This window comes from Petaurus breviceps, unplaced genomic scaffold (assembly GCF_028583685.1).
Source record: "Petaurus breviceps papuanus isolate PSGF00001 unplaced genomic scaffold, PetGlider_PUasm1.0 209, whole genome shotgun sequence".
Taxonomy (NCBI): Eukaryota; Metazoa; Chordata; class Mammalia; order Diprotodontia; family Petauridae; genus Petaurus; species Petaurus breviceps.
Window position 1 is genome coordinate 479,098 of NW_027185854.1, and position 72,089 is coordinate 551,186.

The 72,089-nt window shown below is 41.4% G+C and overlaps 1 protein-coding gene across 1 annotated transcript; it reads right to left on the reverse strand.

Annotated features, from left to right (window-relative positions):
• Positions 1 to 6,257: 6,257 nt before the first annotated feature.
• Positions 6,258 to 38,270, reverse strand: LOC138165469 (bromodomain testis-specific protein-like). The gene is made up of 19 exons (XM_069093833.1): positions 38,039 to 38,270; positions 36,786 to 36,923; positions 35,216 to 35,330; positions 34,081 to 34,256; positions 33,387 to 33,740; positions 31,061 to 31,189; positions 30,346 to 30,534; positions 29,524 to 29,702; positions 29,129 to 29,418; positions 28,924 to 29,037; positions 28,693 to 28,845; positions 19,658 to 19,719; positions 16,651 to 16,771; positions 12,022 to 12,125; positions 10,917 to 11,019; positions 10,746 to 10,807; positions 9,073 to 9,263; positions 7,732 to 7,882; positions 6,258 to 6,326 (listed from the first exon to the last, which is right to left on the reverse strand). The coding sequence occupies exons 1-19, from the start codon at positions 38,225 to 38,227 to the stop codon at positions 6,258 to 6,260; spliced, it is 2,889 nt and encodes a 962-aa protein (XP_068949934.1). The 5' UTR covers positions 38,228 to 38,270.
• Positions 38,271 to 72,089: the final 33,819 nt, after the last annotated feature.

Sequence of the window (72,089 nt, forward strand, 5' to 3'; positions counted from 1 at the left end):
CAGTCCAAATGGGTACCTGACATAAAGGATGATGTATTAAAAGATCATGGAAAAAATTTACCCGTCAGCTCTATGGAGAGGAGAATTTGTGACACTAGACAGAGATGTTCACAGGAAGGTGGATGGACATTTTTGATTACATAAAATGTAAAAGCTTTTGCACAAACAGAATCAATTCACCTAAATTATAAGAAAAACAGTTAAAGGCAGAAGGTCTTTGTAGCAAGTTTCTCTAATAAGGGGGTCATTTCTTAGATATATAGGGAAATGAATCAAATTTATAAGAATAAGTGCCAGTTTTCAATTTATAAATGGTCAAAGTATATAACTAGGCAATTTTCAGATGGAAGAAATCCAAGCTTTTGGTAGGCATGTGATAAAAAAAAGTTCTGTAAATAGAGAAATGCAAGTTGAGGCAACTCTGAGGTACCACCTATGAGATTTGGCAAAATTGCCCCCAAAATGTAGAATGACAAATGTTAGAGGGGCTGTGAGAAAACAGGCACATTAGTGTACTGCTGGAGGAACTGTAGACTGGTCCAGCCCTTCTTGAAATCAATTTGGAACTATGCTCCAAAAATTGTTAAATTATGTATATCCTTTGACCCAGTAATACCAATGAGGTCTACACACCAAAGAGAGGGAAAGGACCCAAGTGCATGTATGTATGCATATGTGTATGCATGTATGCACACACATACATATACCAGTTCTTTTTGTGGTGACAAAGAATTGGAAACTGAGGAGGATCCTCATTAATTGGGGAATGGCTAAATAATTTATAGTATCTGAATGTTATGGAATACTAATAATTTCTTATAAAGGGACTGATTTCAAGGAAAATTGGTTAAAATCTGTATGAACTGATAGGTGAAGTGAACATAGGATAATTCATACAGTAACATTACTGTAAAGTCTTTGAATGACTTAAAAAATTTTGATCAATGACCAACCATGATGCCAATGCATTCATAATGAAATGCTGCCCACTTCCTGACACCTAATGGACTCAGACTGCACTGAGATTTTTTTTTTTATATGGTCAGTAGGGGAATTGGTTTTGCTTGACTGTACTTTTTTTTTTTTGCCTTTTTGGAGGGCAATTGGGGTTAAGTAACTTGCCCAAGATTACACGGCTAGGTGTGTGTGTGTAGGTGTGTGTGTGTGTGTGTGTATGTGTGGGTGGGTGGGTGTTAAGTTGAGGCCAGAACTGAACTCCCGGGTCCTCCTGACTCCTGGGCTGGCGCTTTACTCACTGCACCACCTAACTGCCCTCGACTGTACTTTTTATAACAGGGGTTTCATTATTTTTTTCTCAGTAGGGAGTGGGAGAAAAAAGATTTTCACCAATTCAAGTTTTTTTTTTAATTACAAAATTGACAAATGCCAATAAAAATGATTTTTTTCTATATGTAATTAACCTAAGATTTTATGAAAAGGTGATTTTCTAAACATTGTTTTTTAAAGTATAAATTAAATTTAACACAGTATTGCCAACACTGTCCTGGTTCTGTAATGCTTGCTTTCTTCTATAGATTTTTTAAAAATTTAATTAATTTTTTTTTCAAAATCACTGGCACTTTCTCCACCCAAAATTGAAGTCTTCCCTTGAAACAGAGAGTCAAACCAAACAAATTCAGGCTTTTCTGAAAACACGTCTTATTCTGCTCCCACACTCCATCCCTAAGCCAAGGTGAGAAGCATGCTCCACCATGGGTCTTCTGGAACTGTGACTGGTTATCGAGCTATCTGGGTAGCTAGGTAGTACAATGGACAGAACATTGGACCTGGAGTCCAGGAAATCTGAGTCCAAATGCAGCCTTAGATACTTACTGTGTGATCCTAGCAAGGCATTTAATCCCTATTTACCTTAGGTCCTCATGTGCAAAATGGGGCCACACCAGACAAGGAAACGGCAAAGCATTCCAGTATCTTTGCCAAGGAAAACTCATGAACAAAGTCCACATGGGTCAGGGTCAGACACGACTGAATAACCAAAAAAAAAAAAATGCTGAAGTGTATGAGTTAAGTCTTTCAAAGTTGCGTTCCTTGCAATACTGTAGTCATTGTACAACCTGTTCTGTCATTTCATTCAGTATCTGTTCATGGCTTCCGTTTTCTCTAAACCCAAATTTAATATTTCTTATGAGCAATATTCCATTAGATTCATATACAAACAGCATCTCATTTAATCCTCACCATAACTCTGGGGCAAAGAGGTGGTGTTCTTATCCCCAACTTATAATTGAGGAAACTGAGGCAGAAGTTTTAAGTGACTTGTTCAGGGTCACGTTGCTAGTGTCTGAGGTAAAATTTGAATTTGGGTCTTCCAGACTCCAGGCCTATTGCTCTAGTCACTTTACCACCTAGTGGGCAGTAATGCTAGGTAAAAGGAAATGACAATTAATTGACTTTAGGGCTTCAAAAACCCACCTTATGCCCACCCTTCCTCCCCTAAATGAAATTAAAAACCAAAATGTTGAGCACACACAATCACACTTCCTTCTATACTCTGGAGTCTTTCCCCATTAGGAAGTGGAGAGCAAACTTCAGCCAGACTCCTCTGGAATCCTGATTGGTCCTTAAGTTGATCCTAGTTCCCAAGTCATTCAGAGTGGTTTGTAACTGTTGTCATTGTGTGAATTGTTCTCCCGGTTCCTTCTGCTTCCACCTGTATTAGTTCATACAAATCTTCTGAGGTTTCCTTGAAACCAATACCTTCATCATTTTGTTCAGGATGACAATCCTTCACATTCATATTCCATAACTTGTTCAGTCTTTCCCCAATTGAGAGGCATGCCCATTTCCAATTTTGCCCTGCAATGAAAAGCTCCTATTTTTCTATTTCCTTGGCTGGAACTTGTTTTGATTAGGACTTAAGTCTTCCTTAACCTACTGTTTCTCCAATTCCCTCTTCTTCCCTTTATTTCCCTGTTGAATGACATGTATTTTTGTACCCAACCCTAGTATATTCTTTCCTTTGACCAGTTCGGATGAGTGAGGTTCAAATCCATCAACGTTTATGAAAAGCCTATGCGCCAGGTATTGTTAAGTGCTGGCAGCTCCCCATTTTTCTAAATCTCCCTTTCCCTTCCAACCCCTTTTCCCTTAATGGATTTTTTCTTTATTCTTCCAAGATCAAGACATAACAAAACTACTCCCAGGCTTTTTGATGCCCTCTATAACCCTCCTAACAGGATGATAGGATTGGCTTCTATTTGGTCTATTTCAATTTTCAAGGAGTTTGCTGCTTGGGTTTTTGAACTTCCTTCTAGGAGTTCTGAACACGTAACTTCTAGCTAACGGCAGGAAAAAACGCATTTCTCTTAAATGACCCAGGCATCTTAATCGGATCCTCACACCTACCCTGAGAAAATCAGTAAAGAAATATAGAACGTTTGGATGTTGGAACGGTGGACCCAAAAAAAGGGTGTTGGACATCACATATGAACTTTTCTTGAAAATTTCCACACTATACCCTCCTCCTTTAGAGCCACTGTCTACACACCCTTTAATGAAAAAAAGCTTTTCCCCTCAAAGAACACTCCTTTATCTATAGGCTTATAAGGAAAGGTTATTCTCTGCAACTGGGTGGACATCAAGCCTGTTCTTTGCCCACCTTCCTCCTCCCCATTTCCCATAGGTTTGAATCTTGCTAATAAAATTACTGTCAGATTAGTATAGGACAAATACTAAGGGCTACTTTTATATTCATAACCCACCTATCTGAAAACTGATGAATCACAATGATATGCTTTCCTAGAGCCTGGAACCTATAGGTGTTTAATACTTGACTTGAGAACCTGGAGAAAGAGCCCAATATTGGAAGGTCCCCATCCCATTTCATCATAATGTATCAAGACATAGTAATCAATGGGACTTGCACTCATAAAACATGCAAAGAAAAAGAGAACTGTCAAGATCGCATTAACATCTGAAGTATGTGTGTATATACAGATTAGCTCTATAAACATACTGTACAATAAAGGAATCTTGTTTTGCAATATTTGAATTCTTGAACGTTTATTGAGACCAAAACAGTGAACAGAAAAACTCCTTAATCGTTTACGCATGGCTTTTTAGGAACATGTCCAACATACTTCACATTATACAACCAGGAAGCTACTTATGACCCCAGTAATTTTTTTTTTATTATGCAGAACTAGGGGCTGTCCTCTGGTGCACAGCTACAACTCCTAATTATGTTAATAACACCTTTACTCCTATGTTCCACATTTGCATCAATTACATTGTGCCTCCACTACAAAAGGAAAGCCGTTCAAGTGATTATAGGCTTTGGGTAACATGTAAATTCTTCATTAAGGCCTCAGTGACATCTTGGGCTCCCTCATGTACATGGGGAGGTGGCCCTGGGTTCTTGAAAGCTATTTAAGGAGAATAAACTCTGGTACAACAGACCAGGCTAACAACACTTTTTAAGTGTGGATTATTGGTTAAACGAAGATCAGCCTAATGAAATTCAGGGAGGTTCATAACCAGGGTATTGGACCTCATGGACCACTGACCCTCAAGCATTCTAGGGAAGGAGGATCCAGAAAGAGAACATCAGATTCTTGTACCGAAGTATAGCTGTGTGTACTGATAGGGGTATACAGATGTATCTATGTTCAAAAAACATTAGGAAATGGCAGTAAAAACAGGGCAGTTATAAAGTCTTTGTATGACTTCAAACTTTGGTTAACTTTAGATATACATGGTAGAAGTGCACTGGTAAACACTAGAAAAGGTAAATTCTCCAATTTATGAAAGAGTGTTAACTGTGGGTTAACTTGTTTTTCTTACTTGTGGATTATTTTATATAATAGTTTTGACTGCAGGTTATTTTTATGTAATTAATTTTCTTAAAACTTAAGTCATTACTGAGTAGAAACTAAATTGGCCTAAAAAATGTGTCCAGTTTTACTGAAGGTTAAAAACCCCAAGCTATATGGTTCTAATCCTTGTATTTCAGCTCCTATCATGTGGATATCTCAAGTCATTAAACTTTAAGGTGGAAAAGGACTTTCTACCTGGTACTTGGCTAAGAGAAAAGAAATTTAGAGAGTTCAGAGTTTTTAATGTTAAATGATAATATCTAATTTTATATAGTGCTTACTATGTGCCAGGCACTGTGCACAGTAAGTGCTTTATAGATCTGATCTTATTAGATTGTCCCCATATTTCAAAATGAAAAAACAAGTGGGGGTGGGGCAGAAGCACTACCCAAGTTTTACTGCATGGGCAACAGAGGGTCTTCTGGACTACCAGAATGACAAAAGCAGGCTGGCTTAATTCCTGCTTTTAGAAAATAATTAGGAAAGGGGCGGCTAGGTGGCACAGCGAATAGAGCACTGGCCCTGGAGTCAGGAGGACCTGAGTTTAAATCTGGCCCCAGATACTTAACATAAAACTAGCCGTGTGATCTTGGGCAAGTCACTTAACCCCAATTGCCCTACCATTCCCCCTCCAAAAAGAAAAAAAAAAAGCCATCTAGTTTGCTAGAGTCCAGACAATTCATCTTAAAGCGCTGTGTGGTTGAGCCAGGCCCAAGGGTGTCGCAGACAACTCCAAAAGGAAGCATTCTGTCCACGTTTAAAGGGCTACAACCACAAAACTCAGAAAGTAGTGCTCTCAGTTTGGGATGGGGATGGGGAACTTCCAGCCGAGGCATCAAACCTTACAGAACAAATTCCCTTAATAAAAACATCTGTTCAGTAAAAGCTGAACTCGGTCAGGAGGCTGCATTCAAGGATCTAGAACGTCACATGGGGCCCCCCCCCAATTTAGGAGAATGCCTTACAGGAACCCACAGACCGAATCCTTTGTTAAGGTTGAGTGCTCATTCTCAAAGGCAAATGCTTGATTAAAAAAAAAAAAAAGGTAAAAACTAGACAGAAACTTGAGGGTTCAAAGTCTTTTAAATTGTTCTGGAATATTCCTATAGAGGCTTCCTGATACTTCCCCAGACTCAGTAAGCACCCTTAATTAGACAATCAGGATTACAAAATCATGAAATTCCTTGTAAATATCACTCATATAAAAATACCAGGAATATAAAAGAAACCAGATGTTAAAGAAAAGAGTTAAAAAATATTCATAGTCATCCTGAATCAGAACCCAATGTAACTGATAACTGGGGTGTAAAAGACCTGCTTTCACTCCCGGCATGGGCTTTAATGTTAAAGTTGGCTCCCTCCCTTCAGGCCCAGGGCTTAATCAAATGGACCAACCAATGACTAATTAATTCAGTGTCAAACTCAATCAAAGTTTTCTTCAAAGATCATCATGATGTCACTTTGCAGATTCATATCAATGGTGCTGGTCATCTGAGGAAAGAGAAACAGAACAGATACTGAGAACTAAGATGGAAACATCCTTGTGGCACAAGAAAACCTAGGCCCATTCAGGGCCTGATAAAACTTCAGTCTTCTCCATTTTACCAGAAGCAGCTTGTGACTGCAACCTTGATTGTCTGAGCAGCTCAGACACTGGATTGAATCTTTACCCCCCTTTGCACATAGGAAGAAAGCACTATTAATTTTAATACAAGTGGGTTTTATAAAGATCAGGGGCTTGTTCTGCTAAGAAGACATTCTAAGAAAGCATCTGATAAATCAAGATTCCTCGTTGAGTTGAGACTCGTGCAGGTGGTAGGGAGCACTGTCCTGTACGACTGTTCTATATATGAGGTTATGAAAACATCCCCTAAGTGATGCAGAGGTAAGACTTCCAAACATCTGAAAGAGCACCAGACCTTCAAGTCTGAAAACATCCATCCACCCAAAAACCCAGAAGAACAACTTCAATGGTCTCTAAATAGTCAAGAAAACAGCTAATGGACACTGGGACCACAAGCAAACTTGCCCTCTCACTGGCTGGAAGTGACTACTAATGAAGCTGCTTTGTTTTAAGGAAAAAAAAAAAAAGGCTAGAAAAGGAATAAAGAAAAGAGAGCAACCAGGCAGGAATAAGGCTGCCTTCCTCCTCAGCAGAGAGGACGGAGCTGCCCCGAGCAGGGCACATGCTCTGGCTAGGCCAGGGGCTCCTGAACTTCTCCCATTCCCCCCCCTTCTGGAGACTCAGCCCCAAAATGTTCCTTTTCAAGGGTCACCCAATGCTTCCCCAAGGTCAAACCCCTGCGTGTGAAGGCTCACATGTCCTCTCTAAATGTTCTGGATGCCTCGGCTAACTGTCACGTCATTATACTGCAATTTGCTGAGGTAACTGATGAAACCAACAGAAAGCTCACTAGTCCCCACCCTGTGCAGACAGCAGTGGTGGCGAGGAGGGGGCCCAGAACCTCTCTGTGGACCATCTGTCCTGCTTTAACTTGGCTACGTTGGCACAATTCCTGAGAGTCCTTGGTCAAATGACCAAGCAGCTGACATGCAAAGGCACCAAAATCTTGTTTTGCCAGAAATGAAACCAGGGGAAAAACAAAGGAGAAAACGGACAGAAGAGAACAAAGCGTTGCTGGTTCTGCCTGGGAAGGCAGCCATGGGTGAGCACATTTCCATACACATAAGAATAAGCTCAGCCACTCTCACACAGAAAGAAAAGTGGGAGCCAGGTGAGGCAGAGAATACAGAGTGTAACCTTGGCCTGAACCTGAGGAAACTGCGGCCCAAGGTGAGCCCTGGGGCCTCCTGCCTTTATCTCAGGGGATGCTGCAAGTTTTGTGGCACAGTCCACATGGGCTGGAATGAATGAATAAACCCAAGCTTTACTTACGGCTTCCCTTCTTCTTCTCTCCTGCTCTTGCTTTCTTGCCAAGTTACGATCTTCAATACGATCTTCTGGAACTTCCAGTGGCACTTGATGTGTTTTTGGTATTTCAGTATGACACTCATCTTGAATTTTATTTGCACTCTTGTCAACGTCCCTTTAAAAATCACATTTTTGTTTCATCAGAAAATAGTAAAATCTATGCAGGGGCTTTATTACCTGGCTAATATTTTTAAAGCCTATAAAAGATCTACTAGGCTGTTTTACTTTAAGATATAGGGTATTATTTTGAAAACAACACTAAAATCACAGCAACTTCTGTAAAAAAAAAAAAAGGTTAAGCTTTGTGGGGGTGCGTGTGTGCACACAGCTCCACTGTATTCTGTTCTGCAGAAAAAGCTCTATGGACATAACAGAGAGCTTGGGAACGGAAGCACATGGAAAGACAGTCCCCGAATAAGATTCATGGGTCATCCTAACAGCAAATTGAAGTGTTGACATTACATCCATCACTGCAGAGCTTACATGATTCATACTGACAAAGTGGATACAAGGGGAGAATAATGCTTTATACAAAAGTGGGGCTCTCTTGGCTCCACCCAAGTCTACTGATTCCAAATGAGAAAGGCCAGGTCAGAGGCAGGTCTACAGAGGGCTACACAGGAGTTACTGAAAATTCTGAGGTCAGTCTGTGTGCCTGCGAATCACTGCCACAAATTGGCCCATGTGCTATTATTAATTCAAGCCCCATTCGGCCTTGGCATAGGCCCCTGACTTCCTTAAGATTGAACTTGGAGGCTGCTCTCATCATCAGTTTCCTCATGCAGAGCCATCTTCGATTCCCCATGCACATCTCTGCTTTGTGACAGTGGAGGCTTTGATGGACTACCTTCTATCATCAGCTCCTAGCTGTGCAAAGGCCATGCATACTCGTTCAGTCGTGTCTGACTCTTGGTGAGCCCATTAGGGGTTTTCTTAGCAGAGATACTAGAGCGGTTTGCCCTTTCCTTCTCCAGCTCATTTTACAGATGAGGAAACTGAGGCAAACAGGGTGAAGTGACTTACCCAGGGTCACATAGCTACTAAGTATCTGAGGTCAGATTTGAACTCAGGTCCTTCCTGACTCCAGGCTGCACACTCCATGTACAATGGAGTCACCTAGCTGCCTTGCCTTGGATGTAGTAGGCAATTCAGGTTCAACTGAGAAAGACATCTTATCCATTCCAAGTTATTGCTACTCTGTAAGAGCACTTATGGGATTAAAATAGGAGATATCTATGCAAACTCTTAATGTGAACTAAGAGGCTGAAGTACAGAGCCAGTGCCCTCCCTCTCTTAGGATCTCACCGTGGCTGGTCGGGCTTGTTGTTTGCCTCCTCCGGCTTCTGACCCAGCTCCTGTGTTTGGGTCTTCACTTCCTGCTCTATAGCTGCTTTTCTGAACTGCCTGAAGAGATCATCAGACGATTTTGGTAGCTCTGAAGTTGTGACTGTTTTGCTTAAATTTGTCCAACAGTCCGTGTTCCTGATCTTTATATCCTAAAAGAAATATTTGTTAGCGCACCCAAGAAAAGAAAGGCATTAACTGTGGGGAAAAAATCTTCCCATTCAATATCTTAATAAGACAAGGGCCAGACAGCCTAGATGTACCATCAACAGAAACATTTACAAACACTATCCACTTAACAGATACCATCCTCAAAAGAAATGAAAGTTCTTACAACAAAAAAGAACACTCCCCATCAATAATAAAGGAAAAAAACCTCTCCGGCTGCTGCTGAAAAAAAAAAAAGGCCCACCAAACTCCACTTCTCTGTAATCAGTGATGTTAAGGACAAATATTTACACATTTCCTATTTGTAACCGTTTTCACTAGGTCAGGGAGAGTTTTTATTACAAGAATTAAGCAGTAGATTAAGAGAAGAATTTATTTTAAAAAACTTCTAATATACCCTTGTAGGGGTTTTGTTTGTGGGTGTGGGTGAAGTGGATGGGAATAGGAGAGAAAGGTTTAGACCAGACACAAACCATTTCTTGATACCAGGAGCCCCAAGGAGGAAACACCCCCAGGCAATATGGATCACAACCTCCTTGCCTGAGGCTCTGGCCAACGGGTCAGAGGCAGGATCTAAACCAGGACCAGTGTTGGTCAGGATTAAATTCATTAAGACTAGTAAGGATTAAATTCACTAAGACTAGTAAGAAACTAGTCTTAGTTGGATTCCATTGTTCAGAGTAACTCAATCAAATTACTCTTGCTGTGGCAGGTCAAATAAGAAGTACAGAAAGGCCTATAAAAGGTCAATTAACATCCCAACAACTATCTGAGGAACACTGCCTCATTGTTATAAAAAATCATTCTAAGCACAGATCATTTGGTAGCATAAAGTGAGGTTACATAACAAAGTATGGTGAAACCAGCATTGGAGAGGGAACTGGGTTTGAATTCTGCTGCTGCTCTCTCTTTGTAACTCTGGGCAAGTCACTTAACCTCACCTGTGAAAAGAGGAGCTGGGAGAACTTTACAACTCTTAGCCCTAGGACACCTCCCTTTAGGTCAAGTTCAGGTAACAACAGCATTGCCTGAAGAAAATAACTTCAGGGATAAGGTTAAATGGAAGAATCAAATGTATCAAGAGGCTATGTTTTTGAAGAAAATAGTAGGATTAAGTGTTGAGAAATGTTAATGCAAAATAGTGGGGAAAAATAGGATTTAATATACAAATGCTACCTTTACATTCATGTTTCATGAAACGCATTTCACACACAAAAGCTACATTATGGTAGAATCCAAATCCAGCATCGCTGATGGGCAAATTTAGAAAAAACAGCTAACATTTGAAATGCATGAGGTCTGTTAAAGGTATTTCAAACAGTTAAGAGGTTTGAGGTTGAACATACACACATGATTTAACAGAAAACATCTGTAGGAAGATCTTAAAGCCAACTTCATTATCCACTGTACATTTAATATGTAGTCACTATATATACTTCCCCCCAAACAGAAATAAAGACTCTCACCTTCTTAAGAGGAGAGTGAAGTTCAGGCTCTAACACATCCATGCTGAAGCTGGTACACTCCCCTACAACACAAGTGTATGTTTCAAAGATTTGAACATTGGGGCACAGGACAACAAATACTTCATTTGGAATTCAGAGACCTAGGCTCAAATCACAGCCATTCACACTCACTTTCCACATTTTCTTCCCACATTGTATTTAGGAGAGGGGATGATTTTCCAGTATTTGCTACAGACACAGCCTCATCTTTTCTGTCACCACTAAATGAAGTATTCTAGGGAAAAAAACACAACCCAAGGTAGTTTAGTGTTGTTCTGAATCGACCAACGGAATCATGGTAGATTGTGAAACTCTTAGTCACAACCTGGCTTCTCAAATCACTTTTATTATTCCAAGATTAAAAAAAAAACAACCACCCTAAGTATGAAAAGGAAATTGTGGCTGTATGACGCCAGTCTCTCCTGGCAAATGCTTTTTTACTGTCTTAATTTCAGATCTAATATTATGTTCAGATCTAATCTCAAATTTAACATCAATTACATTAAATGGAACCAAAGAATATGACTGATCACACTCTACCAGCAGCCAGCTAAAGTTAGTAAGTACACAGATATACCAAATACTTTTGTTATAATTTCAAAAATGAGGACGATAAATTATGGATGAAATAAAACAAGAGTGGGCCTTGAATTTAAAAGCTATGCGGCCTTGGGCAAGTAAGTCCCTTTATAAAAGCCTGGGCTCCAAATACAAAGAAAGGAGAGTAGGTGTCTGGACTAAATAACCTTGAAGGTGAAGGCTTCTGTTCAAATCTGTGATCTTACCATGGAGTGTTATCTTTTTCTAAAAAGTCACCTGTTAAAATTTGAGAACAAAAAACCTACTTGTTAATTTTCTGAAGAGAAAAAAGTAGAGCAGTCTTAGAAATCAGCTCCCCGGCTACCCCTTTGCAGGTGAGGCAACACACCTGGCCAAGGGCCACCCAGCGGGCCTAGAAGCCTGGCCCTGGGACTCCCTCAGGGTGCTTCCCATCAGACCCCACTGTCTTTCTGAAAAATAGTACTTAGAAAGAGAACTCATGATTCTAAAGGGAGCTGATGTGGAAACTAGAAACAATTACTCATTGCAAAAGGAGTCTGAGACCAAATCCTGTTTCTAACAGACCTTCCTGGTACATTCAAAGCCAACTCAAAGACCAATCTGACAAAATGCATTAAACAGACGCTAGATCCAGTATTTTATATTCCAAGTCCTGTTTTGTACAGTGAAGAGTTACCTTTGAAACTATGAGAATGGGGTTGATGGGCTCAAAAGTGAGGATGTTCGGGGCACTTTGCAGCAGAGAAGTAACACCTACTGGGGACACAATTTCAGGAAGACCTAAAAATTGAGAATAATGTCAGTACCACATATAGGAATAAAAGACTTTTTCCTTCATTTGTACGGGTTCATACTCGATTTAAGTTTAAGTAACCAGCACAAGTACCTTATTTGCCATACTTAAAACAAAGAAAAGCATACTGACATTCTTTACCTAGCCTCCTCAATTAGTTCTAAATACAACTTTGTTTTGTCTAATGTCGCAAGGAGGAAATTGGTTCCATAGCAACAGTGTCATTATATATGCAAGATAATTACTGGTCAACCTAAATTCAATGATAACAACAATGTACATGTTATAATAAACAAAAACAACTCAAAGACTTTAGAACACTTATCAATGAATGCACTAGGAAGCACATAACCCATGAAGCACATAACACTGAGCCGATGGGCTCAACATTCACAATGAGACACGTTCTTGTACATGGGGCTGTTTGCTTTGCTTGCCTGTGTCAGTTGTAAGAGTTTTCTTTTGTTTTTTGTCAACTGCAGAACAGGAGGAGCCCTTGCTTTCTGTGGCAGCATATTCCATTTCTGACGAGTTCAAATTGTTTTTATCACCCCTAAAATTAGATGCTTTTTCAAATTTGACCTGTGGTCCTTGCTCTACCCTCACCTAGGGATTAAAAAAGACAGATTCTCCTACTCACTAAACATGCGACCATAGCTCTGCTAGATTTCCCAAGTCTTCTCTCCCTAAAGACAAATCCACTCAAGGGGAGAGTACCAGAAAGCTAGTCAGCCCTGGCTCCTCTAATGTAATTCACCCACAAAGACATAGAAAATGTGCCAGATCAATGCTCATACAGAGAAGTCACTGGCTGTGGAGACTGCATCTGACCAGGAGGGCACTGCCAGAAATACGACAGAAGAGGGAAAGGCCTCCCCTCGTGTAGGTGCAGACCAGGCACCAGGCGGTAGCTGGCATGTCACCTGCTCTGCTCCAGGTCACAGATCCAGGGCAGCAGGAGATCTGATCTGGGCATGGTATCCCAGAGGAGGAGGGCTGACAGGTCCATGAGCTAGAACAAGTCCAAACACAAGCAGTTGTGTGGCCGACCCCAGGAGCAGGGGGTCCTAGCTGGTCCCAGGCTCCCACCCAGTCTGATGCCTGCAACAGGAAAGCCAGGGCAGGAATCCTAGACCAAAAGGTGCCAGCAATTCTGCTCCTCTGACCCAATAGAGCTGCCCAGATGACAGAGGGGTGGAAGCCGGTAGCAGTCTAATCGAACTCCAAACAGGACAGGCCCACTGCTTAGACCCAAACCCAGCCCTGGAACTTACAGACATAAGGGTGAGGAGGGACAGCCCTGGAACAATATGACTTTGCCCTAGTCTACTCTGGGATTGCAAAAGCTTGCAGGTCCCCAGATAATGTCTTCCCTGGGATCAGAAAACACAACACTCAACACCTCAAGAAAACAGCAACAGAAATAGCCCCTACATACACTCCCTTCCCAAGTACAGAGCCAGGTCCTAGTAAAAGTTAGCCAACAACAATAAAAAGATCCTTATCGTAAAAAGCTATTTAGGTGACAAGGAACATTCAAGACAAACCCCAAAGAGATTGACTCCAAAATATTTACAAGCAAAGCTTCAAAAAGAAACAGTTTGGGCACAAGATCAATGAGAAGAGATAAAACAAGTTTTTAAAAAGAGCTAAAAATATGGGGAAAGAAATGAGAGAAAGAAAGAAGTGGAAAGGGAAGTTAACTGCTTGGAACAAGGTATGACATTACCCAAGAAACAAACTCCTTGAAGATTAGAATGGACTAAACAGAAGACAATGACTCCATGCGGTAACAAGAAATATAAAAACAAAATCAAAAGACTGGAAAAAACACAAAGAAAATGTAAGTTATTTCATAATGAAAACAATCTAGAAAAAAGGTTGAGGACAAAAATCTAAGAATCACCAGACTGCCTGAACATCATAGCCAAAATAAAGAGCCAACACATCATCAAAGTAAACACCCGGTTATCTTTTAGAACCACAGGCTAAAGCAGTAATAAAGAGGATCCCCCAGTCACTCCGTAAAAGAAACCTCCAAATTAAAACTCCCAGGAACATCACAGCCAAAAATTCAGAGCTTCCAGATCAAAAAAACGATATTGCAAGCAGCCAGAAAGAAAACATTCAAGTACTGAGGAGCCTCAGTCAGAATCACTCATGATTTAGCGGCCATCACAATAACAGAGTGGAAAACTTGGAATCTCATGGTCCTGAAGGCAAAGGAGATGTGCTTACAGCCAAGAATAGCTTACCCAGCAGAACTGAGTATAATCCCACATGAAAAAAGTAGAACTCTTAATGAAAAAGGACTTACAAGCACTCCTGAGGAAAAAATCAGAGCTAAGTAAAAACTTTGAAATGCAAACAAACACAGGTCTCAAAAAAACCCCACAAAAAGGCAAACATAAGTAAGCAATCCTAAGGGATAAACGGTTTACATTCCAATATGGGGAGATGATACTTGTGTCCACTCTAAACCATATCAACATCAGAGATCATAAAAGAGTCAATTCAGACAGGTCTTGGAGTGGTTCTATTATGTCTTAATGTGATCTATCACACAAATATATAATTGGGTAAAGTATACATTTCAAAGGGAAGTAATTCAAAGTAACCCAAAGTAACACAGAGGGAATTAGGAAAGAAAGAGAAGGAAAAAGTGAAAATAAGGGGGAAGGTAGACTCAGGTGGGGAAAGGGCCTTAAGCAAAACTATGGAAGGTAGATTTTGAATGGCTTAAAAGAAAAAGGACAAGAACTTGTTATTTGTCTCTAGTGGAGGAAAGGGAGGGGCAGAGGAACATTAGCATATTACATAAAACCTAGAGCACTGGGATGAGCTAACTACACTCTTCTTTAGACAAAAAAGGGGAAAAATATAAGGGAATGTGAATCTGAATGTAATGCATTTGCCTATAAAATGCAAAGTAGTTGAATGAATTACAAAGTAGAAACTTACAATTCTTTTGTTTATTTTGATCAAGAAAAACCCAGATGCACACAGTTAAAATAAAGGGCTGGAGTAGAATCTATCATGTTTCAACCAAAAGCAAAAAGGCAAGGACAGCAATAATGACTTCAGAGTAACACCAAACCCAAACCTAATTTAAAAAGATAAACATACCGTATGTATTTTTTGCATCAAGATACCATATAGAATGAATTAATCTCAGTACTAAACATATATGTATAGAATAACAGAGCATCTAAAAAAATTCTTAGAGGAAAAATTAAACGAGGTTACAGGGACAGACAATAAAACTATCAAAGTAAGGTACCTCTTTACCCCTCTCAGACCTACATAAATGCAACAACAAAAACAAAGGAGAAATTAATAACTTCAATACAACTTCAGAATAAATTAGATATGATAGACCTCTGGAGAATACTGGTTAAGAATAAAAAAGAATATGCATATTTCTAAGCTGTACATGGGCACCTGCACAAAAATGGTCCATATAGCAAGGGCATAAAACCTCACAAAAGCATAAAAGTTAAAAATGTTAAATAAATCTTTTATAGAGTACAATCAATTGGATATGAAATCCCTGTTTAATCATTCGTGTCTTACTCTTCATGACCTCATTTGGGGTTTCCTTAGTAGATACTGGTTTGCCATTTCCTTTTCCAGGTCTTTTTTTTTTTTGCTTTTTGGAGGGGGAGAAAGGGCCAGTTGGGGTTAAGTGACTTGCCCATGGTCACATGGCTAGCTTGTCAAGCGTCTGAGGCCAGATTTGAACTCAGGTCCTCCTGACTACAAGGTTGGTGCTCTATTCACTGCGCCACCTAGCCGCCCCTCCAGCTTATTTTACTGATGAGGAACTGAGGCAAACAGGGTTAAGTGATTTGCCCAAGGTCACATAGCTAGTTAAGTCTCTTAGGCCAGACTTGAACTCATGAAGAACAGTCTTCTTGAATTCAGGCCCAGGATTCTTTATCCACTGGGTCACCTAAAACTTAATGTTAAAGAACTGATAGGTTAAAGAACAAATCAAAGAACCAATTTCAGTATGAAAATGACAACAATGAGACATATACCAACATTTTTGAAATGCAGAAGAGGTACTATTAAAGGAAAATTTGTATCTCGAATTACTTTCATCAGTGCTAAAAAAAAAAAAAAAAAAAAAAAGAGAGAGAAGAACAGGGGCAGCTAGGTGGCGCAGTGAGTAAAGTGCCAGCCTTAGAGTAAGGAGGACCTGAGTTCGGATTCGACCTCAGACACTTAACACACAAAAAAACCAGGCCGTGTAACCTTGGGCAAGTTACTTAACCCCAATTGCCCTCCAAAAGGCAAAAAAAAAGAGCAACAAGTTAAATATGCTACTAAAATTATAAATTAAAGTCCCCCAAATTAAATATCAAAATAGAAAAAAAAAATCAAAGAAGTTAACAAAACCAAAAAACCCAATGAATAAAGCTTTGTTGATAACATTATTGCACCATAATTTAATCTATATATATAGTATTCACAATTTCTCAAATGACATTTTACTATTAAAATTCTTACTTGAGAGAGATATGCTAATTTGTGCTGCTGGAAGGCTTTGTAAAGTCTGTAACTGTTGAGATCCTTGGTGATTCTTAAGAGCTAACAAATCTTGATTAGATGTCCTACAGAAAGACAAGGTCTGAAAACCAGTAACAGTGTTAGAATAAAATCCCTTCGCAGAGAAAATTATTTGCTAAAGAACAATTTAAACAATTAAACACTATAAGTTTTCTTCTCATAAGATACTACAAGCAATAATCAAATCTATTATAAATAGATATATATGTAAAAGCACATATACATAGTATAGAACATACATTCACATACAAATTCCATCATAAATATTAATCTTTGGTATTGCTTCTAAAAAAATTACATTGACACAATATACTCATTAACAAATAAGCCAGAATGTATATATTCAAATGAATCCTTTATGTTCCTAAGGAATATCAGGAACTTATTTGAAGGAATGCCTTTCAAGGTGGCTAAAGTTCCACACATAAACCCTCTCCTCCCCCTGGCCAATTTCACTGCTTAGGACAACAAAAAGTATTGTCCAGCTTGATTATCCACATTATTCAGGAGGCTTAACTCTGGATATTTTTAAAATAAGATGATTCTTTCACTGAGAATAACTAAAAGATATATCATAGACTTTAAAGATAAAATGCCAGAGAAGTTTTGAGCCATGGAAGCTTCACTGGAGAAAACATATCTCATTTCAGGGATCTCTTTGCAAAGGTGAACACTTTTGGAGATAAATCTTCTAATTAAAAAAAAAATACATACCCACACACTTATATGTGATTATATTCCATAAGGAACGGTACTTTTCCAAGTGATTTTATTACTGGTCTTCCAGCTCCACTCTCTTCCCCATCTTGAGCCCTCAGTGAGCCAGTTCACCCTTACCCACATTCTCCTCTCTTCTACCCAATCCCTTTGTTGCCATGTCTTCTACCTGCTGGTTCTTTGCCAAACTACGACTCAGCACTATTCCCACCTACATCTCTGCTCCTTGTAGCACATGATGCTTAAAGGAGCTGAAGGAAAGCAGGAGACTTTGCTAACTGGGTCCACTATGCAATCAGGTTACCTAAGAACTGGGCCCTCACTGCAGCAAAGCAATCCTATTCCCAACTGATCCTCTAGCCCACTCACCTCAGTGACTTTCACCATCCTCTTCTCAAGCCTCTCCTCTCCTCTTCTACTCCAGGTCTCTGGAGAGGTGGTCCTTGTCCTCCCCCCAGGCCAAACTCTCTTCACTCTTGGATCCCAATCCCTACCACCCTCACTAGCAGACTGCCCTCAGCATCAACCATCTTCTAGCTCCTACTTTCAATCTCACCTTGCCGAATGGTTCTTTCCTTATCGTCTACAAACACAACCAAGTCTTTGCCAATGCTTTAAAAATCCCCCCTAGAGCTTACCAACCCCCTCCATCATCCCATGGCCTCTTCTCAGTCCTCATCCTTCTTGACCCTTCTACACCTTGGACACTACTGACCACTCTCCCAGGTACCCCTCTCTGCTTTGGAGTGTGGTCTACTTCTGGTTCACCTCCTGCCTCACCGAGCCCCTTCTCAGGCTCCTGGATCTTCATTCTTGCCACCTTCCCTAAATGCAGACATCTCTCGAGGCTCTCTCTAATCTCTTACTTGGTGATCTCATCAGCTCCCTGGGTTCTTTATCATCTCTAGGATGATGACCAGACTTAGACATGCAACCCTCTCTCTGTAACACTAGGTCCACATCACAGATGGCCTTTAGGGCATTTCAAATTGGTTGCCTCATAGACATCCCAAACTCAGTAAGGCATAATCAGAACTCATCTTTTTACTTAAATCTACCCTATCCCTCTTCTCAACTTCCCTGTTACTAAAGACGATACAAGACAATACCATTATCCTTCCAATAATAACAGATTCTGCAACGGTGTCATTTTCATAAAGATAGCTTTTTAAAAAAAATTCTTTACATTTGGGGATTACAACAAAACTCTTGTAATATATTGCAAAGCTTATTCTACCCCCCTATTCTCATAAACTTTTACCACCAGCAACTGTTTATATAAATTAACATTAAACACCAATGAAATTAAGCATACACTTGAAACCTCTTAGGTAAAAATCAACATTCTGTAACTAATACCTCCTACAGGGGCTTGCTTCTGAACCATGGACAAGAACATACAACGCTTATGTCCCACATAGCCCCCTTTATTTTTGATGTTTACATTTCCCAATTCTGAACTCATTTATGTTATGACATCCATCTCAACAGTACCGTTTACTATACTGTGAACCCTCAAGCCAACATTAGTTGGTAAATTCAAAATTTGAAAATGGTGATGATGATGATAAAAGCCCCTATTTATTTAGTACTTCCAGATTTGTGTAGCCCTTTATTTACACTGGGAGGCAGCTGGGTGGTGCCACAGTGCACAGAATGCTGGGTCTGAATGAATCCACTTGAATTCAAATCTGGCCTCACACACTTACTGGCAGAATGACTCTGGGCAAGTCACTGATCCTTGTTTGCCTCAGTTTCCTTATCTGTAAAATGAGCTGGAGAAGGAAATGACAAACCGCTCCAGTATCTTTGCCAAGAAACCCCCAAATGAGGTTATGAAGAGTTGGATGTGACTGAACAACAAATATTTATATTATTTGATTCTCTTGACAACCACATCAGAATTGTAATTACCACCCCCATTTTGCAGATGAAGAAACAGGCTGAGATTAACGACTCAGCTCCAAGTCACACAGTAAAGCACCTTGAGGTGAGATTCGATCCCAGGACTGCCTGACTCCAATACGGTGCTTTTCCTGCTACCCCAAACTCTTACTGGATCTGCTGCAGTCCCAGGTGGTTAGGGAAGGCACCATGCAAGAACATGGCCTTGAGTTCCCTAGGTTTTTAATTTGGCACAGAGCAGAGACTTCATACCACACTTTCAGTATTAAGACAGGTTAACATTCCCACATTCTTGAAAAACCGAATTACTTTAGAATCCACTTACCTTCATTTTTCCTCTGGAAGAGGAATGTCTCTCTCTGATCCCAGTTAACACAGGTGATGTTTCTGCAAACGTACATAAATTCGTTTCTCAGTATTTATGAGTTTAGAGGGCCATGGCATTTTATTTCAAGTTATTCTATTATCTCATAACTTGTATTAATGTAAACAGGATTACTGAAGACTGATTTGAAGGTAACTTAAGACACCACCTGATTTAAGAGACTTTTATATAGCATTTTCTATGCCCACTGGTCAAAAATTTCTAGCTATTAGGAAAAAAAAAAGCTGAAACACTCCTTTCCGGTTAAACCACTTGCCCCATCTGATTACAGTCACACATGAAGAAAGTGATGCCCAGAATCATGCAGTGATCTGCATCAAGACCCTGAGGCTGCAACCTAAGAGCTGGGACAGCAGCTCCGGCCCACCGACTTCAATGGCAGCCTTTCCCCCCACCCTGTACCACTCTGGCCCTCTAAGGGAGGGATAGAGGTCCGTCAACTTAGTGAAAAATACAGAAAGAGAACTTGATCTCTGTGGCAAGGCTACTCTTCTAAGATTGAGGATGAAATCTCCAGCCTATAAAGCCACTCTAGAGGAACCCCTTACAAATGACTGGGTCGCCCCTCGATGCCCTGCCGGGAACAGCACAGCTGTGATGTGGCTCAGGAAGAAGCCAGGCTAGGACGGCTCTTGACCTCAAGCGAGCAGTTTACGGAGACCTCCTCCAGTACGTGTGGAGTCCCTGCCTTCCCCATCTCTCTCTCTCAGACACACACACATCCACCATCCAGGGGACCTAAAGTGCTCGCCTTGGTCCGACTGTTCCAGAGCCTCCATGGTGGCTAAGTCTGGTTCTTATCGTCTAGCTTAACCATCTTAATTTCAATAATTACCTTCTGCCTCTTGAAAGGACATCATTTTCCACTGAATGTGTTACTGTCCTTCCCTCTCCTAAAATGTTCGATGCTAGATGTTGTTAAAATCGCCACATGACAAAATTATGTTGCAGTTGACAAAAGAATTTCAAGTTCTTTTAATGTTATCTAAATGCTACTCGACTAATAGTATTGATTAATCAGGAGTTTGGTATATTAGTCTGCCCAATTACAGGAGAAAATCCTACTTGACTTTAACTTAAAAGAGAAAAGATTAATCTGACCACATATGTGTCTATTTCTCTCCCTCCACACACACACATATATACACATACCTATATTATATATACACATACCTATTATATACACACACGTGATATAAATGCGTATGTGATAAATATACACCCCATTCCCTCCATGAATGATTAAACTAAGGAAGACCTTAGCCAAATGCTTGTACAAGACTACTGTTTAGTCAGCATTCTGATACAGTTCTTAGAAATAAAATTAAATGTTAAGCAGTGGCTATAATGTTCAAAAGGAAGACTGCTTCTGACCCCAACAATACACATCTAATCTATAAAGTTGTTCCACCATACTGGACAGTGTGGACAGGCCATGAACTGTCCAGAATAAAACAGGTGGTGATGAGCTGGTCAGACTGCCTTTGGACAATTGCCCAGGGGCATCACAAGAGAATTTTTAATAATCCCAAGCTTCTAGTTGGCACCAAGGCTCATCTCTTAAAAGTCAACGTTCTTCTGGTGCTGTAGTCACATGCTAGTTTCTAAGGTATTAAAAGTTGTAGGTTGTCACTGGAAAGACAAATCAAAGGGCTTGGCAGGCGCCAACGTGTAACCATCCCCCCCCAAAAGTGCCCAGGCACACCGTAGGTAGTATAACTGGGGAGAATTGAGGCTGAAAAGAGAGGTGGTGTCAGGTGTCAGGGAGTAAACAGGCAGCTCACATGCCCCACTGATATTGCTGCAATATGGTCAAGAGGAAGGGCTCCCAATGCATGTTTGGGGAATACCCAGCAAAGCGGCATTCATGGGAGGACAGAGCTGAGTGGCCCAAGATCAAAGGGCAGGGATGGTTTGTCTAGTACAATTGATTTTTTTCTGTTGAGAAGAAATATCTTCAGACCTGAAAGAATAGGACAAAGTGTCCAACAAGAAGCTGATACACAGAATATGTGAACATTTTATTAAAGAGAACTGGGCTGGTCGGGACAAACTCACATCACTTAGTCCAGGCAAACAGTATTCTCAGGATTGAAAGAACTGGCCAATGTGATCAAAGACTGGAAAGAAATACTACAGGACTGAAGAAGGGCTAACACTGTCCTGATTCCTAACAGAGACAGAGTAAATGAGCACAGTAACCTTCATTTTTATTTCTGGCAACATTTCAGAATCTATTAAGAAAGGATGATTAATGAATATAGAAATGGAAATAGTTAGCTAAGAACCAGCCTGCTGCCATTCATAAGGCACAGGACACACCAGTATAAGCAATAAAGCATCCGAAGTCTCTAATGCCTTTCTTGTGTAAAAGATGTAAGATGTTCGCTGGAAAACATATAAAGAGGAAGATTGGGAACCGGTTGAATGCTTAGGCAGAAGTCATCAATAGCTTGATATGTCTCTAGAGGCAAGTTCTCAGGGGACTGCCCTAGGAAACTATGCTTAGCATTGCTCCGCCTAAATTTCATCAATGACTAATAAAAACAGAGAATGCTACGCTTATCAAATCTGCAATTAACAAGACTGGGAGGGAAAAGTAAAATGCTGGATGATGAGAATCGACAAATTCACTAATGGATGATTAGAACTCAAATCCATTAAAATGAAACTTAATACTCCTATGTTTCAGACGTGGGCTCCCAGGAGAAGCTAGAACAGAGACTGCTAGACAGTGCCTTTGCTGGAAAAAGAGCAGAGGGTTTTCCTGAGATGCAACCTCCATGACTCAAGAACTGAAGAGCAGAATGTGACATGCCAAGAAAAAACAGAAAACCAAATGCCACCTTTGGTTAACATGACAGCGATTACCATCCGATTAAGCCCATCAGAACTCATTCGGATGACTGTGATTCCTTCTGGCCACCACATTTGAAGGAAAACGCAGAGAAAGGCAGGCCAAAGGTGACGTTTTCATGTGAAGATGTAGAAAAGTTTAGCCTAAAGAAGCTTAGAAGTGGGTGAGGCAGGAGTGTGGGAACCGTCTCAAAAGGAAGTGGGCATACTTTCTATGCCTTGTCCCCTATTGCAGAAGCTATACAGAAAGGAAAGTCTAGAAGTGAAGGCAAAACAAGCCTAACGATCCCCAAATGGAAGGGTTCTCCCGGGAAGGCAAGTGAAGAACAGTCCTAGGAGCTGGAATGGACAGAATGGTCACCTGCTTCTCTCCAATCATCTGATAAAGCTGCTAATATTTAAATTTCTTGACTGATAAAGGTACTGTGAAATTCTAAACAAACCCACATATTACAACATGGAGTTTTACTTTAAGAACTAAGGAACCTTCAAAGCACACAGGACCCTAGCCAATTCTTAAGCCTTTATTTTCTTAACCTCTGCAGTCTGTGACACAGGTGACCCCCCCCGCCTTCCTCTCTAGGTTGTTTTTGTGACACTGCTCTCCTACCAGACTACTTTTTATCCATCTTCTTTGCTGGGTCTTTCTCCAAGGTCATGCCTAATACCAGTGGCTGTCTCCGAAGGCTGGCTCCTGGGCCCTTTCCTCTTCTCCCTCCTTCCTATCTTGCTTGGTGGGTGATCTCCTTGGCTCCCATGGATTCAACCATCACCTCTATACAGATGATTCTCAGTCCTAACTCTTATCTTTTTAGACTTGCAGTCTCAAGTCTCCAACTGCCTAGAGAATGTCTCAAACTCAACACATTCTAAACAAGACCTCCTTCTCTTCACCCCCTAACTTCCCGGTACCAGCATCCTCTTCCCAGGCCCCCAGGCTCACAAGTGAAGGTGGCCCTTCACTTGGCCCCTTCAGCCAATCTGCTGCTAAATCTCGTTTCTCCCTTTATGACATCTCTTGTCCACGGTCCTTTCTGTCCTCAATCACTTCACACCGCAACTCCTCAGCAATGGCAGAACCAGCAAGTCTCCCTGCTCCCTCCTAGCCCAAGCATGGCTCCCCTGCTGCCTAGCCCCTCAAGGATCACGTGCAGAGTCCTTTCACAAAGCGGCCCCCCTTCCATTTTGCTCCCTGCCCCCCGGCTGCCTTGTTCTTCCTCACACACAAACTTCCACCTTCTCATTCTGCCTTGGGCCCTTATCTGTCACTGTGCTGCTCCCCCAAGCCTCAAACAGGCTCTCCTGCTCACTTTCCTGGGCTCCTTGTCCCATCCCCTCTCCACTGGACTGGAGTGCCCCCACTTTTATATGGCCTCCCCACACGACATCTTGGGGGTACTTCACTGCCTCTGAGGGCAGGGATTGTGTCTTCCCTTGTACCCCCCAGAGCTAAGAAGAGTGGCTGGCACACAGTAAACACTTAGTAAAAGCTTTCTGTAACTGGATTCAGGCATGGTCATAAAAGTACACAAATTAGATCTCCATAGCCTTCCGGTTCACCTATCTTACCTGGCCCCCAAGCTCCCAAATAAGGGATATTCCAAAATCTAGAAATGGATTGAGTATAATGTCATTGAAACCTTCTCTTCCAAGGGACCTATTCGTGAACAAAAAAGTAATTAGCCATTAAAACTAAGTCCTAGACTCTCAAAGAACAGACATAGCTAGTTTATATTTTAGTCACTAGGAAACAGAAAAGTGGAGGGCTTCATAAAATTGATTTCTCAGCTCACAGCTCTGAAAGTAAGTCAGCCTCAAAAAAATGGAGCAAGGGATTTAAAAACATACATTTTAAGCTTTGACTAAATAAGACTACTTTTCCTGATAAATGAAAACTTTGACCATATTTGTGGTTGCAGCATTACTTACTTTCTTAAAAAGATAAAGGGATCACCACCTACAGGTATAAAAAGTAGGACTTAAAAAAACCCCACATGATCTAGCTGTTTTCTTACAGGTTATATACCCTTGATTACAGTGGCTTAAATACAACTTTCTTGACACCCTCATTTTTGGTTGTTTATTCAAGAGGGAATATATTATTGTCAATTTTCTTCTCCATTTTTCCCATGTGAACTGACCTTGTGATTAGAGATAGGGCTTGGTGTAAGGCTTCAGGTAAAAGCATGACTTTACTGATCAAGGTGATGGGGCCCAGTGGATTATTTCTGTTACTCTATGAATGTTACCACCTACAGTAAGTCAGTTTATGTTCCATATTCCTTGTCTTGTATTAGACTCTCTTAGGTGCCAACTGCAGAGGTTATCAAACTCTGGTCCCCCCAAAACTCCCCAGCAGCAGCCTCAATCAGGGAAAAATGTAACTGGAAAATATTTAACAAAAATTTTTTTTAAAACCAATTCAACACAAATGATATTAATTTGTGGTTGTCTGAGTCAAAAGAGGTGACAGTTTTGAGTCTGACGCCTCTGCACTGGACAAGCCTTGGCCCTTGCAGGAGCAAACTACCACTGACCTGATGTGAAGCCAGGCAATGAGCCTCCTTTCAGGAGCTCGGATGGCTGATTTTTGCTCTGGTATTTAACAACACAGTGATTTCCCTCAGGAATAGTTCTCTCCATAGAAGCAATACGCTACCACTGCCATTCCTTCACCTTCTGTTTTGAATCTGACCTACTGTTGGCGACATGTAGTTAGTTAAACAGAAAGGGTGTGAAGTATGTTTAGGTAGTCATCATCCCCATCCCCGCTTGAAGCTCACCAATATTTATTTCACTGCTATCTCACCTGCACAAGTCTAGAGAAGCTTACAGACTCCTCAGAAAAATGTTTGCTGCCCACATTCATTACTGAAGGAAATGCTAAAGCTAGAGGTTACCTAAAGATGTGCTTGAATAAGAAAAAAAGTCAGACCCCACCCCCCTCAGGTCAAAAGGTATCTTAGCTGAAATCTTTCTACAACTTTAGTCAAATAGAAATTGGAGTTTTTTGGAGTGCTTTTTCCCATTTCTGTAGACTTTTCCTCAGAGATGAATGTCACAATACCTCTATTTTTCAATTTCGGAGATGCTTTCAAATGGTATAGGAGTCTTACTTCAAGACAAAATTCCCCAATTTTAATCTATGTTAGGATGAAGTGAAAAGCTCAAATTTTATAGTTTATGTATACAGTATATTAAATATCAGAAGGCAGGACACAAATACACACATGGTAACAGAATACAAAAAGCATCCTAAGATTTTTAACATCAAACCTTCAGAGATAATATACAATGAGATTGTATCACACTAATTACTAAGTTATCATTTGAAGGTGAAAACATTTCAGTCTACCTTGTTTTCCTCCCATGATGCAAATACAACCATCCATGCTCACAGCCCTCATATGCCCCATGTCCCCCTATGAATCTATCTGGGGTGGGGGGATGTTGGTTGGGTGGCGGGGGTGCAGAGACCACCCACATCAAGGGTGCTTTGCAAGAATATCATCAGAGCAGAGAGGGTCTTGGTTTTCCCTTTATCTTGCTAGTAGACCAAACCATCTATTTTTCCAAGCAGGTATTTTGGAGCCAAGCTAAACGATTCTCTTAAACACAATCCCCGTGGGCTGTTAATCCCATGAAAATCCTTCATTTCTCTGCAATTTGTACTTTGGGAAAAGCTATTAAAATATCCTTTGATAATGATGTGTTTAATTTTTAATGTAAAACTACATCCATTCATAGGAAATGATTAGTAACAAACCTCACTTCTTGTCCCTGAGAAGAGATTTGCCCATTAAGGACTCTTTAAAGTCTAAGTTTAAGACTACAAAAAAACAAACAACCCCCCCCCCCGCCGCCCAAAACGTGGTGTTCTTCAAGCTCCACCACAGGACTCTCAAGTCCTTTTCCATAGGAGTCATTTTCTTATCCTTGTATCTCTGGATGATTTAACTGGGTTCAACTCTAGAACAGAAAAAAGGGCATCCCCCTCTCATTACTGGTTTCACATGGCTTCATTTAACAAATAGAAAATTCAACTGTACCTCTTCCATTAAAGGTCACCTCCCAACTTATCATAAGAGTTTCACATGCATAAAAAGAGAGTTACAGGGTGTGCTGAGGCTTATTTACTCTTTATGTATGTACACACACACACACACACACACACACACACACACACACACACACACTCTCGTCTTTCCAAGAAACAAATATCTTGCCAATCTCGAAACTGGATATAAATGAAAGAACTGTAGTACTGTTTTGTGATGTGACCAAGTGTCGATACATCATGCTGGCAGTAACCTGAAGTATGAATTTTTAAAAAGCAGAAATTCAGAAGCACCAAATTATACACAATCCTTGAGCAACACAAATGAATTTTATGAAGTTATTGAAAATAGGTGAGATACAACTGGAGTGCAAATTAGAAAATGGACACCCGAAACATTCAATTTAAGATGACAAAGGTTAAGGTTGAGGCTGTAAGCTAGCTGCACACAAGAGGAAAGTGGCAGGCCATGACTTTTGATTTCACTCGTATAGGGAATTCCCAGGGAGGAAAGGCCCTCTGAGACTAACTGCCTTAGGGAGCTCCTAGTGGCAGGGAGAACCTAAGTGACTTGTTTTGAAGTCAAGCAGTCCAGAGATTGCACTATCCAGTTTGTTTCTTTTGGAAGTAAAGAACAGTCCACATCGTGACTGCCATCACAAACAAAGTGACTACTGGAAAACCCATGAGGACCCTTCTGAGTCTTCATATGGGGGACCACCACTTTTCCAAGAATCAAAGTACTTTTATAAAAGCAGCTAAAAAATGCCTAAGATTTTTGCAATTAGTCAAAACTTACAACACATGGATTTTTTAAAACTTACAACTAAAGAAAAGACAGAACAATTTACCTTGTCAGTTCACAAGCTCTTTATTGGATGAAAAATTACAAAGAGTAAGTACAATTTTAAAACACTAAATGCAACTTAGATTTTTGTGAAGGTTGCTTTTTGTTTAAAAAAGTCAAATAGAGGGAGTCTTACAATATCAATGGATCCCGAATCTTTTAACTGTTTAGCATGACAAATTTTAACTGAAGTTCAAAATGTATAGTACTCTACAAAACTGCAATATAAAGTCATCACAATGTAACTGAGGAATGTGAAATTCAGAAGTCAGTGCTATATAAACTCAAACAAAACAATGTCTAAAAGTGAAATAGTTATTGAGAGCCAGCAGGCAGAATTCTTCCAAAGAGCAAGAACCTTTCATGTGACAATACAGTATCATGAACTAGGGCTCAGCTTTAATGCTACTTAGTATTGTCATTCATTTATGAACAAAGAAAAAGAAAACTTCAATGCATGAAAAAATACCCCATATTCTCAACTTTAATTGAAATTTTTGCCAACTTATTAGTTTTGTGGCAGTGATTGCGACTGAATTGTAAGATTTTTTTTCTTATTGTAAGAAATTTTTTCTAATTGTAAGATTCTATTTTCTAAAGCAAAAGACCCAATGAATGAGGCATGAGTTACTTCTCTGGACAGAATTCTCAACTGTCTCAAACTTAACTGTACAAGGTAACAGATTTAGCACAAGTCAGGATTTGACATTTAGAGCGCACAACCATTTTTGCTATACTTTGAATAAAAAAGGGAAGTCTAATTAGAAGAAATAGCAGGAATGGCTGGTTTCTCAATTCAAAACACTAATTGAATTCAGAATGAAGTATCACACAGAGAATACATTTTATAACCTTGCTATATCCATGATAAACCAGATTAGTCCCTACAAAGTGAGATACCTTTAGCAACCCTTTATTTTTGTGATAAGCTAATGCAGATCTAACATTTTAAAATGTTTTATTAAGCGATTATCCCTGTTTTAGTCAACTGTTAATTCTCTCTTGGACATTACAAGCCTATCAGAGACTCATACAAGTTCACATTCTTCAAAGGCAGGAAGATAAGACTAGAATGGAAAACAAGGCGAATGGGTCTGGCAGTACATATCACAGCTTCCTGTTAGATGCAACACATATTCCTTAAAGAGAACAGTTGTAGCTTTTCAAGGAACAGATGTGCCACCTACACAGAGAGACTGACAAGAGGCAGCTAACCTGAGTCGGAATCGCTGCTATCAGAAGAGCTTGAGTCGCTGCTGCTGCTGCCCGAGCCCGAGGAGCTGCCGCTGCCACCGCTGCTGCTGCTGCTGCTGCTCTCGCTCAGCCGTGTGCCCCCTCCCAGGGCCTTGGACAACTGAGTTTTCTCAACTGGAAAATAGGGGGAAAAGGTGATGAACTACCAGCACAATTAAGGGGCAGCACCAACACTTTAAAACAGTCACCTACATTTTGTTTGGCGTTTTCTAGAATTTAGCTGGTTACTGACATCCAGTAACCGCTTTTCCAACTCCTGTTTTTTCTGTGAATGAAGCTCTTCATGGGATTTCATTATTTTCTTAGCTGCATGATTTAGGACAAAAAGTGAGCATGACCACAACCACAACCACAGGCAAGTACCAGTTAGCCTGCTGCTAATGTGCGAGATACATACCATGACACTTCCTGGGTCTCTTTCTCAGACAGGCCATGACGTACTTTTCCAGTTCTCTCAGGGTTGATGCTTTGAGTGTTTCAAAATCAATTTCTATCTCATCAGGATTAGAATTCCTTAAAGACGGCTCTCTTGACTCTATTATGTAGACCACTCGTCCAAGTTTGTCTCCAGGGAGCTTGTTTATATCCAAGCTTAACTGCCTTTTCTCGTCATAATTCATAGGCTTGGCATTATCTTCATCTTCAGATTTATACGCCAACATTTGCTGCTTGGCCTTTTTAGGCTGACTGTAACAAATTTTACTTAGGTTAGTGAGCTTAGATAATCCTGTGAAGTATTATATACATAGAGAAGTGAATTATGTGAACAAACAACCATGTGAAAAAATTCACCTGTTCTTCAGCTTTTTCTTTGGTTTTATTTGCTTAAGTTTTTTCCTCTGATTTTCATCTTTGTTGATAAATTTCTTTTTTTCTTTCTTCTTCCCTCTTTTAGATTTTTCATTCTTTTTCTTCAGCTTATGGTAAGGTACCTGAGACAGAACTTGTAGTTGTTGATGAACAGCTTTAAGCTAATAAAGAGAGATATTTATTCAACATTTTCAATTAAGCATTAAAGATGATTATAAAAAATGGAGGGGCTGAAAATTCAAATATAGTAAGTAAACTTTAGACGCTCACATTCCCTTGAAGTCTACACTCAATTTTATTAATTCATTATCCTAGGAAAAAGTATCTCCCTTTCCTTTAAATATAAATTAATAGTCTCCAACTTTCAGACATGAAATAAAAAGACCAAAGAAACGAGACATTTAATTTTAATTCAAAAACAAGATTCAGAAGTCGCCCAACAGACTATAAAGAACTTCCAAAATATGCATGCATTAAGTCTATAATTTTAATCATAAAACAGGTTATAACTAACAGTTCACTAAGGAAATGTTTTTTTTTTTTTAAAGCTTGAAACGACATTCATCCATGAGGCATTTCAGAAATATCTTGTAAACTGCTTAAAATCAGGCATCACTCAGTGCAGCTAGCAATATGGAAATTTCTCAATATAAAGAAATATTTGGTTAAAATAATTATCAACCATTTCAAATTTTTTTGACTACTGACCTAAAGAATTATCCTGGTTGATTTAATTGGAGAAAAATCCCCTTATGGTACACAAACATGACATCCCTGATGCGGTCCGATGCAGGGGAGACGTACCTGCTCCTGAAGCTTTGCAAGGCGCTGTACTTGCTCATCCGGTGACTCTTCATCAGAGTTGTCTTCAGAGGAAGCCTCACTACTACTTTCTCTACAAACAGCTTTTGTAACATTCTTTTTAATGTAACATATAGGCATTCTTTCAATGGGTTCATCTGGGATCTTAGCAAACTGCATCTCAAAAACATCCTAAAGTACAAAAAAAACCCACTGTCTGTTACATTTAACACACATCTAGCAGCAGAGCAGCATTGCTCCTTATGACGTTCTGTGGACAAGCCAACAGCCAGCTTAGAGGAGCACGTTCCAGGCCATGCCCTCTCCTCCTGGGTGACAGAATTCCTGGGTTCTCGAACCATCTGGGGGTTCTTCCCATCTCTCCTGAATGGGCCTCCTGCTCAATGAGGTGAAAACCAGCCTGCTGCAGGGGGGCTACCCTCTTCTTGCTCCCAGGAAGCAGTCACACACACCGCTGAAGAGACCTACTTTTAAGGGGACCATACAAGACGACCTGCACATGCTTCATGCTCAACCACACGGAGGGACCCTTCATTAAGAGGGACTAGTCAGATCTATTTAATCAGACAGTGAAACCAAAAAAGGGCTAAACCGCTGCATTCAAACTTTGGGATTCCTGAATATTAGTTATAAAAGTCACATAAACAGAAACTACATTCTTAAAATAAAAAAATAAAGATTTGAAATAACATCTCACCTGAAGGGTTCTCGCCATCGCTACAACCTCATGATCTGGTGGGTTATACTTGTAGCAATTCATAAACATTAAGCGAACATCGGCAGCAAATTCATGTGTGTCCTTATATTCTTGGTTATCCATTTTTTTCTATTAAAAACATTCCAGAGTTTACTTAAAGCTCCAAAAGCACACCAGAAACAAGAGTTACCCCTAATGAGCACATCCTGGAAGAGAGATGCATCTTGGTGCACTCTCTGGCACATCGTTTTCCCTCCCTTTCCTCAAACATCAAAGGACAGCATCACATACGCTTCAAGTCCACATGCTCCAAGGTACAAACCCTCCTCCAGATGAGGCAGAAAGCTAGCTGGGCAGCATGGATGATCAAAGCCTTGAAACCAGATGACCCCATGTCTGGGGGGAACTCCACGGGATGGGGGACATGCACTTAACGCCAACATAATAAGATGTGAACAGCGGCCTGAGAGGCAAGACTGCCCCAGTCCCCACACAAACCTATGCCAGCAAAATCCAGAAATAACAAACCTAACAGAGACCAAGAAATCCAGTAAGAAACTACAGTGAAAGACTCTGTCCACACAAAAGAGAAGCATCAGGAAAATGAGCCTGCCAACAAGGACCGTCGGCCTCAAAGACCCAGTTTGTCCACCCAAAAGAGAAGCATCAGGAAAATGAGCCTGCCAACAAGGACCGTCGGCCTCAAAGACCCGGAGGGGCCTAGCCTGGAGGTGACACAGTGCAGGACCACCAGAGGGCAGAGGCCAGGGGAGACACAAAGCACTGAGAGGCCTGGCCCCCTACAAGTGCTCCCAGAGAGACCTGCAAACAGAGCAGGAGGAAAAACGAGGGACTGTGCACAAGAACCCACATAAATACCAGCAAGAAAATGAAGCAAGGGTTTAAAAAGAGAAATTAGAGAACAAGGAAAAGCCACACAAAAGATAAAATAGCCAAGCATAATTATCAAGGAAAAGAGAGGCCCTGAAAACCATAACAGATGGATCAACCAATGACTCTGGAAATCAGGTCAAGGAGAAATCATTCAAGGATCACTGGACTACTTAAAAACCAAGATTAAATACTATCCTGTACACTATTTTTTAAAAACCATTAACATAAAGAATCCATCCTAACCTCCAAAAGGAAGCCCAAGAGGAAAAGTCCCAGGAATACTATGGCCAAAACCTCAGAAGTCCAGCAAGCATCCCAAGCAGCTCAAATCCCAAGGAATCCCATCAGGGATCACTAAAGATACGCAGCTTCTACTGTTAATACGACCTTAGACCACAGTAGCCCCAAAGGCCAAAGAATCAAGAATCACTTGGATGAGAGACCAGAGCCAGGAGGGAGCTTTGGAACACACACAGCCCAGAGAGGCTTAGAAAGGTCGATTTGAGTCACTGAGAGGCACTGTACAATCACGTCACTCTAGCATTCTAACGGAGAGAAAAACAAGTATTCCTCCAGTGTCTTAAGGTCTGTAAATGACTGCACAGGACAGTGGCAAAGATGAAACAAGGAAAAAAGAGTCTCTGGAAGAGAACTGGTTCTATTCTGAGGATCTGGGAGAAGAAATAAGGGAAAAGAAATACTCAGTGTAGAAAGGATGAAGGGAATAGAAATTCCATAATTGGGACTCATGGGAACATGACTATGAGAACAGAGAGGAAGAGATGGGGAAACAGGCATCAAAAGCTCATTCTCATCCAAAGTGGAGAAAGGAAGGGTGGACAAGATGATCATAGGTAGATGACCAAACTCCACATGGAACCCAACAGAGACTAGGGTGGGGGCGGGTACAAGAGGGAGAATACAACTTGGGAGGGAATAGGACAAACCATCTTTCTGGGCCTGAAGGGAGATTACAAGGAGAAAATAGGAAAGCAAACAATTCTAAGAGGGTATCTCTTAACTGTGGAATGCCTGAACAAACTGGAAAAGGAACTCCCATCATGCCATATTAAAGGAGAACAGGGATCATTTGAGAGAATCCTGGCTACCATGAAATGACTTGGAGTGAAACAAGCAGAGCCAAGAGAACATGTACAAGGAAGGAAGGACCCAAGGCCTTAGGATCAAACAGTCCCTCAGAGAGCAGGGATGCAGACACATCCTTGTTCTAACAGCTCCATGACATCCCATCACTCTGGTTTTAAGTGCAGCACTTTCTGAGCAGTGGTGGGAATACATTAGGAAGCACAAGTTTGGGATTCGTAAAGCTACAAACAACAACGAAACAAAAGTTAATATAAAACCATAACCTAATCACACAAGGTCACGAAAGGACCATTTAGTTAGATAAACAGAAGACAAAACCACTTACTTTAATTGTTCCAAGGTCCATTGGATTTTTAACAACATCATAGTAATTATGGAGTCCTAAAGCAGTAACATCCACAGGCTTGTAAAAAGGCCAAGCATATGCTACATGTTTCTTTGAAAACATTTCTTTCAGAATCTCATTACAGTATTTTAACTGTTCAGTTAATTTAACACTTTTCACAACTTTATATTGTTGCTGAGAATCTGGTACAATATTCTTCACTACTTTTTCTTTTAAAAGTGGTATTTTAGCAGATTTGTGTTCTGCCAGATTTGGTGAAGATTCACTACTTGCTGTAACTATTAAAGTTGTAGGGGTTGTAGTATCTGCTTTTCTTTTCACACCCCTTTTAACCTAGAAGAGAATTCATAATTTAAACAATCACTCAGAACGCTTACTTTTAAAGAACTTATGGAAAATATAAATTATAGCATTTAAAATGAAAAAAGTAGACAATTCTAACAGTAACACTTAAACTGGAGGTCCAAAAATCCTTAACAACAAAAAAAACGTTAAAAAATACTTTGCAAAAATAAGCAAACAGGAAAAGCTGTTCAAGCATCACAGTCCCTTAAAAAAATAAGATTTACATGAGATGATTTTATTGCCATCTCGATTTTAACTTTTTGCTCAATACATAGTTAAGACATGATATGGCACAACATCCCAGTGTTTCATCAAGCTCTGTCCTTACTTGTGTCACAGCCTGTGTGGTACAGCTTGGTGGAGCTGCTTTAGCAACATGCAAGGAAGAAAGTGCTGTCTGTGAGCACACAGAAGATGGCATCACCTGCTGCTTAACTACCATGTCAGATGCCTTGGGGGATGTTTTTTCTTTAATAGTAGAAACTCCTGAAGATGGTTGAGTACCTAATTAAAGAAATGTTCAATGAATCAGATATTGACAGTTCTTTCAGAATTCCATTTTTATGCATTCACTTTAACACACACACGCACGCACACACACACACTCCCCCCCCGACATTATATTTCATCTACATTTCAATAACTTACAGTTCAACTGAAATTATTACATAACATTTTTTCTGGTTCAAACACTCTTTTCAGGCTTCCCCATTTTAAAATTAATGGAAGACAAAAAGGCCTTCCTTAAGGAGCTAAATGACTTTACTAATAAGTAACACTCAGCAGGCAGGTGCCCATCTAGCAGGGCAGTGCTCACAGGGCCGGAGCTAGGACCCAGCCTTCTTTGAGGATGGAAGCCTGAAGGGACAGCTCAGAAGCCCCATCAAGAGTCCCTTGGTGTCATGGGACTGGCTGCTCTCTGAAGTCACATCTGGAGCTGCATGTTCAGTACCACACCACCTGGCACTCTGCTGATGCTAAATTATGAAACGAGGCCACCAAAGCCATCTTATTTACAGCATATTGGAAGAATTCTGTTAAGAAGGGCCTCTCCTCAGGAGACAGGACACATTTTTTTCTCTGCAATTTCAAAACATGCTTTTGGGGAAAATGGCCTCTCTGACAATGCCCAGAGCTCCCCCTCGGCTCACAGGGACTACAAGGTTGTTCTCTACCAAGGTTCCACACAATTCCTCCTTGCTGGTCAAAATTAGAACCCAAGCAGCACTTCGGGAACAGGAAGTTAAGTCAATGAATCAGCCAGCCCATCTGGTGTGAGAGCAAACAAGACACTGCAAGAGCTTGTAAAGGCAATGCATGATTGACATAGCTCTGATTCTTTTGAGAAAAATCTAACAATTTTTGAGAAAAATCTAAAAATCTAACCCCTTAATTTTTAACCCAAAACACAACACATATAAAGTTTTCAAACCAGGCACTCTCTCATCCGTTTTGTTTCTTACCTTTTCTTTTTCTCTCCTTTCCACCTATCACTACTTCTTCTGAAGGCATCTGAGACATTTTCTGCATAAATAGTTTCTCTAAGGCTTGTGCCATGAGAACAATGTCATCACCTGGCTACAAAACAAACGATAAGATTTACAATGTCATTCAGTTATAACTGCATCATTTAAGAAAATGCTTTGTGTATAGAGCATTTGGTATACCACAGAAGGCTTCATAAGCAAATCAGAAAAATTACCACTTTCCACATTATCGCTATTTGAATTTTACAGACAGATTCTCTGTCCAATGGAAATAACATCACTCTGCGTAATTATTATGCCAATTTTGTCTCTAGAAAAGAAATTAGGGCCTAGACTAAGAAGAGGAGTCACAGGGAGGCAGATGTGGGAGGAAAGGAAGAATTTCCCAGCATCTATTTAAGAGCCAGAAAACGCAGCCTCAGTGGTCACTGGGGCAGTCTTAGAGCTAGGACAGACCAGAAACCAGCTGGTCCAAGATTGAGGAGCCTCAGTTGGAAGCTGTTCTTGTCTCGAGGCGGGGAATCCCCTTGGGAGAGAGATGTCGCTGCACTCCCACTTGAACTGGGGCTTCTGACTTCTTGTCCAACTGTAGCTTACTTGTGGAGAAAAACACCTGCCCAAGAAGTGCAAACTTAGCTAAAGTCAACTTTTCCTTACCTGCCCCAGACATTTCTGTCTCCCCACCTTTGCTCATGCTTTTTCCTCTGCCTAGAATGTGCTGCCTGCCTCTCCTTGTTCCCATTAATTCCCATTTCTATGGGACAGTCTGGTCACCTGATGCTACCTGGGTGACTTCAGGAAAATCACTTAACCTTCCCTGAGCTCTCAGTCCCCACATCTGTACAATAATGGGCAAGCAGTCAAACTAGGATGCCTCTAGTATCCTCTGCTCTTCAGCGTGAGGCTATGAACTTCTAAATGTTACCTCTTTCAGTCAGTCATGACCACCCGCCTGCCCTCTCCAGAGAGCACCCTACCTAAACCATACCCGTACACACACCATCTGACAACCTGGCTGACCCCAGGGGAGCCACTACACTTGGACCAGGTCTGTGTAGACCTCTGCACCAAGAGCAATACAGTGATCTGTATATAATAAATGTTCGATGTTTGTTTAATTGGAAAAAAAAGTGACAAAACAGTGCATACTCAAATACTGAACTGAGATTTAGTTTGAGACACAAGGTAAGAATTCAAATGTCAAGTATTTGAATAATTAAGTATTTGGGGCAGCTGGTAGCTTCGTGGATAGAGCACTAAGCCTGGATTCAGTTATTCTAAAGATAGCCTCAGGCCCTTCCTAGCTGTGAGACCCTGACTAAGTCCACACATCCCAGGGTCCAACGAGATAACTGTAAGCATATACTGATACAGAGATATTAGCTATTACTGTTAGTCATTGGATGAAAACAGTAATAAACTCAAGGATGTATAGAACTAAAATGATAAACTCAATGTATTTTTATAGTCTCTAACACTGTTAAAACAACATTTTTCTAGAACCTAGAAACCATCTAATCAATAGCCATGATTAAAAGTAACAGACCTTGTTATATAAATAACAATTGGCAAACATTGTCTTCAAGTCTTCTATACATTCTGATGCTTTCGTGTAGTATTTATGTTCCAAGCGCTTTTTAATTGTACTCAAATCCATTGGCTTCTTAATGATGCTGTAATAGTCCTGCAGGGTTTAAGTTAGGAGAATGTGAACGCTCACAAGAACACATTTGCCATAATTACTGGTGCACAAATCAAAGAAGCAACATTTAACTTTCATTATACTTAAACCAAACAGTCTTGTAATAACAGATCCAGTGTCTGACTGTCATAGGAGTATTTACACAAAAGAAGAGGTTCACTTCTATAAAAAGAACAAACAGCATTTTAAAAATATTACAGAATTACACAAGTAACCTTATGCCAAAGTTGGCAGATTTGTGACAAACTTGCCATTAAACTAAATATAAGGAAAACTAGTCTATTCTATTCATGAACGGAATGTAACTGCAATGTGCACTTGTTAAGAAAAGAATCTGAACCACAATTTCTGAGAGAATCCTTTCAGGGAGGAGTCACAGGTGGGGGCCAGGGGGACAACTCAGAGGATGTGCCGCCCATCCATACCGATCTAGCATGTGAGGCTACGCTCCCCCCAGTGATGTTCAAAGTGGCCAGTTTACAACAGTGTGAGGACAATTAAGCAGCCCAGCTCTGGAATTCAGCAGATTATTCTTAACGACTTGGGTAACCTCTGGCTTCAGCCCTATCTGATGATGCTTTAAGGATGAAGTGTCCATAACAGTACTTTGGGGACAAACCAACTGCAAGCTTAAGGCCAGAAAAAGGATCTCCTGGTTTCAGAGTCATGCCCCCTTCCCTCTCTGGGGGGTGGGGGGAGGTGGAGGGGGGCAGTGACCCTACTGACCAGCCACCACACTCCTAAACTATCTTGACCTCGGATTTCACCCTGATGGTGAACTGGGCTATGACTCAGCTGACTTTTTCCAGAGCTGCCTCCAAGGACCAAGGGATCCAATGATCTGTCCCAGTCAGGGGCAGAATCTGAACCCAGGTCTTCCTAACAGAGCACAGCCCTCTATCCAGGTGGCCTTTTCTAATCCACTATTTCACTAACTCCTAAGGGAAAAGCGCCTGTGACCAGAATGCCAGAGCATGGCTGATGGAGGAGTCTCGAGGGCTAAGGGAGATGGAGCCTGCCCCCACAGATGCTATCCGCACAGGAAGGGCAGCCCCACACTAACAATCCCAGGCCTGTGTGGCCTCACCCCTGCTCACCGGAAGCTGGAGCTTGGCGGCATCCACAGGCTGCTGGAAGGGCCAAGAGAAGCTGTGGCGCCACAGAGCCTTCAGGACCACCTTCTGCAGGTGCTGCAGCTGATTTGTGAGGCGGCCAGTTTTTTTGGCATTTATGAACTCTGGGGGAGGGGGGTTGACAATAGCTGTCTGCCGACTCGACAGAGACATTCTGAACAGCTTTATGCTGATGAGATGCTGTCTTCCCTACACATATATCCTGGGGAGGAAAAAAGCAACATGTGTTCACACTGAATTCAGGTATGCAAATTAAAAGCCAGGTGAGATCACCACCCAAGCCCAAGAACCCAGGCTCTCGACATAGCTAAGGGTCACAGTCTGACCACTATCAGCCTGACACACAGCAGTCACTTAACTAATGTTCCTAGCCCAAAGGGAAACAACAGGCAGGCAGGCACAGACCAGATACAGGGTAACTAACCTCAGGCAGAAAGGCACTGGCAGCTCCAAGGTGGTGGCCCTTGGTGGAGCCTTAACAAATGCAGAGATCCAAGGGGAGGAGGGGAAGGGCCCAGCAAAGACAGAGGCCCAGAGACCAGAGTGCCACTTGTGGGGAGACAGCCAGGAAGACACTTCAGCTAAACAAAATGAAATGGCTGGGCTGTGAAGGGATTCGGAATTTAGAATTCATCCTAGAGGTACCAGGAACCTACTGGGTTTTAAAGTGGTGTCATGGTGAGTGAGACCTACACTTTAGAAAAATCACTTTACAAGCTGCATAGAGGACAGCCTGGAAAGGGGAAAGATGAGGGGCAAGATGATAAAATTAGACTAAGGCAACAGTCCACATAAAGGGTGGCAGGGCCTTAAAGTGCCTTCCTTCCTATGTCAGAGACTGTAAATTTTCTAAGTAAGATAAGATGCAAGGAGTGAGAGATGCGGTACTTCTGAAGTGGGAGGATTCTGTGCCAAGATGGAATGCGGTCTGAGGGTAAAGAATCAATCCATTAGTCACCTCCTGAAAACCCCCAAGATTATTAAGGCCAAAATACAGAATCTACAGGTCAAAGAAAAATAATAATTCAAGCAGCCAGAGAAGGAATGCAAATTCTGAGGAGCCACAACTGGGCTCACACATGATTTGGTTGCTGCCAATAACTAAAGGAATGTAAAGCCTCAAATCCCAGGCAGAAGAGCTAAGCTCATACCCATGAATAACGTAGCAAAACTAAGCCTCCTCATACTGAGTGGAAAAAATAAAGACTCTAATAAAATATGGGCCTTCCAAGCATTCCGGATGAAAAGACCAGAGCTGAGTATAAGCTGTCATGCAAACACAGGCGACAAGAAAATTATGAAGGACAATCACAAGGGGCTTAAGGAGAGATGGCCCATGACAGCACTCCCTCTGAATCCCATCCTCATCCCAGAGGAATAAGCTGGGGATATGAAGGGGGGTGAATGACACAAACCTCACTGTCATTCCAAATGATCAGAAGAGAAAATACACACAAAGGTGGGTACAAAAATATACTTTGAACAGGGAACCGGGAAGAGAGCACATAGACTGAAGGAGGGATCACAGAGGGTGGGTGGACCGCACCACACCTAGATGCTCCATGATAATGTTTGCATTTCTGACATGATGAATACTGATGCTATAACCCACATCAACAAAAGGTCTTGGGTGGAGGATCCTCATTTTTCTGAGGCCAGATTTAAGTTTAGGTCTTCCAGACTCCAGACCCAGTTCTCCAGACACTAAATCACCAGCTGCCTCAGGGAAAGATCAGTCAGAAGCAAAACAAGGTAAAAGTATAAAATAGGGAGGGAAACAACAATCATAATTGTGAATAGGATGACCTCACCCAGGAAATAGAAAAAGTAGAAATCTAAAGTAGAATCTTGTTTACAAGAGCATTTGAAACAAAAAGACAATTAAAACTAGGGGCTGTAGTCAAATCTTTTTTGTTTGACCTAAAGGTTAAAAAAAAGTTAAAAGGGGGGCAGGGCAGTTAGGTGGCTCAGTGAATAGAGAATCTGGCCTCAGACACAACATAAAAAGAAACAAACAAAAATCTAGTCGTGTGACCTTGGGCAAGTCATTTAACCCCAAATGCCCTCCAAAAAAGCAAAAAAAAAAGGACAGAAGTAGCAATCAGGACCTTAAAGTAACAACACAAATAGACCTCAAAGAAAGGGAAATTACATTTTGGTGAAAGCATAAAGAATGAATGGCTATCAATACTAAACATAGACACATCAAAATGGTATAACATCTAAATTCTTAAAGGAAAAATTAAATAAATTATAGAAAGAATCATTAACTATAAGTAGGGCACTTAACTGAGCCCTTCTCAGACCTAGGCAAACCTCAACAAAATAAAGAACCTGAGTAGAATTTCAGAATAAGTTAAATAAAAAAGAGCTCTGGAGAATAATGAAGAGGTATACAAAGCATCATGCATGCATCTCTGAGCAGAGAATAGCATCTTCACAAAAATTATGTACTAGAGCACAGAATATCAGAGGCAAATGCAGAAACAGTAAACTAACCTTTTATAGACCACAGTGTAATAAAAATTATATTCAATAAAGGAAATTAATGTCCTAAAAGAAGGGGGGAATCACTGGAATGGAATTAAAACCTAGTTGGAAATTAACGTAATCCTAAAGAATGGATGGGTCAAAAAACACATCTCACACACGAAAGAAAATAACAAAGGCACATGCCAAAAAATTGTTGGAATACAGTCAGAATAGCACTTAACAGAAATTTTATCTCTAAACACTTCAATCAATGAGAGAGAATTTTAAAAAATTTTAAAATCTCAAATTAACCTTAAAATATAAAATCCTGAAAAGTCAGAGTAGAGATGAACAAAATTAACCGGAGTTAAAAAGAATAAAATCAGGAGCGGCTCACTGGGGGGAGGGGGCACCGACAACAACAAAATACCACTCTCCACAGGCATTCTTCCAAACCTTTTCATCTGTCCTTGAACCTGTCCCTATGCTCCCCCTCCTCTATCACTCAAGACACCTTCTGCCACTGGCCCTACTTTATGCTTCTCATACAAACAGGTGGTCGGGCAAGCCTTCTACACACTACACTTCTGCACAATAAATCCCATTCCATCTCATCTTCCCCATCTTCCCATCATCCCTGCTCGCTCCCTTTTACTAGCTCCTTCCCTACCTCCTAAAAACCATCTCTGCTCCCATCCTAGATCTCTTCTGCTGTGTGGTACCTCCACAATCATGCTTACATGGCCTCATCAACCAAAACAGCCCTCCCCCAAATTACAGATGATTTCCCAGCTTTTTCTCAATCCTCACCTTTACCTATCCTGACACTTTTGGATCACTCCTCTCCCAGATAATCTCTTCTCTAGGTTTTCAGGCCCAGTCGCTCCTGGTATTTCTCCAACCCAACACCTCTCAAGTCTTTGCTGGATCCTCTTCCAGGGCCACGTCTAATCTAGGGTGTCTGATAGGCTCTGTCCTGGGTCTTCTCTTCTCTCTATACTACTGCACTGGGGATCTCATCAGTGGATTTAATTATTTCTAACCATATGATTTTCCCATCTATTTATCCTGCCCCAATCTGACCACTGACCTTGCATATCCATTTTGTTCATCTCAAACTAGATGTCCCGTAGACATCTTAAATTCAACCCCCCTTCTCAACTTCCTAATTACTGTAGGGGACACCACCATCCTGTCCCCCAACCTCACAACCTATTTCCATTTCCTCTCTCCCATTTCCAACCTGTTGCCAAAGTCTGTCATTTTTTACCTTTGCAACATCTCTCTCCTGTATTTGCCACTATGCTAGTCCAGGCTCTACTCACCTCACACCTGGATTACTGAGAGTGCCTCCTCTATCTCCACAAGCCTCCCCCAATTCCAGTCCAGCCTCCTTTCTGTTTACATGCAGGTCTGACCCTTGGCCACCAAAGTGATATTCTCCAAGCTTAGGCCTAACTGTGTCACACCCTTACTCAATGAACTTGAGTGGCTCTCTAGCACCTCTAGAATTAAATATAAAATCTTCCAAAGCCCTTATAAAGGGCCCCTTCCAACATCCCCACTGGCCCTGGCCTTTCTTCAGGGCATTTTCCCTGCTCTGGAAGGTTCTCTCTCAACCCTGCCTCCTGGCTTCCTTCCAGTCCCAATTCAAATCCCATCTTCTGCAGGAAGCCTTTCTGAATCCCCCTTAACATTAGAGCTATCAGGGCTCATTACTTCCCATTTCTCCTGTATACAGTTGTTTTACATTTGTGTTGGCCTGTATTCTCCATTCAAACCTGAGAGATCCTGGGAGTAGGGTGGGGGGTGTGTGGATCAAAGTTCATTGGCCAGCTCCACTAGAACCATAACCACCTCAGGGCAGGCTTTCCTCTCCTTACTTGCTCCTGTACTTTAGGTCCTTTCCAATAGCTCCAAGACTAGTTAAACCAACATTCCTAAGTCACTGGAAAGTCACTCCCATGCTCAAGAACCCTTATTATATGAGGCCTTTCCCAATTCTCTCAAGCTATCAGCTCCCCACCATACCCCCAACTTGCCTAGTAGAAAATTTTTTCAATTATGTTTCCCATGACAGAATATAAACTTCCTGTGGGCAGGTGCTCCATGTCTCTGAAACACCTAAGTCCAGCACAGGCTGCCCAGCCCATATTAACTGCTTCTTCATTGACTGGTAGGATAAAAGGCCAACTTATGCTTGTCAGCTAAAGCCCTTTATGATGTGGCTCCTTTCCAGACTTATTTCATATTATTTCTCCTAAAACACCCTTGGAGGGTTTGAGTGGGAGCTCCTGCCCAGAAACCATTATTCATGGAGAGAACACTCCAGTGCTTTTCTAAGTGCTACCTCCAATCCTGGGAGGCTTTCCCTTCTTCCCTCCACTCCAGGCAATTCTCTCCCCAAGGTTCAGGCCCCTTCACCTGCAAGTGTCAACTCTATTCCATAAGCTTTTGGTGACCCCCTCCCCCCTTAATCAATAAGCAGCCTGATTACTCATCTGTAGATACACTGTACCCCCAGAGCTCCCAATAAGATGAGGCTCCTGGAGGACAGGGGCGTTGAGCTTAACAGTCACGATAGTGCCTAAGTACCTGTTTGATAGTAAAGGTGTGTCTATACTTGTGTCTAATGTCCCTTTTCTGCCCATCTTAGCTACTCTCCATGGACTGTTATAATCTAAAGATGTTTAGTGTTTAATAAACCTGTGCCTACAGGCATTAAGAGAGTCACTCCAGTACAAATATTTCAAGACCCAAAGAGATATGAAACTTGTTTAAAAGGTAAAACTTTTATTTTGGAATTTCATCTCAAAATAAAGACATTCCATAGAGTAGCATCCACTTAGGTTAGAAATAATTCTCCACATTTTATTTAAAACCCTATCAGTGAGCTCCCCTTTTCAGTCTGGTTTGGAACCGGGAGAATTCCAATTTCAAACCTTGCCTTTCCACACTTATGAGCAGCGCGCCTGAGGAATATGGGATCAGAGACAAACACCTGGAAAGTACAAGTCTTCTAATGGAGGCCTTTTCCAGGACAAAATGCCAGTAACACATCGAAAGCCAAATGGTTAGATCTCTCTCCAAACTCACCACTTTTGTGCCCAGCCCAAGCTCTGGCCTCTCTGGCTGGCGATTGGGGGGGGGGCGGGGGAGGGGTCTCCTCATTGTATTCAAAACATCATGCAAAACTATGCAAAATCCTCCATCAGTTATTTACCTCGAAGCAAAAGCAGCCAGCCAGAAATGTAGCTTGGACAGTATCTTAGGCCACATTCTATAATCAATTCAAAATTCATGACCTTGCCGTTAAAGATCATAGCATTAAAAAAAAAAAAAAACTTTAGGAATCATCTATCTTTCAGAGCTCTGTATATTCTCAGCAAGGGATAGGGATAAATAAAATATATTTAAAATATTTAAATACAAACATAAAATCATATCAAACATTAAAAATAAAAATTTAAATATAAATAATTAAATATAAAAATAAAAAATAACTTGAGCTTAAAATAAAATTAGATATTAAAAAACAAAATAAGACAAAATTATCAAAATAGAAATAAGGATAATAAAACGAATAAGCAAAGCAACAAAATAAGACAACTGGCTACATATAACTTAAAAAGCTTCTGCACAAACCAAATTAATGCACCTAGGATGAAGAAGAAAGCAATGGAAAAAGGAGAAAAAAAGGTCTCTACCCAATTTCTCTACTTTTGACCTCCAAGATCCAAAAACACTCTATTAAAGAAGGCTCCCAACCAGGAACAATTTCAACCCCACCCATTCCGGGGCTGCACGGCTGCACGCCCAGCCAACATTGAAGGATGCTCACCGTGCACGCTTCTGCACCGCGGTCCCTCGGGCCTGGGTGCACACCACGCCGGCTCCCAACTACAATTTACTCCTACTTTTTTTTTCCTATTTGCATTAGCTTCACCACTAGCACACAGAATGGAAGCTGTCCGAGGGCAGGCCTGGCCGCCCACCCGAAGCCCACGCTAGCTCACCTTCCCCAGCAGCCTCCAAGCAGAAGGCCGAGCCGAGCTTTTGTCTTTCGAACCTGGGCCCTCCCCCTCGCAGCCCCGGCCCACTAGGCCTACGCGGCCTTCCACCCCCCCCCCGCCCCCCCCCCCCCCGGCCCCGGCGCAGTGCCACGCGCTCTAACGGCCCCAGCAACCGCCGCGGCGTCGTGGCCTGCTTGGGGCCCGGAGCTGCCCGCCAAGCCTCAGAGGGCCGTGGCCTTCCCGTGGAAAGGCCCCAGGGATAGCTGGGGGGGGAGGGGACCGGGAGAAGGAAAGGGTAGGGCCCGCAGGAGCAGAATACTCACCCCGCTCACCCGTCGCCGTCACCGCTCACCCGAAACGGCGGCAAGAGAGCTACTGCAGCCGCTTTTATAGGCGACCCAGCGGCGTCCCTCCGCTTATTGGTCTGTATAGGTCACGTGGCCCTGCGAGGGCGTGGCTTGGTGTATAGGTCACGTGGCCCTGCGAGGGCGTGGCTTGGCCGCAGCCCAAGTTGCAGTAGGTGCCCACGTGCTCCAAGAGTCGTTTTCAGAGCCTGGTTTTTCTTGGGAGTGGCGCGAACTTTTATTGCAAAACTACACAGACTATAGCATGCATTTGGTGGTTTAAAAGATACGGCTAATTGCATAAGACAATTAAAAAAACTTTTGGTGCAACTGGCAAGCCTTTCCCTTTAAAACATTGCCCTCCAGCTTCGGTAAGCTGTGCCACGGGAAAAATTTGCAAAAAGAGTTTACAGTGACTTTGAATTTTTCTCCCGCTTTTGGATCTTACCGCGCGTGACCTTTTGTTGAATGTTAGAAACGTGCAAAAATACTCCACCAACACGACAGAAATAACTTTATTATAAGTTTTACAAAAAAGCTCATTTTCTCACAACGACTTTCCAAGGAGGGTAGTGCAAATTATATATATATTTTACAGACGGGAAACTGGTTAAGTAATTTGCAAAATACCAGGTGCAGCAAGTAAGCGCCAAAACTGTAAGGGAGGGCAGGAGGAGAGCTCCAATTCCAGATAAGATAAATTTAAACAAGCTGGAGAGGAAGTCCATTTTTCAAAAGTCACACACTCTTATCAGCCGAGTTAGTAAACCCCGTTCCTCGGACTCCCAAGTTCAGCGTTCCTCCCATAGTGAGTTCTCCATGGTCCTAGCCGAAAGCCTTTCAGGGTATTTTACGAAGGTTCATGTCTTAAAGGTCTGGGAGGAAGAAGGTGGAGTCGGCTAGAGATTTCATAAATCGAGTTGGAAAAGGATCAGCAGACAATTGGAAAAGTAGAGTTGAGCTTTGCTAATGGTTGAAGAGACGCCCTCCCCTTTCCTCCATCACCACCTTTTCAAAACAAAAGCCAAAATTCAATTCAATAAACATGTATTACGTTTCTACTACGTGGGTGGCTGGGACAGGGTCAAGGTTGATCTTGAAGCATAGACCGAGAAAGCTGGTTAAAGGAACCGGGGCTCCTGGAGCAAAAAGCCCTGCTTCCCAGGCCCTTCAGCACCCTAACCAAGCTCTGAAAAGAAAGAAATTAACATTCCCTGAAGCTTCCAGCAAAAAGCTCTCTTTCTGGTAAGATAGTTTCTCCAAATTGGCAGGCACCGGTTTCCTCTTTATCTCTGTAACTCAAGCTGGAGCTAAGACTAGAAGGTTAGGGAAATTGAATGTCAGGCCATTTAAAATGGAGCTCAGCTCGTTAGCTCAGGCTGCTGCTTCTTTCGTCAGTAACACCGCCATTTCCCCGGGGCAATCCTGATTCAAAAACTTGTGGCCCCATTCAACCCCCCTGTCCCTAGTATCCTTACCGAGACCACTTCCAAAATATCCTATCTCTTCCTTTCTTTCCATTCTCACCCGCTCCCACCCACCCAGAGAGGTAGCAGCTAAGCGTTCTGTTAGCAGTTCCATTCAAGTCAACTTCTAAAGCTTTCTATATGCAAGGGTTAGTGGGGATGAAAATAGCACCTACCAACTAGGGCTGTGGCGAGAATCAAATGAGATAATCATTATTAAGCACCCCAAAATATGGCTGGCACATAATAAGGGATAGATAAACTTTAGCTATTAGCTATTATTATTGTTATTAGATATATTATTATTAGATTGGGAATGGAAAACTCCCCAAACCCCTTGAGACAGTTCCTGAACTCAGGAAACCTACCTTCTACTGAAAGGTACAGTACACAGACAACTATCCATCTATCTATCTATCTATCTATCTATCTATCTATCTATCTATCTATCTATCTATCTATCTATCTATCTATCTATCTATCTACCTATCTCCATCTAGCTACCTACCTACCCATTAATCTCTCCATCTGCCTGTCTTATTCTTATCTCTGTCTGTCTCCATACAAAATCATTAAGAGTCAGATATTAAGCACTTCACAGACCCACTAGCTAAGCAAGCAGGAGTCTTGTTTAAGAGTCCTATTAATCACCACCTTCTAATAACTGACGATAACTCTTAATAGTGTGGGACTGGCACATCAGACTTATATTAGCTTTCCAGGCAGATCCTAACAGGTTTCCTTCCTCCAAACACCAGCCCTGCCTCCACTCAGAGTAAGTGTAATCAGGAAAGTGCCCTCCCCCACCCTTTTTTTGCCCTCTCCCACACACAGCATATTGATTTTTGCTTCTCTACAATTTCATTCAGGTTGTTCACTCCCACAAAAGAGGGTCTAGGACTTTCCCCTCTTCCTTCCTTTTTCTATCTCTTGGAAATCTTACCAGTGTATGAAATCCTGAAGCTCAGGTCTTTCTTCTCCCACAAAGATCACCTACTCTCCTTCTAAGTTACTCCAAGGAGTTTTCTCCCTTCTCTGAATTTCTCTACATGTATAAGGAAAAAAAGGAAATTAGCACTTAGTTAAGTGTTTACTATGTGCCAAGTTTTTTTTTTTACAAATATCATTACATTGATAATGTAATATGATAGATATAATATAATATAACTATTATATATAATAACAACAGCAGGGGGGGGGATAGGGGCTATCATTAACCCTAACTTACAGTTGAGGAAACTGAGGCAAACAGAACTTAAGAAATATCTGGCCAAACATCTTCTTAACTCTGACCACATTGTGCCACCTAACTCTATAACCACAAATATAAGCCTACACTCAGCCAGTGGACATCAAGCAGGATTTGGACTCAAGACCTTACCTTGGGGCAGCTACTCAACACTGTGGATAAAGCACCAGCCCTGGAGTCAGGAGGACCTGAATTCAAATACAACCTAAGACACTTGACACTTACTAGCCGTGTGACCCTGGACAAGTCACTTAACCCTGATTGCCTAAAAAAAAGACCTCTTTCAAATCCCATACCCTTGTGACATGGTGATCTAATCTCTCCTCTCTCAATCCTCACCTTGGTAAAAAAAAAAAAAAAAGACATTTAGCAGTCTGGATTATTGTGTAGATCAAGATAAAATGAGATAAAGCCTACAAATTTCAGTATAAACCACCAAACTCCAGAGAAACTTCAGTTACTATCAGGCACAGTTATCAGTTAGCTGTTTCTCCAGCAGTGGTGATAAATTCTGAGGGACAGGAGTCTAAATTTTTTCTTTGTCCCAACTCTAGGAGAGCTTTAGAAACGGCTCAGGGAAAACCAAGAGAAGATTCATAGGCCCAGCCCTAACACCCAGCCCAAAATACTTTTCCTTGCCCGCATTCATTCAGCCCCAAAATGTCACCAGGTCTCCTACTTAAGAAAGTTTGGGGAAAACTATCCTTGAATGCATTTGTTAATCCACCCCCCCCCTTACCATCTATGCCTTACCTATACCATTAAAATAACATTTTTTATAATGCACTTTATTTAGTAGATGCCGGTTAGAGCCCTGAATCAGAAACCCAGAGACTTGCATTTGGATCCTTCTTCTGCTCCTTGCCACATTTCCTAACCAACTCGGCTACTGTGCCTCAGTGTTCTCATCTGTAATATGGGAGACTGTAAACATTGCTTGTATTTATACGGTACTGCAAGGTGTGCGAATCACTTCCCATACATCACTGAATTTGAGTCCCATGACAGGATTGTGAGGTAGGAACTGTGGGTATTACTTGAATATTACAGTTGAGAAAACTGAAGGTCAAAGAATTTTAACGGACATTGCTCATAGGCAGAGAGCTATACTAAGTGCCAGAAATGAAACCAGATCTTGAGATAATGTATTTTGTAAAGTTTAGAATTTTCTGTGAGCTATTATTACTCAATAATAATAAGTTTATCCTTTATTAAATAAATAACATTACTAAACAACAATGATTATTAAATTATCGTTATTATAAATATGATATAATTATATATATAATAATTATTAAATAAATTATAAAATAATATTACTAAATTAATTAATTAATAAAATTACTCAATTTCCTCCTGGTGAGCCTAGGACCAGAGATAGAGGAAAGAGGAGAAATACTGTTCAAGTAACAAAGATAAGTTATATAAGAGGCAGTAAAGGTTTTACAAAGACCAATTTGTTTGCTGCAGAGAAGTGTCTCCATGTGAGCCCAGGGAGTGTGTGTACTGACCACCGAGAGGGTGGGAAGATGGATGGAATACTCCTTTTCTCAGGACAACCCACCAAGAGCTGGTCCTATTCAGCCAAGGTTGGGGGAGCCTTCCACCAAACACTGGACCACTCTGGATGATCATGATTTAACCAGGACCCAGACAAAATTCCACTCCCCAAGGCCCCTCCCCGGACGCTCCCTCACCGGTAAGCTGAGGCCAGGGCCCTTCTTGAGGCAGGCTCTGCACTTGCAAAAAAGCTTCAGGGGGTGGATTGTTGGCATCTGGCTTCCTTTAAGGCTCAGCTCCAGAGCTCCTTCCTTCCAAAGGCCTTTCCTGACTCAGCTAATCCTTTAACTAGCGTCCCCCTAACCACATATATTTATTACTTCCATATCTGTGAATGTGTAGAATGAGAAGTCCATTCATTCATTCATTCATTCCATGAACAATAATTTTTTTATTTTTTATTTTTTTCCACAAACAATTATTAAGTCAGGCACTGAAACTCTTTTGTATTTTTATCTGCAGTATCCAGACTAAAATGTGGCAAGCACTATTAATAAATCCTTCTTTATTGATGGATTGACTAGTAGGGAAAAGTGTAGAAAAAAAGTAGAGGGTGCACATAGGAGTGGATTGTAGTTTTTTAAATAACAAGTACACTACCCTGACCCACATTTTGACTCTCATGCTTCACAGAGTAGAAAGATACCTTAAAACCGTAATGATTTTTTTTTAAGAAGATTGTAATGAAACAGGAAGAAAGCTTTTGACCTTCTCTAACATAGTGTAATTGATTCTAGCCGGTCCTAGGAAACTTCCTTTGTCTCCAGATCTAATGACCTTCTTGACTCTGACCTCTCTGCAGCCTTTGACACTGTAGATCACCCCCTGATCCAGGACTCTACCCCTCCATCCTCCCTTCTCCTCTACCTGTCTCCTTTGTCCAGGTCATGCCCTCTAACCTTGGGTGTCCCCAGGGCTTTGTCCTGGACTCCCTTTCTCTTTCCCTTTATATTTGGTGACCACATCACTTCCCAGGCATTTAATTACCATCTCTATGCTGATGCTTCTCAAATCTACCTGTCCTGCCCTAACCTCTCTATTAGTATATATTTATTATATACAACATATTAAAATCTATGATTATTATAGATTATAATATCTAACACACTGTAATACAATCATTGTACAGTCTATTTTAACCTCCAGGCTCATATCTCCAACTGCCTTTCAGACATCTCATACTGGACGTCCTTAAAATCAACACATCCAAAACTGAACTAGTTATCTTTCCCCCAAAACCCTCCCAACTTCAAAACTTAGCTATTACTGTTCTAGCTCCCCAGGCTGAGACCTAAAGGTCCTCAGGCCCTCACTCTCGCACCCACAGGTTAATACTGTTGCCCAGGTCTGTCAGTTTCAGCTTGGCAACTTCTCCCAAATGTGCTGCCCCGTCCCCACCCCTGGTCGGACCCTCCATGTCCCACTTGGACTACTGCACTAGCCTGCTGGGGTCGTCTCCCTTCCCCAAGTCTCCCCTCACTCCAGTGTAGCCCTTACCCAGCCCCTAAAGTGATTTTCCTCTGATCCTGTCGTCCCCTTACTCAATAAACTTGAGTGGTTCCCTAGCACCACTAGAATTAAATATAAAACCCTCTTTTAAAGCCCTTTATAACCTAGACCTCCTCCCCCTACCCTTTCACTCTTCTTAAACTTTACCACCCACTATGTATTAGTCTTCCACCCACTCCTGACATTCTCACTGGTGGTACACTGGGCCTGGAATGCCCTCCTTCCTTACCTCCTTCAGAACCTCCTGGGTTTTCAAGGCAAAGACTTCTTCAGCTGCTGAGTTAACCATCCATTTAGTAGGTACACTTATATTACCGTGTTTCCCCGATAATAAGACCTATCCCGAAAATAAGCCCTCCCCTTACTGTGTAAGATTCCTCTAAAATAAGCCCTCCCCCGAAAATAAGCCCTATTGAGATTGCTACTGTAGTGAAGGTGATCCCCTGCGCTACACGCTACATTACGGTACCCTCTGTATGCACCGTCCCCGCCCCCGGGTGAAACGCATGCCGCTCTCTGAGCTGCATCCAATCAGAGCTGCAGCAGTGAGCGCGGTCATCCTGTTCTTCCCCAGTGATTTGCTTATTGAATAAAGGTACATTTTTTTGTTCACATTTACCTGTTTATTAAAATTGCTGTCAATGTTCATTAAAATAAGCCCTCCCCTGAAAATAAGCCCTCTGGTCGTTTTCTGTCCAAAAAAAGTAATAAGACAGTGTCTTATTATCGGGGAAACACGGTATTAGAATATAAACTCCTTGAAGGCAGGGGCTGGGGCAGGGAAAGTGCAAGGGGAAGGACTGATTTTTGTTTTATTTTTTTTCTTGGTATCTTCAAATCTTATCACAGTTCCCAGTGAAGAGGTTTGAGGGTGCTGATTTGGGGTGCTGGGACCCTGAGAATGACAAGGCGGAGTCATCTGGAATGAATTCACACACTCAAGCTTTCAAAGACAGTTTATTGTAACACCAATAGAAGCAGGCAAAGTTTCTTTCAAGAACTTGCACCCTAATGGGGGTGAACCCAAAGTTTATATAGAAAAGGGGCATGGAAAAGGAATGGCAGGGATACTGATTAGGTAATCTAAGGGTCCAGATGTCTGGGAGCTATGCATGGGAAAGTTGTAGGGAATATGCCAGACATCAGAGGCATGGACCTTGAGTCCTTAGACCAGCCAGGGACAAAAATCCTCGGGCCAGGCACCCCTCTGTCTGTTCTGATAAGGGAGTTACAGAGTCAAGCCTGCAGCAACGGAAATGTTTTTACAAGGGGGTGAAGGGGGCTAGGTTACTTTCAGAGATGTGGTCTCAGGGCTGTTTGGGGTCCAGGTCCCACCATCCCATCACCAGTAACCAGCAATCCCTTAATAAATACCTGTTGATTGATTTATTGAGTGGCTCAACTGCAGTCATGGTAGGGGCTAGGAAGGGAAGTGGGGAGGAACCAGGCTCTGAGATCATGGCACTTTAAGGTTTACAAAGTTCTTTAGGGGGAAAAAAAACAATTATTCTCTCATTTTATCCTCCCAAGAACCCCCTGAAGTAGATGCTATTATTATACACATTTTACAGATGAAGAACTGAAGCAGATGGTGGTTAAGTGACTTGCCCAAGGTCACTCGGCTAATGAGTATCTGAGGCCATGGCATAAAAGAACTTTAAAAGTCAAACAGAGGATTTTATATTTGATCCGGGAGGTACTAGGGAGGGGTCACATGGTGACACCTGCACTTTAGCGGGGTAAGCTTCACAGCTGGGTGGAGGATGGGCTGCAGGGAGAGGAAGTTTGAAAGAGGAGACCAAAGCAGACCCTTGGAAAAGTCCAGGGATGAGGTGGTGGGAGCCTGCTGCAGGATGATGGCAGAGTCAGAGGAGAGAAGGCTGGATCCACAGGACTTCTCTGATCTTCTTGCTTCCTGAGCCTGGGAGTCCAAACCTTTTCAAAGATAACAAAATGAAAACATAATGCAGCCAGAAGTCCCAAAGGTTAAGAGGAGCGAGGCTGCATTGTACAAATGGTTTCAATCAGGAAACTAAAAAACTGAAAAATAACTAAAGTGCCTTTGAATTCTTACCAGCTATTCAAAATTCCCAAAGAGACAGCATCTTCTAAGCTAGCTTAGTCTCCAAGGATGGGCTCCCGAGAGAGAACAGAATGGAATTAGACAGGAAAATGAGTGATGTATTGGAGTAGGAGAGACTAGAGGTACAAAGACCAATTAGGAAGCTTTTCAATCAATCCATCAATCTATCAACAAATATTTATTAAATTGCCTACTATGTACCAGGCATTGCACTGAGTATATCTCATTTGATCCTAACAACAGCCCTGGAAGATGGGTGATATTATTATTATTCTCCCCATTCTATAAGTGAGGAAACTGAGGCAAACTGAGGTCAGGTAACTCACCCAGGCTGGCAAAGCTAGGAAGTGTCTGAGGTAAGATTCAAACTCAGGTCTTCCTGACTCCAAGTCCCACACTTTGATAAAAAATGCATCGTAGTTTTGGGAGGGAGGGCACTAACAGCTGCAGAGTGGGATCAGTAAAGCCTTCAGGTGACTTGAGATGAGTCTTGAAGCGGGCAGGGATTCCAAGAAGCCAAGATGATGAGGAAGAGCGTTCTAGGCAGCAAGACAAGTACATAGACGGAGACTGGCAGCCCCCTTTGAGGAAAAAGCAAATAGGCTAGTATGGATGGACTGTAGAGTTCAGGGAAGGAAGTAACATGTAAGACCATAATAACAAGAGGTAGCATGTATATGGTACCTACCGTCCGCTGGGGACTAGGCTAAGAACTTTTATAAATATTCTCCCCTTTTATCTCTTCCATAACCCTGGGAAGCAGTGCTGCTGCCATACTAATTTTACAGATGTGGAAACTGAGGCAAATAGAGATTAAATGACTTGCCCAGGGTCATACAGGCAGTTTTCAATTTTAATTTAAATCTGTCCTGATTCCAGGCCCAGGACTCTCTTTATTGAAAAAGTAGGTTGTAAAAAGTTTTGTTTTTTTTTAATTAAGCAATTGAGGTTAAGTAACTTGCTCAAGGTTACACAGCCAGGTGTTTCTGGGTGGGTGCTAAGTGTCTGAGCCCAGATTCAATCCCCAGGTCATCCCAACACTGGAGCCGGTGCTCTTACTCTCTGTGCTACCTGGTCGCCCCTGTAAAGTTTTAAAAGACAAACTGAGGAATTTGGCTTTGGGCCTAGAGGAATTAGGAATTTATGGAGAAGGAGAATGACATGGTCAGACTTGGGTTTCAGGAAAATGACTTTTTGGGGGAGTTAATTTCTAAACTTACAATTTTTTTTCAGTCAGCAAAAGTCTGACTTCTCTTCCCAATACCATTGTACTGCCAAGCTGAAAAGGAAAGAAAAATGAAACCCCTGTTATCATTTCTTACAGCACAGTAGTATTCTATCACATTTATACACCAAAATTTGTTCAGCCATTCCCTGGCTAATGGGCAACCCCTCAGATTTCCATTCTTTGCGGCCTCAAAAAGAGCTATAAGTATTTTTTTTTACATTCTTTGTTAGAATTTTGTTTTGCTCAGCACTAATTCTTGCCTTAATTTTGTTGTTGTTGAATAGCTTTCAATTATATACAATTCTTTGTGACCCCATTTAGGGTTTTCTTTTCTTTTCCTTTTTTTTTTTAATTTTGGGGTTTCTTGGCAAAGATGCTGAAGTGGTTTGTCATTTCCTTCTCCAGCTCATTTTGCAGATGTAAAAACTGAAGCAAACAGGATTAAATGACTGGCTCAGGGTCATTTAACCTGGAGAGAGCACATGGCTCAGTGGATAGAAGCATGTTTTTGAAGGAACTCAGGAAGACCTGAGTTCAAATCTAACCTCGGATATTTCCTAGCAGTGTGATCCTGAACATGTCACTTAATCTCTGAATGTCCAACAAAATGAATCCCCTAAAGAAGGAAATGGCAAACTACTCACAGGGTCACGAATGGTCAGACATGACTGAACAACAACAAACGGGGGTCATACAGCCAGTAAATGGGTGAGGTCAGATTTGAACTCCCAAAGATGCGTATTCCTAACTCCAGATCCTACACTGTATCCATTGTGCCACCTAGCTATTCTGCCTCAATTTACCCTCCGTCTAATTCTCCTTTCTCCCTTCTCCCCCTTCACTCTGACTACATTTAAAATTCTGTTAACATATCCTATTTCCCTGTTGAGTGAAATGCAGGAAAATCCCTTTGGTAGCAGTATGGAAAATGGGTTGGAGTGCTGAGAGTTTTGAAGCAAGGAGACCAATGAGTAGGCCATTGCCATATACCTGGGGTAAAGTGACAAGGGCTTGGACTATAAAACGAGGCCTGTGAATGGTAGGAAAGGAATGTACGCTCAAGATATTGCAGAGAGAGGGAGGACAGGACTGCTTGTGTATGTGGAATGAGTGAGATGAACCTCAGATTTTGAACCTTGGTGAAAGAGAAGATGGCGGCAGTGCCCTTGAGAATAACAGGGACGTTATTTGTTACAGAAGCATGGTGGAAGAATCCCGTCTCCTAACAGATTTATTGGTACCATCTAGTGGTGGGAATGGGTAGCCCCATATTTCCCAACTGCATGGTGATTGGTGAGGAGTTAGCCTATTTTGGTCATTTTGTCACATTGTGAATATAAAATTCAAAGCAGTTTCAAGAGTTACTTATAAAAATTAATAAGCTCCGTGTTCAGATATGCCAAAGGAAAACCAGAGTAGGAGATTTATGAATGTTTTACAGAGGAAAAGATTGAGCAGAAGAGATTTAAAATGAAATAGAGAGATAGGAGGTGGGCCGCTCAGTCTGCAGCACATCACTAGTGATCATCTGAACTAAATTTAATTGAGAACTGAGAAGTAATTGTAGAAAGGGCCTCATATAATTTTTGTAGCTCTTTGCATTTCCCCTCGTTCTGCTTCCTTCTGCCATAACTGTAGGGCCAACACAGGTTCATGAAGCCTCTAAAGTGATATTACAGCAGAGAAAGCATATTACAGTGCTCTTGGGACTGGAGCCTTGTTGGCCAATCTTCTTAATAAGACTGTTTTTAAGACCTTTAAAAAGTGTTATAATGCTTTTTTTAAACAGTCCTATGCATGCATAACTATTTAAACAATACTTTTTTTTTTCCCAGCAGCAAAGACCTGGAAATAAAGTAAATGACCATCAATAGAGGAATGGCAAAACAAATTGGGATTTCTAAATGTGATCCAAGTTTGGCTCTGGAAAAGTGTGGAGAAAATTTATCTTGTTCCCTTCTGTGCATATGTGGAGAATAATGACAAGATGTCTGGAAATCCTATTGTAAAATAATCTATTGAACAAAGTAGGTGCATTTAAACTGAAATCTTAGGGGAACATGAGTGTCTTTAAATGTTTGATGCCATGACTTGCAAGTGAATTAGATTTAGCTGAGGGAGGGCCTCAGTCTTACCTCCGGAGCCATCTGGGTCCAGTGGCAAAATATAATTCAGGATGACTGGAGATGGTCCCCCCTTGTGGGGGAAGGAGGGGACAGAATGTGGAAGGACAGAGGACAGACTATCCTGGGTTCATTTGCTCCTTAGCTCAGGTGTCAGTTTTTGACCCATGAGATGCTAGGATGAGATGGAGAAGGGCATGGCAGAGGGGAAAAGCAGTCCTTGGAATAGGGGTGTCACGGAAATGGGGGATGGCCTGGAGCTCAGCAAGTTTCTAGGGGCAGTTGAACTACATGGGCTTGTGGGGTACACTTGGTGTGTAGATAATGGGGTGGAGGAACCCTTTCCTGGATGCTGAGACCCTCAGGCCCAATTCTAATCACCCTTTGCTAGTTAAGAGTTCTGGAAAGGGAAGGAAATAATCATTTATTAAGCACTTACTATATGCCAGGCACTATGCTAAATTCTGGGTATACATATACAAGCAAAAAGAAAGATAATCATTGTAAGCAAGCAAATATTGCCTTGATTCTAAATATAAATCCAGATTTTATTAGTATATTATTTTATATCTTTGTTGTGTCAAAGTATATTAAAAAAAACTAAAAATAAAACAACTGAAAGCTTAAAAAAAAAAAAGATAAGTCCGTGCCCTCAAGAAGTTTACACATTAATGTGGGCAGACAACACATAAATGGGGGAGGGGAGGGGAATGAAAGTACGTGGCACAGGGGGTGGTTTTAAAGTCCAAAAAATCAGGAACAGGGCCTGGAGAGCAATGAGGGCTTGCACCCTTTCCCAAAATAGAGGCTCCAGGATGAACTCACTAAGGGGGGAAGGGTGCAGGTTACGAGGAGGGACATTTCAAGGCAAAGAGGTCCCAGGTGCTTTGGGAAATTTTAGGAGCCTTCATCTCTAGCCACAGAGAACTGGTTTTGAAATTCACAAAGTCAATAATGGGACCAGGAGGGTAGTGAGGGGATTGCTTCATGGGTAGAAGGTTTCATTAGATGATCTCTGAGTTCTGTTCTCATTCCCATTCCCAACTTCCAAAATTCTACAACTTTATTATTAGTAAGGGCATTTAGGGGTCAAGAGTCTTCTGAGCATCAAAAAAATTATGCCTGCTTAATGTAACTTTTTGGTGACATTAACGAAGTTATTGCATCTTTCCGCTCTTTAGCTCAGATAATAATGCATTATTACTGCCTTAGGTCCTTCCAAAAACAGATTTTTTTCTCTTATTGTTCTGATTTGGTATTCCTATGAAAACCACTTTTTCTTTAGCATTCCATGAAAACTGCCAGCTATTTGGGTATTTCATTTTGCCCCAAATGGAAATTTATCTGGGATTTATTGATTTATGTTTATATTATATTAATTATACAATTATATGATATGATTTATTTAGATGATAATATATATTATATATAATTATATGATTTATTTAGATGATTTATCTAGGATTTATTGGTTTGAATCGGTTATTCATAGTCATATTTTAAACAAAATGAGGTAGTAAGTATGTAATTAAAAATTAAAATTCACTCAATTTCATCATAGAATAAATGAGGCATGAAAGGTATGAATCTGGCAAAAGTAGGGAGGGTTGCTAACTGCAGATAAATATTTTTGTAATGCCATAGTTTCTTTAAAATATTTTTGGAAGGCTACTTTACATAGAAGGTAATCTCCTTGGGGGCAGGTACTGTTTAATTTGTCTTGGTATGCTCATTGCTTAGCACAGCTGCTGCAATTAGGTGTTGGATTGAATGGAGATGAATTGGCTAGATAAATGTGAATATAATTTGCATATGTCTTTTTTTCATTTGACCACTAGATGACAGAAGATACCAACAAACCTTGTAGTTGGCATGCTTGGTACGTGTGTGTGAATGTGAGTGTGTGTGTGTGTGTGTGTTTTTCCCCTGCGGAATTTTGCCCTTCAGAACTAGGGAGCGAGGTCTTTTCTAGACCAAAAGTTCTGGCTCAGCTTGACTCCTTCCATGATTAGAAGCTGCCTGGGTCAGTCACTGAAGCTGCAATTGGGGAGGAGGGAAGAGAATGGTCCAGGATGGAGCTTGAGACTTCTACCTGGGAACTGGAGACAGGATAAATGGAAGGAATGGAAGAAACTGTTAAAAGGAAAATCAAATAGGGTTAAGAATCTAATGGGCCTGGCACCGGGAGGGATTTTCCACTCCGTTCTATCATCCCTGGAGGCTGTGTCTGTAGAACAAAGGGAACTCCTTTGGGACCTCAGTGGTGGGAAGCCCTATGCCTCCTTTACATCCTTGTCTGATTCATCCCTCCTGGGGCTTGGCTTGGGGTCCCTGGAATGTAGTGATTGCCCAGGATCCTGGCAGACTTCTACCATGAGTATCTTTTAAAATATCTTTTTCTTTCTTTCAAACCGCTGACTTTTCAGCCTGACCTTAGTGAATACAGTTCTAGTGAGCCCCCAGCCTGTCTCTTCTAATCCTCAATTTTAAGAAGAAACAGATACTCAGGATGGTTCAGAGACTTGTCTAAGGTCACACAGTTACCAAGTCACTGAGTGAAGACTTGAACCTAGGCCCTTTGACTCTAGAACTGGTACTTTTTCCCACTGTACTATGTATATCTTTGTGGGTATCCTTAAACTTGAAATAGTGGTCTTAAAAATATAAAATCAGGTATTTAAAAAATATGAAATTTTCTGAAATTTCACATCAGTCATTAGTTCCCCTTCCATAACAATGGCCTTGTTGATTTTGAATGTGTACTCTCTTTGGCATCAGTCTCTCTTAAATAGCTGACTATTTGGGGGTGTATTTTTCCTGACAAACTTGCATATGCAATTCACATTAGTATTCATGGGAACCATATGCATGCATTAAGCTATGAATCTATCTGAAAGAAAAGAACTAAGTGGGATAGCAGAAAATCACTGCTCTGTAAAAACAATCCTTTTTATGGCTTAGGAGTAAAGTAAATTTGTCATATTTAATTCTACAGGTTTTTACTGAGTCCCTACTATGTGCATAGTGCTCTGTTAGGCACTGGGGGAGGGAGATGCATAAGATAGTCCCTGTCTTTTGAGGTTTTACCATCACAGGATTTCATAGTTGGAAGGGACTTGACAGGACCTCGATGATATACCTGATGAATGGTCATCCAGCCTTTGCTTGAGTAGAACCCACTACCTTCCAAGAAAGCCCTTTCTATTTTTGGATAGGCCTAATTTTTTAGAAAGTCTTTCTGGATTTCAACCCTAAACTTGCTTGTCCTCTGAGACCAAGTAGAAGAATCTAATCCCTTTCCCCTCATGATCGCCTTTCAAATACTCAAGAAAAACTAAAAAAAAAAAAAAATCCTTCCAACTTGTCTCCATTTGGTACAACCTCCAGCCTCCTCATCCTTCTCAGGACACCCCCTAGCTTATCAATGACCTCCTTTAGCTATGGTTCCTAAAACTGAACACAAGTACTCCGGATGGAATCTGACCACAGCATGGTGCCAACAGGATTATCAGCTCTTTATTCCTGGAAACTGTGACTCTGTTAAAGTAGCCTAAGCCCACATTACTTTACTTGGATGAGTGAATGAAAAAGCATTTATTAAGTGCTTACTATGTGTAAAGTATTGGGGATACAAATAGTAAAGGTAGACAGTCCCTAACCTCCCCAAGCTCTTGTTCTAATGGGGGAGACGACACATGGGGAGGCTTTTGGAAGGTCCCATGATCCTTAGGTTGCAATGGCAAAGCAGATAGTGGGAATGAATGCTTCTTTTAAGATGCTATTTCCACTGATGAAAACCATGTCTGTTTCTGATGTTGAAGCGTTGGACAGTGACAAAGACTTGGGTGGCCCCTAATTCAGTAACTGCCATCCGCTGGGTATACTGCTAGTCACCCCTGTGAAAATGGGACATATTCTGGACTATGAGAAGCTTGCAAAGAGCTCCTCTAGCTAAAATGGAGAAGGAGGAAACATGTCCAAGGCCTTCAGAGGGGAGGGGAAGGAGGGGAAGGAAGGGCCTTGCTTGGCTTCAAGGTCCTTGAAGCCAAGCAAGGCCCTTCCTTCCCTTTCCCCTCCTCACCGCCTCTCCTCTCCCCCCACTTCCCCCAAGTAGGCTCAAAAACCACACAGGTGCTCCAATTTCTAGAACTGTGAAGGGGTAGATCTCCCATAACTGGTAGACCTGGAGATTACACTCAAGTGAAAAATAAAATTAAGTGAAGATTTCCCCCTATAATACATAGTACAGATAGTTCTTTTTACAAACATTAAGCTTTCAGAATGTGATAACAGTCTATGCAATGCCCTAAATGTGTTGACCACTCATACGTGTGTATTTTTATGACATATTCAATTACCCAGAGGGAGAAAAATCTTTATAGAATGTTTCTTATATATATATATATATATATATATATATATATTTTAAAGAAATTGGGGTTAAGTAACTTGCTCAAGTGTGCCCAGATTTGATCCAGGTCATCTCGACACTGGAGCCAGCGCTCTTACTTTCTGAGCCACCTGGCCGCCCCTAAGCAACTGGGGTTAAGTAACTTGCTCAAGATTACACGGCCAGGTGTTTCTGGGTGGGTGCTAAGTGTCTGAGCCCCGGATTCGATCTCCAGGTCTTCTCAACACTGGAGCCGGTGCTCTTACTTGCTGTGCTACCTGGCCGCCCCTTGTTTCTTATATTTTATTCCTTTGACTATAAAGAAAATTAACTTGTGAGGCTTTGAAAGATTTAGGCAGAGATTCTTCTGAAAGGTTTTTTTTGTATTTGTTTTTAAAAATAAGGAACATGTTTCTTTTGCATTTTTAATCATGGATATGTATTTATGTGATTCACCAAGTGATTCACTAAGAATCACTCAGTGATTCACTAAGAATTACAACCATTGATTCCCCTGCTTTAACAGTTAAAAATTTTCCTTGACAATAATAATTTTATATAAGCATAGGATTGATAGCAACTTGCTAATAACTCATTCTATGCCAGTTTTTGATTTTTAGAATTCTATGTTCCTATAAGCATATATGTAATGGTCACTCTGGAGAAGCAGGGTAATACAGTGCCTGGAGTCAGGAAAACCTGGCTCCAAATACTGTCTCTGAGATTTAGCTGTGAGAGATCCTGGGCTACCCATCTCTCTGAACAAGAAACTCTATATGACTTTCCTACTATGTAATAGATGGGCTGTGTGATTTGTTATTAAAATGCATTCCTGTACCAATGGAAATTACTTGGGCCAAGTGATGGACAATGTCTGTATATATACATGTAAATCTCTACTTATACCTATCTATATAAATCTATCTCTATCTCTATATCTATCTATCTGAAAAACTAAGCAAAACAAATTCCCACTTTGGCCATGTTCAAGAAAGTATGTCCCATTCTGCATATTGAGTAAATTACCTCTTCTCTGCCACCAGGTGGATGGCATTCTTCATCACTCTGTGCCATATTTAGCCTGTCCAGCCATTTAGTCACTGGACAATTAAGTTGACTATGAAATTTTAAGATAAAAATCCATGGGACCATCTTTTAGGCTGTCTTTGTCTCTCCCTCTTTCCTCCATCCCTTTGTTTCTCTCTCTGTGTCTCTGTCTGTCATTAAACATATGTAATTTGGCTGCATAGGGGAGAGGATAGAGGGCTGTCCTTGGAGTCATAAATATCCTGTCGTTCAGTTTCTATCTCTGACACATACTAACAGTGAGACTGCGGCCAAAACATTTAACCTCCAGGTGCTCCTGTTAACTGACTTGAAATTACAGAGAAACTGCCTATTTGTGTCAGTGCAGGGGTTCCCAAATTACCCTGGCCTCTAAAACACATCTCAGCTCCTTGACTGGGGGATATTTGGGGGATATTTGATGTGAAATGGCAGGTGAGTCTCGAAGCTGTGCAAGAGATTCACGTGTCTATTGATTGCAACAGAAATGTCGGAGACATTCTGTAACAGCCATTGTTTTCTTCCAAATACAGGCTTCTTTTCTTATATAAACTCTTTTTGATACATATGGCATGGTTCACTTTTCAGGTGTTTTTATTTGTAGAAATTCTTTTATTTTTTTTTTAAGCAATCGGGGTTAAGTAACTTGCTCAAGGTTACATGGCCAGTTGTTTCTGGGTGTGGTGCTGAGTATCGGAGCCCGGATTTGAACCCCAGGTCATCCCGACACTGGAGCCGGTGCTCTTACTCGCTGAGCCACCTGGCCGCCCCTATTTGTAGAAATTCTAATAAAAATAGACATGGAATTTATTGATTCTAGTTGTACGTTAGTTGCTGCTTGGGACTGATAAGACTAATCAAAAGACAAGCATCATTTTGTATGCAAAGAACAGTTAAAAGATTTGTCTTTGAAGGGAAGGATGATCAGGGCTTGCATTTAGGTAGGAATGTAGCCTTTGCAAAACACATTAAATATATTATCTCATTTGATCCTTGTGAGGAAAATGAGGGTTGAAGAAATTAAGTAGGAAACCCCCTGATGCCTGCAATGATTGATGATTACAACCCTGGATCAGAGTTGACATACAGTGTTCACATTTCCAGGATGATGTATCATGAGGGGTTAGCATTGTTTGTTCTGTGTTCAGGACGTGTATACTTATTGGCTTCTTATCAGCTTTTGGCAGAACAGAGAAACAGGATGTTGCATCTCTCAGTTCAATAGAAGTGAAGGATACTGTTCAAGGAAAACTTACACCGCTCCCCCCTCCCAATTCTCAAAAATAAATTCCTGGCTGTTTCCCCACAATGCCTGGGCAGACTGGTTTCTGGTCAAGACCAATTAGCTGGTGGAGGCAGGACATGTAGCTGGACAACATTTGCACCTAGCTATTGTAATAGGGGACTGGACACTGTTGTGTGATGTCTTGGTGAGTGAGTATCTGGAAGTGTGTGATGGTGCAGAATAGGGCAGTCCTGGAAGCATTGAGAGCATGCACAGGTATTCTAAGACTATTTCTGGTCATCTTACTGTGTGGTCAAGGAAAACCTTTTAATGGGTTGCTGAGTCAGAGCTGAATGGGAAAAAAAGGGCTCCGATGTGGGAACTTGACCTCTCTTTCTTCCCTGGTGGTGAGTGAGTGTAGCAGCAAGCACCCCAAGCGTCCTCAGGGTTTGCTGCCACCACAGGTTCTTAGATCTGCTTTGATAAAGGAAAGCAACTCAAAATGGGTTAACAAGCTTACTTTAATCAGTCAAATATGTATCATTTACCTAGTTCAGGGGAAAGAGGTCAGCACCCCGAACTTCAAAGTATACAGGCAGAATTATCAAGACAGAAACAGATCAAGTGGACAGATTTCAAACTGTCCAACCATTACATCCATACCCAATCAACATCTGGGTTTCAACATCTGGGTTTTTCAAAGCCGGGGGGCTCAGGACAACGGCTTCCCAGAATCCATATCAAATCACAGAACACTTCTCAAAGTGAGCCCCAAAAACAAAGCTACACATCAGGGCTTATATAGCCTTCTCCTGGCTCAGAGAATGTAACAACCTTTTGGACCCATTGGCCAATCAAAAAGTATCAACTGAAAAACAAGCCTCCCACCCCAGGCTCCAGGTGCACTTTAGTGTAGGGGCAGGGAAGATTTTTAAATTTGCATTTCCATTACAGTGAGGTTAGGACTGCTGTAAGTTTCCAGGTGGAGAGAAGGAGGTGACTCTATCTGCCATCTCTCTCCACCTGGGCCAACGAGTGGCCATGAACACATGGCATCTCTAACTCTTAGACAAAGATGGGGAGATAGATAAATAGATATAGCATTTATTGAGTACTTACCACTGTGATAAACACTAGAAATAGAAATAACAAGCCCAAATTAGAAATCCCTGCCCTTATGGAGTTTACATTCTAGTGGTGAAAGAATGCACAAGAGGGAGATGAAGAGCTTAGGGGGTTAGTGGGGAAAGGGATAAAGTGCAGAGGCAGTCTGGGGTATCATGAGGTGGTCTGGGTTGGAAGAGAACATGATGGCTGGTGTGGGTGTGTGCTCAAATGGAGGCTTGGAGAGGACCTCACCAATCATCAAGAAGTAATAGGAGTGGGGTTGTAGGCCAGCGTGAGAAGAAGGCTTCGGGAGCAGAGGTAGAGAGGTGTCTGGGGCGTCATAGGCCTGCCTGGGTTTGGTCTTTCCTGATGTTAGTGGGAATGAATGTTGAGGGGTGGCTGAGCCTCAGAAGGTTGGTGGAGTCACTGGAGGTCCTGCATCTGGAGTCTGTAGCAGATAAGCTGGGAGAGCAGCGTCTGAGCTTGGTGAGGGGCCCACCAACCACAAACAAGCAAGGGAGCAATTTGGCCATCAGCTATGCCACATTTGGAGTGAGGCTGGTGAGAGGAATTATAGTTACCCCTTTAACTCTGAGCCTGCCCTCCTCAGGAGCCAAAGTGTGCAAGGGAGAAGTATGTGTAGACATTGATAATTTGTTTATACAGACATATCCATCCATATATCTCCATTATCTGACAGAGAGCACAAGTGGACAATTTGTACCCAAAATGAAACCTGAGAAGGAGAGTAGGCCAGAAAGCTATCAGGAAATGACAAAGCTCTTTTAATGACCCCAAAACTTCTCCCTTTCGTGCCTACTTAAAAATCATGCTGCAATAAAGTCTCTTATAGTCCGTTAAAATAATCATAGAAATCTCTAGATCTTTGTAAAACCTGATCATATGATCATATCATTAAGATCTGTAAAAGTGTTTTCTTATGTATTTTTTTCTTTTTTACTGTAAACTGTATTGGTACTGAAGAAGAAAGAAAAAGCCCTGAACAGCAAAAAGTAAAAAGGGTAGGCAATTATCCAGTTAGTTTAGGTAATTCAGTCCCTAATTAGATACGCTTTTCATTTGCCTGAATTTTCCATTTATTGCCTAAATAGCTTAAATTGAATGTTAAATCGAATGCTGGCTCTCCCGCTATATTCCTTGATCAAGAAAGAGATTGGACATAAGCTTTAATGTATTGGATTTCTCCCTTTCTTGGTCCCCCAGGTGCCCAATTCATTAATTCCTTCTCTGAAATCCCCCCAAAGTGACTGTCCTGCCTCTTCCTGTAGGGAAAGTGTTTAACCAGAGGCTGGGTAACCACTCATCAGCGGTGATTTAATAGAAAGAGTTTCCACACCTGGGAGAGTATTGGACTGGATAATCTCTCAAGACCCTTCTAAGACCCTCAGATTCTATGATTCTCTGTTTTGTCAGCATGTAGTGGAAATACAAAAGCCTTTGCTGCGTGAATAGACCAGGATTGTCCAGGAAAAGGAAGATCGCCTCTGACCTTTGCCTACTGGTCAGCTCAACGGCTGTGCACATCTGAAGGGTTTATAGAAATGTGCTAAATGGGCTCCATCCAGGGGGGACAAGATAACACTGTATGTAGTATCTGTATCCCAGGAGCGTTCTGAGGGTCAAGTGTGAGCAGGTCTTTGCTAAAGTCTATGTAGGTGTCTGTGGCAGCTAGGGGGCGCCATAGTGCATGGAGTGCCCAGCCTGGAGTCGGGAAGAACTCAGATATAACCTCAGACACTTATTAGCTGTGTGACCCTGAGTAAGTCACTTAACCTCTGTCTGCCTCAGTTTCCTCAACTATACAATGGGGATAATAATAGCACCTACCTCCAGGGCTGTTGTGAGGATCAAATGAGATTATTTGTAAAGTGCTTCGCACAGTGTCCGGCTTGTAGCAGCAGCAGCAGCAGCAGTAGTAGTAGTAGTAGTAGTAGTAGTAGTAGTAGTAGTAGTAGTAGTAGTAGTAGTAGTAATAGCAGTAGTTGTAGTAGTAGTAGTAGTAGTAGCAGCAGTAGTAGCAGTAGTTTGTCCTTCCTTCTCAAAGAGGACCAATGACATAAGAAGCATGATCTCTTGACTTGCAAGTGGATTGTATTTAAGTGAGGCAGGGCTGTGCAAAGTCATCAGCCTCACTCTCTCCTCCTGTGTCATGTGAGTATAGTGACAGAAAATAGGTCAGAATGACTGGAGATGATCCCAAAAGCAATGGGACATGATGGCAAAGACTGGAGAGTCAGAAGCTCACCTGGGAAGGGAATGGAACATGGCAAGCCTGGGCCCATACCCTAAATGGAGGGCCTGGGAGGACCTGACCAAAGGGAGAAGGCAGCTGGCACGGCAGAGGGATGTTCCAGGGTGAGAACAAATACATAAATGCAGTCTATGTGTGTATATCTACACATGTACATGCATTTACATATACATGTGAGTACACATGTATATATTTGTGTGTGTGTGTGTGTGTGTATAATTGCAGCTTTCTTCCTCTCACACACCTTCCCCTCCCCAGTACATACAGATATCCTTTGCCTACTGCTATTGGACCACGTGTGAGTTGGGAGCTCTGGGGTGGCCAGCTCCTGGTCATGTATGACTCATCTGCTGAGAATCTGCTAATTGTTTGCTGATGCCTAGAAGACCTGGTGATATATCACTCCCAGGTAACGTACCTGGGAGAAGAAGAGGCAAAACTATCAGTTCCATTTTTTTTTTCCAACCTAGAATCCAAGGATAAACAGCAAATGGTCAGATTTTTTTTTTTAATTTCTTTTCCCAATTACATGTAAAAGCACTTTTTAACATCATTTAAAAAAATGTTGAGTTTCAAATTCTCATCCTCCCTCCCTCTCTCCTTCTCCATTGAGAAGGTAAGCATTTTGAGAGAGGTTATACATGTGGAGGCTTGCAAAACATATTTCTATATTAGTCATGTTCTGAAAGAAAACACGGAAAATGGTCAGTTTTTAAAACACAAAGGAGAAAATCATGCATGAAATCTGTTTTCGATCTGTCGTAACCTCCCATTTATCTGTACCTCAAATAGGGAAGGCTCAAGTAACTGGAACTTTTCTATGCTCTGGATGGCTAGATCTTCATTTCATCTAATGGTAAGTAAACCAGTTGCTACCAGGGATTTCTTTGAAGAGGCGTGTTATAGGGTCAGGACAGATTAAGCACAATGTCTTATACCCTTTACATCTACAGGGCTGTGCAAGGACAATTGAGGTTCAGATAAGAGCCCTGAGTCACTGCAGGATCCTAAATTGCTATCAAAGAAAGACTTCATTATATGTACCATAGAATGTCAGTGGTTTATTTGGATTTAGATTAATTGAATGGTTTAACTGAATCTTAAATTTAAAATTTTATTGTAGCTGAATTCTTTGAAAACTGATTATCCACAGAGGGTAATTCTCAGTTAATCAGAATATTCAAGGAAATTGAATGAGACTTCACTGTATTTTCTTTCCAGGTTCTGAATTTCACATTAGTCTCTCCTGATAGGTTGATTTAGCATGCAGTAGAATTCTTCCTTGAGGATTTGGCTTGTTTCAAAAAGCAAGGTAGGGAGCCAGCGTGATAAGATTAATATTGAAAACTAGGACTGTTCTATACTCAGCAGCCTCCAGGCTGGTCTTCCAACTGGGTCCCAGGAATAGCATGGTAAAAAAAGACTGTGGTGAGCTCAGACTTGGCCTCTCTCTCAGAGCTGCTACAGTTAACTTTTATATTGTCAGTCTTTGCCTTCATAGATCATATGGATCACAGATCCTCTGGACAAGCTCCTTCATTGTATAGAAGTGGCCCCTCTTACCTGTCTGATCACTCCTTTTCAGTGTCTGTGGCTGGCTCTTCATCCAAATCACATCCACTAACCCTGAATGCCCCCCAAGGCTCTATCCTGGTCCCTCTTCTCCTCTCCCTTTTTACTACTTCATTTGCTGATCTCATCAGCTCCCATTAATTCAATTAACATCACTATGCTAGTGATTCTTAAATCTGCCTATCCTGCCCTAACTTCTCTGTTGCCAATTGGATATTTTGGATGTGATGTCCTGTAGTCATCTTAAACTCAACATATCCCAACCTGAACTTCTTATCTTTCTCCCCTCCCCAAACCTTCCCTTTTTCCTATGTGTTCAGTTGTGTCTGAGTCTTCGTGACCCCATCTAGGATTTTCTTGGCAGAGATGCTGGAGCAGTTTGCCATTTCCTTCTCCAGATCATTTTACAGATGAGGAAACTGAGGCAAACAGCGTCAGATGACTTGCCCAGGGTCGCATAGCTAGGAAGTGTCTGAGGTGAGATTTGAACTTAGGACTTAACTTCTTAACTCCTCTATCTACTGCTCAATAAATCATTTATAAACATTACTTTGTTAAAAAAATGAAACAGCCCAACTTTTATTCAATTTATGTGCCATGAGGAGCCAGCACAATCCATTTCACTCTGCTTTGAGACAATTTTTTCTTTTATTTGTCTTTCTAAATATCCATTCCTATTTCCCTTGGAAGCTAGAATTTCAGTAAAGAAGTCAAAAGGACAGTAGTCAACATTAGCAGCATTTTTTTTTCTATCACTTTCTTAAGTCCAGACAACCAATAAAATAATGAATCCAGTCTGATCTGTAATGGCCACCTATTTCTAAGGTGTAGACGTTCATACAGAAAATTTCAGGATGGTCTCTGTAAGAGCCGGCTCCAGCCCAGCTGTGGTTGTGTGTGTGCTCGTATGCAGAGGCTCATGCCTCCAGAAAGTTATTTTTTAGATTCATAAGACCCAATCTCATTTTACAGTTGAGGAAACCGAGGCCCAGGTAGGTACATATCACCTTTCCCAAGCTCACACAGAGGGGGATTTGAACTTGTCATTCAGAGTGAGTGTTCTTTCTACTCGCCAAAGAGACATCAAAGTGCTGAACAAACAAAAATGTAACATCTTTGGGAAAAGATTTTCCATCATTTATTTATTTTTGCCTTATTTCGTTTCTATGCAAATGTAATTTCTAGGAGTTATCACAAACCACGTGTGTTTTCTGTCCCTTTTCAAGGTGTAACTTTCTGCACAACGGAACACTGTCTGAATCACTCCTTCTGAAATCCTCTTGTCTGACTTTTATCTTTTTAATGTTTTTCAGTCAGAGCCAAATCAGGCATTATCTTTTGCAAAAGGGAGATTCAAAGGTGGTGATTCGTAATCCAGGATATAGATGGAAGGAGGGAAAACAATAGCATTTACAAACCACCTAATATATCAAGTGCTCAATGTGCTTTATGTGATATCTCAGAGGGATTGGCAGATTCTGCCTCCAGTCTTTAGTCTGTGAGTTGGGAGTTTTCTTGAAAGCTTGGCTCTGTCTCTGGGAGCTCAGTCTTATGCTTTGAGTCCTGGGCTTATCACGAAGTGTACATTTCTTCGAGTACAATACTAATAAAGGGGTCCTGGAAGAAAGCGTGCATAACCATTGCATAGTTATACTGCCCTCACATTCTCTGCTATTCTAAAAATAACTGAAGAGCCAGCATCCCAGGGCACAGGGGCCCCCAGGCAAACCTTCAGGGTTTCAGGATTGCATGTGAATTGAATCTTCTCACAATTGTATAATTAAGAGGCTGGGTTAAGATTAAAAGACCAACATATATATAAGGAAAATGAACTTGTAAGGAGGAAAATGCTTCAGACAAGCCCCTGGGACACTATACTTGTTAAGAATTCCCCTGGGATCATTCCCCAAAGAGAAGGGGGGCTTCTTTTCTGTTCTCTCTAAGCTCTACCATGTCCATAAGAAATTTAGCTCTTTCCCAAGGCAGATAACCACTCTCCAAAACATGTGGATTCTGCATCTCTACTCTATGAACACCAGAAAACCACAGTGTCAGCAGTGCTAATAACAGCCAGCATTTATAGAGTGCTTTACCAATATTATAACAAGCAACCTGGTGAGGTAGGTGCTATTATGGTCCCTCTTTCACAAACGAGGAAACTCAGGGTGGGAGTGCCTGAACTTCCAAAGGTAGGACAATTAGTCAAAGTCTTAAGCAAGATTCACACTCAGGTCTTCTTGAATTCATGTCCAGCCCTCTAGCCACTATAACTTCTAGGTACTTCCTCAATAACGGATCATTCACAGATGAGGAACAGAAGAAAACAGAGTTAAGTGACTTGCCCAAGGTAACACAGTTATTAAGTGTCCAAGGTCAGATCTGAACTCAGGATGATGAATCTTTGTGACTCCAGGCCTGGGGCTCTGTGCTGTATGGCATCACCTAGCTGCCCTTAGACATAATTAGCAGAAACATTTACTAAGATGGCAGAGTCTATAGTCACAACAACAGCTAAACAAAATTTTCCCATAAAACTGGAGTGTCCTTTCCCAATATTGGTTGGAAGAACAGACACTCACATAGAAATATCTTAGTAGAGAGCACACTTCTGGAATACAGGTGGACAAGGCTATTCATACAGCCCATGGCACAGGGCCCCAATGCCTTTTCATTCCTCAGGGAGTCCTTAGGTAGCTTGGCCTGGGGGCAGTGTCTCTGTTGAGTATGGGTTGCTTTTCAAAAGGTCACTAAGAATTCCAAGAGCCAAGATGGTGGTAAATCACTATAACTCTCCCATATTCACCTCCAAACAACCATTAAATAGCACCCCAAAACAAATCCTGGAATGTAGAACCAGCACAAAAATGAGATGAAACAATCTTTTAGCTCAAGAAACTCAGAAGATTGACAGGAAAGGTCTGTTTCACTTGAGTAGAAGGGGAGTGCAGTCCTGGACAGCAAGTGTCCCAGCAAGGGATCACAGCAAATCAGCAGGAGATCTTGTGCTCCAGGGCAGTGGAGCAGGCAGACACCAACACCAGGACCTCCCACATGCTTCAGCATAACCAGAGGAACAGGCAGACTCCAGCTCTGAGAACCCATATGTGCTTCAGCATAGCTCTGGGCAAACAGGTAGTCTCCAGTGGCCAGACCTCCACATGCTACAGTATAGCCCCAGGGAAACACCCCACAGAAATAGCGCCTCAGCACACAACAGACACTAGCAGCAGGACCCTGGTTCATCACCAGGTAAGCTGCCAGACCCCTCTGGACTCCAGTAGTCACACCCCACCCCCTCAGTGATGCACCAGACACAAGGGCTCCCTGTGGACCTCAGTGCAGCACCAGGTAAACAGCCAGGACCCAAGAAGCCAGAGACAATGCCCCTTCTACCCTGGGAACAGAGCTCAGTGTAAAAGAAAGGAAAAAGGCCAGAAAAGATGAGCAAAAACCAACAATAACAAAAAGAATTGAACCATAGAAAGTTATTTTGGTGTCAGGGAGGCTCAAGACACAAACTCAGAAGAGGACACCAATGTCAGATCTCCAAAGAAAAATGGGAAGTGGTGTCAAGCCCAGAAAGAACTCATGGAAGAGCTGAAAAAAAAGCTTAAAAATAATACGAGAGGTAGAAGAAGAATGGGGAAAAGAAATGAGAGGGATGCAAAAGGATTATGAAAAAAGAGTCAACAGCTTGGAAAAAGAAAACAACTCCTTAAAAAGTAGAATTGGCCAAATGGAAAAGAAAATATAAAAACTAGCTGAAGAAAACAACATCTTAAAAAATAGAATTGGGCAAGTGGAAGTTAAGGACTCTACGAGACATCAAGAATCAATCAAACAAATTCAAAACAATGAAAAAATAGAAAAAAATATAAAATACCTCATTGGAAAAAAACAACTGAACTGGCCTGGAAAATAGATCCAAGAGAGATAATGTCAGAATCACTGGATTACCCGAAAGCCATAATCAAAAGAAGAAACTGGACAGCATCTTTCAAGACATTATCAAGGAAAACTGCCCTGATGGCCTGGAACCAGAGTGCAAAATAAATAGGCTTTGAAAGAATCCACTAATTGCCTCAGGAAAGAAATCCCAAAATAAAACTCGAAGGATCATTATAGCCAAATTAAAAGAGCTAGGATTACAATCAAGAATAACCTACTTGGTGAAATTAAGCATAATATTTCAAGGGAAAAAATGGTGATTCAATGAAATAGAAGTATTTCAAGCTTTTATAAGGAGAAGACCAGAATTGAAGAAAAAATTTGTTCTCTGATACAAGACCCAAGAGAAGCCTAAAAAGGGAAAAGAAAATGTAAGGAATTCAAAGGAA

Excerpts from the sequence above, each read along its gene's own strand:
- LOC138165469 (XM_069093833.1), bottom strand. The coding sequence starts at position 38,227 with ATGTCTCTGTCGAGTCGGCAGACAGCTATTGTCAACCCCCCTCCCCCA. Across the intron at positions 34,257-35,215 it reads AAAGGAGAGAAAAAGAAAAG|GTACTCAACCATCTTCAGGA; the intron begins GTAAGAAACAAA and ends TTCTTTAATTAG. Across the intron at positions 29,703-30,345 it reads TTGCAAAGCTTCAGGAGCAG|CTTAAAGCTGTTCATCAACA; the intron begins GTACGTCTCCCC and ends TCTCTTTATTAG.